This window comes from Cryptomeria japonica, chromosome 9 (genome assembly GCF_030272615.1).
Source record: "Cryptomeria japonica chromosome 9, Sugi_1.0, whole genome shotgun sequence".
Classification (NCBI taxonomy): Eukaryota; Viridiplantae; Streptophyta; class Pinopsida; order Cupressales; family Cupressaceae; genus Cryptomeria; species Cryptomeria japonica.
Genome location: NC_081413.1, coordinates 156274969 through 156335916, shown reverse-complemented (window position 1 = coordinate 156335916; position 60948 = coordinate 156274969). Strand labels below are relative to the sequence as shown.

Sequence of the window (60948 nt, the reverse complement as noted above, 5' to 3'; positions counted from 1 at the left end):
CAGTATCAAAACCGGATGGTAGTATCAGAATATGCACTGACTTCAGAGACGTTAACAAAGCTTGTCCAAAAGATGACTTTCCTCTGCCAAGTATCGACATAATTGTAGATCTCACAGCAGGCCATGCAATGCTCTCACTAATGGATGGTTTCTCAGGTTATAACCAAATTAAGATAGCTCCTGAAGATCAAGATAAAACAGCATTCACCTGTCCTTGGGGGATGTACTGTTGGAATGTCATGCCTTTTGGCTTAAAGAATGCAGGGGCCACTTATCAAAGAGCAATGACAACCATCTTCCATGATATGATGCACACATTTATGGAAGACTATGTGGATGATTTACTAGCAAAATCCTTCACCAGAGCTGAACATCTCGGCATCCTAACAAAGATCTTTGATCGATTGCAAAAATTCCAAGTCCGACTCAACCCTAAGAAGTGTGTCTTCGGGGTTACATCAGGCAAGTTACTAGGCTACATAGTATCAGCTAAAGGTATTGAAGTTGATCCAGGAAAGGTACAAGCCATCATGGAAATGCCACCACCACGAAATATTAGTCAACTCAGATCTCTATAGGGACGACTTCAATCAATCCGGCGATTCATCGCTCAGCTAGCAGATAAAAGTCTACCATTTAACTATTTGCTACACAAAAATGTACCCTTCAAATGGGAGGCTAAGTGTGAAGAATCTTTTTACCAAATTAAACAGTACCTGATGAATCCACCAGTTGCTGGAAAGCCACTTATTCTATATATCTCAACAACAGATATTTCACTGGGGGCACTATTGGCACAAGAAGATCAACAAGGACAGGAACGTGCCATATACTACATCAGTAGAACATTGAATGGCTATGAGCTCAACTATACATTTATTGAAAAGGCTTGTCTAACAGTAGTCTTTGCATCTCAGAAATTCCGACATTACATGCTAGCACACACCAAAAAGCTAGTTGCAAAAATTGATCCTCTCAAATATCTACTCAGCAAAGCCGCTCTTACAGGCCGATTGGCTAAATGGGTCATGATTCTCAGTGAATTCGACATCCAATACACAGAAAGACGAGCCATCAAAGGACAAGCAATTGCAGATCAATTGGCCGAAGCACCGCTACCAGGCAAACAAACCATGGAGGTTGAATTTCCAGACAGGGATGTACTTGTTCTTTCTACTAAACAATGGACCCTATACTTTGACGGATCCTATACTCAACATGGTTCAGGTGCCGGCATTCTGTTCATGACTCCTGAAGGACACACTATGCCAAAATCATACAGACTTATGTTTCCATGCACAAATAATGTGGCTGAATATGAAGCACTGGTCATTGGCATCAAAATGGCTGTAGAATGGAAAATCACAGAGTTAAAAGTCTATGGAGACTCACAACTGGTCATTAATCAAATTAATAACAACTATCAGACAAAGGACGACAAGCTACTACCTTACAAACGAATGGTGGATGACTTCAAACAGTATTTTGTGCACATCACCTTTGAGCAAATACCAAGGTTGAACAACAAAGCAGCCGATGCAATGGCTACAATCGCTTCGTTACTACAAATTCCTGAGCAACAGAGTCGTTATGAGTTCCTGGTAGAGCAACTGTTCTCCCCCGCCTATGACCACTCTAAATCCCATGTTATCTATGCCTTGACTGGTTCCGATTCTCCGCTATATGGACCGATATGCGACTACCTCAAGCATAATATCTTACCCATTGACCAATCCCGTAACCAAAAACGTAACTTTATCCGACAAGCTGCCCGTTACACCCTTACCACTGATACCTTATATCGTCGAGGTCTAGATGGTACTCTTCTTCGTTGTCTTGATTGTAATGATTCTGATTCAGCTTTACACGAGCTTCATGAAGGTATTTGTGGCACACATTCAAGTGGCACTACTCTTGCTAAAAAGCTTCTCCGAATGGGATACTACTGGCCTACAATGGAGAAAGATTCATATCACTTTGCCAAGAAATGTCTTAAATGCCAGATCCATGGCAATCTGATACATGCACCAGCACAGGAACTGCAGCCCTTTACAACATCATGGCCCTTTTGTCAGTGGGGACTGGACCTAGTTGGCAAAATTCATCCGTCCTCTTCAAATGGACACAAGTTCATTATAACTGCAACAGAATACTTTACCAAATGGATCGAAGCGGTTCCCATGACCACAGTGACCGGGAAACAAATTGCCTCTTTTATCCTAAATTATCTGATCTGCAGATATGGTATTCCAAGTTCAATCGTCACAGATAATGGGCGACCTTTCAAAAACCAAGATGTGTAGGAACTATGTGAAAAATTCAAAATCCAACATCGGTTTTCTACACCATACTATCCACAGGGAAATGGTCAAGCAGAAGCATCTAACAAAACAATCCTAAAAATTCTCAAGAAAACAGTGAATGATGCAGGCAAAGATTGGCACGTACAACTCAATCCAGCACTTTGGACCTACAGGACCAGCATTCGCACACCTACAGGGGCAACACCATATTCATTGGTATATGGATCAGAGGCTATTTTACCCTTGGGGGTAGAAATTCCATCTCTTAGAGTCTCTTTGAAAGGTTTGATTCCAGATGAAGAGTATCGAGTTAACCGACTGCAAGAACTGGAACTATTAGATGAAAGACGCCAACATGCTTATACTCATCTCAAAGCATATCAGCAACGCATGTGCAGGAGCTACAATCATAAGGTCATTCCTCGTAACTTCAAAGTTGGTGATCTAGTCCTAAAAGAAAATCCAAGAAATCAGCAAGATAGAGAAAAGAAAGGGAAATTTGAACCTAACTGGTTGGGTCCCTATGTCATCATTTCAGTTTATGGATTAGGTGCCTATCAGCTCACAAATTCTGAGGGAGATGTGCTTGATGATCCAACTAACAGCATTCATCTGAAGAAGTACTATACTTAAGGTAGCCTAGTGCACGGAAAAAGCCAAAAACAAACAAAAAAATAAAAAAAATCCAGAAAAAGCAAAAATACAAAGTACAATAAAAACAAATGGTGAAAACCTGGTAAACAGGCGCCCTTGTGAAAAACCGGCTCCTTTATCTATATCCATGTCATTTTATCCATCAAAACACTATCGGCCATCGCCCGACACTTAGCATATATCCATTTAGGACATACTTAGCGTAGTCACTATCCTGAGTTATCCATCTGTATCTATCACATTTCACCATGGCTTGGAAATCACTGTACATAATCATATCCAAAAGAACACTCATCTAGAGGCATTAAACTGTTCAAACATTTGCAAAACATTCAAGACATGCCAACTATTGCAAAACCTCAGACACAGGACATCCAACAAACACAACTACACTTCATCGCAACAACCAAAACAAAAACAATACACAAAAAACTCAAGGATGGATGATTTTCTGAAGTACTCAATGTTGCATTATCACATTAAAGTCTTGATTATTTTGCATTTTGAACTTTTTAAAAATAAATTGGAATCTTCTCCTTATCTCATCAAAAGCTCCAAAGCCAGAGATCATGAGGAACTTCCAAAATTTTTCTTAGTCTTCTGTCTGGGAGGCGATCACTTGTATTGTGTGAATATTTGCCTCGAGACGTGATCCATATCACTGAAGGCCTGATTCCATTTCACGCATATAAATGATCTAATCTTGTATGTTTACGCAATACGCACTCAGGTCATCCTGGTTCAATTATACCTTGACGCTTGTGCTATCTTGCAAAATCAAATATCATGTAAATTTTACTCAGGTCATTATGGTTCAATTATACCATTATGCTTGTATAAATTTTCAACATATCCAAAAATCGATAAATGCTCCATGATGATATTTACAAAGAAAGCAAATAAATGGTTATATCGGATGACAAATACAGAATGAGAGATGCTCCAAAGACAATTAGTTGCATATCATTTTACAATTAGTTGCATATCATTTTACAATTAGTTACATATCATTCTTATATCATTCATTACATATCATTTTGCATCATTATTACATCATTTTTTTACATCATATCATATTACAATTAGTCACATATTAAATCATACATCTCATTTTCAAGATACATCTCACAGCATATAAAAGCATACATCCTGCATCATACATCTATGTAAACATTACATCATCATATGAAAAGGAACTAGCACACATAAACATGCATCCATCTACACATCACATGATAAAAAATGGTGCCATCCATATATATATATCTCAAACATGATCCAAAATGTACAAAATATATCAAAACTGTGTCCAGTACAAAGAGTACAATGCTCAAAAATACAACAGAGACCATGTCTCTCAAGTATGACTATCCCCTGATGGAGATGGTCTCGCTCCGGATGCACCTGCCCCTGGATCTCCAGGAGGATCCTGCCTAGCTCCAGATACACTCGCCCCCGGATCTGCAGGAGGGTCCTGTCTCGCTGGCCCTATCACTCCTCGGCTCTCAGATCGTGTCCCGGCAGTTCGAGATCGACTCGATCTCGACTGTGCAAAACTCTCTACACGTCGCTCTTTGGGTACTGCAGCCTCATAATGCCGCCTATAATACTCAACCTCCTGTACTCTCCGTGTCAGCTCTCTCAGGGTGTCTCTCAATGGACCACCCGCCGCTGCTCTCTGTACACTCGCCAAGGCCTCCTCCGCTCGACCCCGCCACTCTATCTCCGTATCTCTCTCAACGGTCAACTGCGAAATCTGCCGCTGATAGGTCAAAATCTGTGCCTGCAGCTGCTGCACAGTAATCTATAGGGTCCGGATCTGTGCATCCTCTACATGACCCGGCACTCGAACCCGCAATGGTCCCTGTGCTGGAGGAGCCCCTCCCACTCGCCCTGTCCTCGGTACTAGAGGTGGGAGTATATCTACCCTCCTCCTCTGAGCTGGTCTCACCATCTCCTCCTCACCCCCCACTGCCGCCAAAACCTCTGTCACTCTCCCCTCTCTCCCGGCTCCAATGGCCAAACCTCCTCTCCCCCTCTCAATCCTACCCTGTCGTACCGCCCGTTGCACACCTCTGCCACCCTGCCTCCCCCTGGCTCCTCTACCTCCTCCATCATCTCCATCGTCTCTGTCATCTCCATCATCTCCCCCCTCCTCTCCATCCGAATCAAATGCTGGCCTCATCTCCTCGGGATCTGAGATCCTCGCCATTGCCCGCGCAGTAAACAAACGGGCAAACTCCTCTGTCATCCCGACATCCTGTATCTCTGGGGCATAGTCCCAGACCTGTCCAGCTAACCCTGTAAACTCCTCTATGGCCACGACATTATCAATAGTCGGCCCCCAATCGGCCACATCCTGCTGCCGTCGTGCATACAAGCACGCTCCCTGTGGAATCCCCTACTGCCTCCCGAACTGTCGCAAAACTCGGGTAACCAAAAACCGCTCAATAACGAACGGAGTCCTCCCAATCAGATACCTCGTCATGAAAACGAAAGGCATCTCCATACCATCCTCAGCCCATACCTCGCAGTCTGTATACGGTCTCTAGGTGACCGTATCTATGTCATCGAACACTCTCCTCCAGTGCTCTAGTTTGCCCAGCTTACGCTGGACAACTAGGCCTCTATATCCATAGGCGTATGCTGCGCCTACGGGCCTATCTCTGTCTGCCAATGGCCTCGCTACTGGGATGTGCTCCCAGCACCATACCTGTAATAGGGTCACACCCGCTGATAAGCTCCCATAACCGAGGTATACTACCTCATGAAGGCTCCTATAAAGATGGGCCAACATCGCTGACCCCCACGCAAATCTCCGACCCTGTGTAACCATCTGCTCCAAAACCAGCCCCCATCCTACTGAAAATCCCTTTGACCTGCGATCAGGACAAAGGAATCCCCCAATGAAGCCTGCCAATACAGATGGCAGCGGTGCATAATCCAGATCCAAAAACTCCTGCCAAGGGATCTCATAGCCACAGACACTCTCATCATGAAATATACGGCGCAGTGCCTCTGTGTCGCCCTCCTCTGTCTGCTCGTAGGGTAGCAGTGCCCCTACCATAGGAATGCGCAAAATCCGGTAGCAATCCTCCAGTGTCACTGTCATCTCTCCAGTGGCAAAATGAAAGGTGTTTGTGTCGCTATGCCACCTCTCTGCCAACGCTGTCAAAAGTCCCCGGTTCACAGTAAACCGAGGCATATCTAGCAAAGAGGACAATCCACATCTCTTTATAATGTCCAAGTCTGCCTGTGACAGACGTGGTATCAACGTCCATGGTTTCGGGAATCTCTCCCTCGACTGCACGATACCTAATCGGTCCTGTCGACAAACAAAAACAAATCCAATATCAGTTTCCATATCAACACAAAGATATCAAAATAAAACTTACATCAACAACATGAAATAATTTGCTCATCTGCAATCAAAGTTCAAAATCCTATCATTTCATATCAACTTGTAACACAACTCAAGTTCTTCAAAAACCATATCAAAACTTGTAAAACAACTCAAGTACCAAAATCACATAAACTTGTAAAACAACTCAAGTTTCCCACCCATATCAAAACTTGTAAAACAACTCAAGTTTCCAACCCATATCAGCTTGTAACACAACTCAGGCTTTCATACACATTGAACTTGAAACCGACAAACGCAAATACATCATTTTTTTGATCAAAACAACAGCTTGATAATCTATACATAACTTGGAAAATTGCACATCAAAACAAGTTATACAAATACTCATCTTGGATAAAAGCATCAAAAACATGACAGACACACAAAAACACAACTTTTCAAACTCAGCCAAAACTGCAAATTTTCTTGGATGCGCTAAAACAGACCTTCACTGCGCTAAAACAAACCCATGCGCTAGGCTGTTTGTCCTACGCGCTAACCTATTTGGCCTATGCGCTAGAATATATCTACGCGCCACTCTTTTCTTCCATTGCGCTAACTACTCTGTCCTATGCGCTAGAACCTATCTACGCGCTACTCTATCCCTCCTAGGCGCTACCCTTTTAGCCCTATGCGCTAGGTTAATCCTACGCGCTAAACCCCTTTTCCTATGCGAACTTCGGCAGCTCCTATGCGCTAGGTCATACCTACGCGCTACCCTGTTTCCCCTACGCGCTAACCGAGCCTTTGTATGCGCTATTTTATCTATACGTGCTAACCTACAGATCCTATGCGCCAACTAAGCATTTTCGGACGCAACTTTTAAATTTAAATCTGATGCGCTATTCTACATTTCGTATGCGCTACAGTTGACCCTATACGCGCTAAAACGAAAAACCCGAAGTTTAAAAATAAAAAAAAACCTGAAAACGACAAAATGAAAAATTCAAAAGGGGTCAAAAAGGTTGACTTACTGGTGGTCCACGCGCTACTGGTCTCCGGTACCTCCGAACGCGCTCGAAACGGTGTCTGTGATAAGGAATAGGCATTTTCTCTCCAGACCAAATTCTCTTTTCTTCAAAGTCAATAAAGCACAAATGACTTTAAATCGACCCCTTTTCCCCTTTTATAAGAGGAAAATGAAATTAGGGTTAGCCAACTGGACCTGTAATATGGTCACGGTCTCCCCTATACCAAATCAGATGTAATTTATCGGGAGATGAATCAATTTACACACTTTCTACCAGCACGGAATCCTACACATCATACGAACTTCATCAATTTAAATCAAAAATTTTCAAAAAAATTGATTCATCTCCCGAGGGGGCATCACATCACATTGAATCTAGGGCATCACTGGCAAATTAAAAGAGCGACACAAAAATTGCATTTGATCATAAATCACAAAAACACATCATTTTTCTTTGAAATAACATGTGCACACACGTCACTTCAAAGAGGGGCAAAATGTAGACGTATAAAAATGACCATATTCCTAAATGAATATTTTATGTTCATTTCTCTATTTGATTAAATCCAATTTAATTAAATTATCCACATTCTTCTATTTAATTAAGTAAATTACTCAATTTATTTAAATTAAATTCACTATACCATTTAATGAATAAATCATTTTATTCAAATAAATCCTCCTATCCACTTTTAATTAAATTCAAATTTAATTAAATAGTTATCCCAAATTGAATAAATCAAATTTATTTAATTATAACCAAATTGAATGAATTAAATCATTTAATTAAATCCTATTATCTCCCCATCCACTTGCAAAATCCCAAACCCCTTTCTAATCCCTTCTAGAATCTTCTAATCGCTTCTAATTAACCTAACCCTCCCCTAAACTTTGTCACATCCCTAAGCAAAGGGAGGTCACTTCTCAAATGACCCAAAGTCTTGGATAACCATTGAAGGTTTTCAACCTTCAACCACTAAAACCCTTAAAGTCTTGGAAAACCATTAAAGGCTTCCAATCTTCAACCACTTAATCCCCAAAGTCTCCAATAACCATTAATGGTTAATTCAAACCTTCCCACATGGTTAAAACATTTGTTTTGACTCAACCTCTATCCAACCCAAGGGTCTCATCAGGCCATTAATGCTTTGACCATGATTATCTCTTAATCATTTGCACAAAGGTTTATCCTTGGATTAACTCTTAATCCAGTGGGTAAGCCTAACTTAGACTTGACCCTTAGCCTTTAGATAACCATGAGGTCTTCTCAGGCCTTTAATGTCTCCAACCTCTTTTCTCAACCCTATCCTATGTTGACACTTGTCACCATTTTATTGGTGCCAATTGTGCACATGGATCCCCAACTTTCAAACCTGGCCCTTGATTAAACCTTTCAATCCTGACCATCCATTGCCCTGTTTTTGCTATAAATAGAGCTCTCATTCCTCCATTCTAAACAATCATCTTTCAAATTTGAAGCATCACACTTATGCTCAAATTCTTTCAAGCTTTCATTTCATATATGCTCATCATTTAGCCTCTTTTAGATCAGGAATTAGACTAATATGCATGTTTAGAATAATTTCTTTATCATTTTAGTTCAATCATAGACTAAATATAGTATGCTAGGATAGTTTGTTTACTAACCTTGTCATCTTATAGTTAGTTTATTGCATTTTAGCATCATACATAGCTTACAACACATCTCATACTAAAATCAATCAAAAGCATCTCTCGTTCTCATATTTGCCATCCCTAAACCATTTTGCTCAGTGATCTGAGAGCAAAAACATTGGTTTGAGGGACATTGTGAGATAGAGAACCATGGGACCCTCCTTGGGAAGCTGAGTAACACTACGTTACTCCATAGCTTGCATCAAGAAGTTCTGTGTGTGTGTGGACTAGTTTCTAACAATATTTTCACATATTAATTTTTATTAGCTCACTTTTCCCGCATACAGTGCCCCTACTTTAGCGTGTCTTATTCTCATCACCTATCTAATTTTGTTTTGTGCTTATTCTCTAGTTCTGATGCCATGGACACCCATTGGTGGGTTCCTTGCTGGGGTACCCCTCTCCTTGAGGCTTCATTTTGGTCCCTTCTACAAAAGGATCATGGTGCCCAACACCATGGTCCCTATCAAAGGGGCCCAAATTTGAATTAGGGCAAGGGTCATATCTGTCCGATGGGAATTTATCTTTGTGGCTCTACATGACCATTGGAGGTCAACCTAATTAGTAATTTACCTAGATACCCTTATATAAAGAGATTTGATCAACCTAATTTTATCTATCAATTATAACATTTCAAGCAATCTATCCAACCTAAGCAATCGGTTCCTTGCATCCATGAAGCATTCATTATCAAGCATTTTTAGAGATCTTCAAGACACTGTATTCTTCATTCAACCATTGCGGAGCAAAATTACATTATTCATATGCAAGCATGCGTGTGTGATTAGGGTTTTGTCATGTTCATGTCATTTCATACAACATATGTGATTACATTCAAAGAAGAAAACATCATCATCAACAATTGCAGATTTGAGGTATATCTTTCCATTATTTATTTCAGTATTTGCATTTATTTATTCAAGGTTCCCAACAATTTTCCCCTTTTTACTGTGTGCAAGAATAGGTACAGTGTTGCGTTTTGGAGGAATGACGAGATTCACATAGACGGATAGGTTCCCTTTTGGATGAAAAAAAGTTAGGAGGACCAAGGTGACCACTACCACAGTCCCAATAACTTAGGCCAAATTTTGGGGAGCAGATCCGAATCATATTCCTTTGACACGATCCAAGTTTGTGGCTCCATGCAATAATTGTAGCTCATTGTTTATGCCCAATCTCTTCAATACTTCACTATTTCACCCTAATCCTTTACAATTCCATTCAAGGGAAAGAAGAGACCTATTAAGGAGGCCTAGAATTAGATCAAAATATAGACCTATTAGTCTTAGATCTATCAAATTCCCATCTTTCCCTAATGTGATGGTAATTAAGCAAAATTAACGGTTTTACAACATTCTTATGGTGAAACCTTAATTTTCACCATTACAAAAGGCAAGAAAAGTGAAAGTTTGGCTAGATATTATTGAGGAAGAGCTATCTTTGATTAAAAATAGTGAAACATGGGAGTTGGTTTTGATACCTAAAAATAAAAATGTAACTAGTACCAGATTGGTCTTTAGAAATAAGTTGAATGAAGAAGGAAAAGTTATTCATAATAAGGTCAGATTAGTATGCAATGGATATGATGAAGTTGAAGGAGTGGATTTTGAGGAGATATTTGATCCAACAAGAATATTAGAGTCTATTAGCATGTTTTTGGCATTGTTAGCATTTAAGAACTTCAAGGTTTACCAGATTGGATGTTAAATCTACATTTCTAAATGGAGAGTTAGAGGAAGAGGTCTATGTTGAACATTTATAAGGGTTTCACTGTTAAGATAAACTAGACTTTGTGTGTAGATTTAAAAAGTCTCTTTATGGAATGAAGCGGGCTCCAAGAGCATGATATTCTAGATTGGATTGTAATGGTGAAAAATTAGGGTTTTCACCAAGATGTAGTAAAACCACTAATTTTTATTTAGGGACCAATTACATTCAAAAGAGTGTTAGAATCCAATAGATTCAGTCACAAACCAACAAGGATTAGAACTAAATACTAATTGGATTAAAGGGATGAATTTGTTTAACCTCTTTTGTAAGTTGAATTGCTGAAATTGGGGTAAAGTGTTGGAAATGAGAATGAAAACACAAAAAGGTGAGTTATAGTCGTCGGATTGAGCCACACACTTGGATCTCAGAAATATAAGCAAACTTGGATCTAATTCCTAAAGGAGCTCCTAAAATGTCAGGACCATGGTGGTGGTCGCTCTGATCCTCCACACTTTTCGCACACCAATGGGAGATTGATTTGTCACTATAGATAATGCTTATTTTGAAGATCGCAACTCCGCATGTATTTCCTACACACATAAAGAAGGGGAAATAGGTTGGGAATAAGGATTTGCCTAAGTCAAACCTTGGTTTAGGAATCAACCTTGGTTGAAATATTACAAATACTGAAATAAATAATAGAAGGATATACCTTAGATCGACAATGACTGATAATGATGCTTTGCTTCTCGAATGTAATCACATATGTTGTATGAAATGGTATGAACATGCCAAAACCCTAATCACACACATTCTTGCATATGAATGATGTAATGTTGCTCCACAATTGATGAATGAAGTATATGCAGCCTTGAGACCTCTAGAAATGCTTGATGATGAATACTTCAATGCTTGATTGCTTGATGCCTTGTGATTATAATTTCGCCATTATCACATAACAAAATGGGAGAGAAAGTCCTTCTTATATACTTGCCTATTGGGAAAACATCTTAATTTTTCATCAAGGGCCGATGTGGAGATCACATTCCCTCAAACTCAGTATGACCGTTGTGATGGGCCAAATTGAGGTCATATTTGGGAGGACCAAGGAGCCATGCCCTGGTCCCAATGAGAACCATGGTGCCACGCCCTGGTCCTACCCCATTTTAGGACCAGGACCAAAGGGCCATGCAAGGTGCAAGGTGAAAATAAAGCTTGCTTAGCATGATATAAGCATTATTAGGTCTTAATTAAGAATTAGGGTACAAACACTAAGGTGAGGGCCCCAAATTTAGACCAAATTGTAAGAGAGTACAATTTAGGATGCTACATTTAGCCCCCACTTTAGTGAGAGTATGAGCCTATGCAAATACTCACGGTAAAGTAGATGAAAGAGAGATAAAGAAGAGGAGCAATGAGGAGCAAAATCACAAGGAGTATAAGACACCACTAATTTTGACGAACCAAGCCCCCAATCTTAGCATCTTAACTCTCTCAAAAATATGAAAGGGAATACAAAACAAAAAAGGCAAAAAGATAAATAAAGATAAAAAGACAAAAAGACACACAAGATAGAAAAGCTAAGAACCAAAAACAAGACCTCAAGTCAACTAGTCGAAGAGACCTCGATATTAAAATTTCCTAACCATTAATATCATTCTTGAAAAATGCCATCTCAAGAACACAAGTGATCACATAAAAGAGAAAAGCACACATCATCCATGAACTACAAATAGCTAGGCTATGAGCTCATGAGAATAAGGAAAGAGAGAGCATGGATACACAATTTAGATGTGTTTTTCTAGGCGATCCATGAGAATAAAAATGAGAGAAGACACAAATACTTGCCCCTAGATGTGTTTTCCTAGGTGATCCATGTTGGGGAGGAGAATAGGAATAGTCTAGTTGTGTTTCGTTAGTTCCAATCATCCTCGTGCATGTGTGCAAGTGATGTTCGGTTTCAAGTATATAACACCCCGTATAAAAGTTTGTTTCCTCTAGTTTTGAGCGTGCATCAACCTGTTTAAGACCTGTAATTTGTAAATGCAAATGCCAAGGGGAAAATGTGCAAATACCAAGGGGCGAATGTTTGGTTTCGGGAACATCTAGCTTAAGATTTTGTTTGCTCTAGTTTCAAGAATGTGTAACCCCGTTTAAGACATATACATGTCTAGTTTTGAGGACATCCCATGTCAAAGTTTGTTTTCTCTAGTTTTGGTGATGTGTAACCCCACTTAAGACATATATCAATGTTGCATCTGGTTTTGGGTGTGAAGCATCTCATATAAGAGTGTTTTCTCTGGTTTCGAGGATGAACACCTCATTTAAGACATGCAAAGATATGGTAAAATATGATGCAAAGGGAACGATATGGGTGCCCCCCCCCCTTAAGATTTCAACATAGCCCTATGTTTATGTCTTAAGGAAGCTTAGAGACAATGATACCTAACCTTCAACACCAAGGAGATACCCTTTAGGCAACTATGTTCATAAATCCAAGCCAAAGAGGGATAACTCTTCAAGCCAGGATAAGATAGTTGAAAAAGAGATATCTTGCAACATGTGTAAAGAGGATCCTTGGAGGAGAAGAGATCTTTTCTCAAAAGACATTTACCATCAAGAGGAGTTTCTTGAACAAACATAAGATCTTCTTACCAAAAGAAAGGAAGGAGAGAAGATTTCATACCTTCCTCCTATTGCTAGGTGAAAGAGATTCTTGATGAAGGATGACATACTTTTGACCCAATGTGAGGGGTAAGTTTATGATAAACATGCATTGCCAAGTGAAAAATAGGTTGTATCCAAGGACATACACCTCTTGCATAAGAGATAATCCTTAAGAAAATAACAACATCACACAAGGAATGACATCAATTTGTAAACAAATACCACTCAACAAAGGAAAAGTAGATCCTTAGAAAGGATAAGAGAGAGAAATCATTTCCATGTCCAAGTGTAAGGACAATGAGAAGAATTACACAACTTCCAAAGAGAGATTATTCATAAAAGACATACCATTTCAAACAAAGAATAGGTCCTAACCAAGTAACACGCATGTACTCGCGTGAAGGATAACTCTATGCAAGAAAGGACATCATGTTATGAAGAATGTAATAAAAAAGAAGAGGTAATCTTTTTAAAAGGAGAGAGGGAAGGAAAATGCCATCCTTGCCCCACAAGCAAGAGGACAAGGAAAAAAATTGGGATGAAGGATCACACATTTCCCAAGGAGATTATTCATAAGAGATGTACCATTTCAAACAAAGAATAGGTCCTAACCAAGGAACACACATGTACTCGCATGAAGGATAACTCTATGCAAGAAATAACATCACGTTATGAAAAATTCAATCCATAAAGGAAATAGTGAAACTTTAGAAAGAGGAAAGATAATATTCTTGCTCCCCAAGCATAGAGACAAGAATAAATAGACTATTATGTTGCTCACTAAGTATTATTGCACCTAAAATTGTACCACCATGAATGACAATGAGCCCCCAATAGGTAGGCTAACAATGTCACATAGTGAGGAGCAACATAATAGGAACTTGAATGTTATTTGAAATGATTTTGAGAAATATGCCATTCATTGTCACATGTTACTTTTACGATACCTAAATTAATATAACATATTTTTGTTTTCAAGGCTTGACACTCATTAGTAGAATGGCCATGAGTTTGATGATACTTGCAAAAAGAAGAATTTTCAAGATGTTGTCTATGTTTCCTTCTTCTTTTAGGCCAAAGAAGAGAGATTAAATTGGCATGAAGAAAATTAGACAAAATATTATCTTCTTGTAATGTCATATTGAATCTTGAATCTTTATATGCGTGTCCTCCTCCTTAGACGATAATCTTCTAGCATCCAAGTTGTCATATAAATGTGTCGATATTTGATTCTCAATTTCCAACAAGGCTTTCTTATATATATCCAAGTATAATAAAACTGCTTCCTCAACTTCTCTCTGTTCATCATCATCTAAATTCTCATTAATAAAATTGTATATTTTTTAACATACCATCCTTAGTTATTTCATCAACCAATTCTGCTCAAGTCTTGGGTGGAATAATAGTTACATTACCGGTGACAAGTGCCAGATCAGTGTCATCCATCTTCTTTCTTCTTCCAGTACCAGATGGAGCATAAGGTGTTTCCTTTGGAGCTCTCTTATGTGCCAATACCTTGATTGCAACCTTCCTAACCGGTTGCTTCCTACCTTCCTCCTTAGATTCTTCACCTTTCTTCATTAATACCATCTTGAATGCGAAGGGTGTGTTATCCTCAAATCCAAAGTCTGATGGAATAGGCTCAATAAAAATTTTAGGCTCCTTCCTCTTCCTTCCTTTTTCCGAAACCGCATCAATTAATGGTTACCTGTTCATCACATTTGCTTGCCTTGCCCGACTGTTTCTCCCTCTTCTTTCGATTAAACTTAGTTTCAACCTCTTGCTTCTTCTATTTTGCAGTACCAAAGGATTTCTCAGCTTCATCAATAGGTGCATCAATGAACAACTTTGCATAAGCACCCAAAATTTGTGCATCAACTTCATAACACATCTCTTCAATCCATATCTTCTGGGGCTTGACAACTTCCATCGAAGTTTCATCCTCTTTAACCATGAAGCATATCTTGGTTGAGTATTTCTCAACAATTTCCTTTGGATCCCTCTCTCTATAATTCATAACCTTCTGGAATGCCTTAAAGTAACCCTATACCTTATCATCTCGCTGACTACCCAATGTAGCAATAGATTGTTTCAGTTGTCTTCCTACTGAGATATCAAATGCCCATTGTCTCTTCCCAAAACCGAGAGTTTCATTAATGAAAAATAGCATCAAACAAACAATAAGATTTCGATTTCGGAATGTTCCCTTCTTCTCTCCTTTGATCTTCCCTAGGTTAGTTAACAACTCATCTAACATCCATCCACAGAGATATAACTTCTCATTTTCCCTCATCATCTTATGTGCTGCATATATACAAGAGCTAGAAACAAAATTTAGATGGTTTGATTGAGTTACCTTGTATCCAATAACCATGCTTTTGAATTTGATGTCTCTGTCATGGTAGTGCTAACCCTCATCGATCGTCGGTCCAAAGTTGTGTCGGTGAGCTTGTTAACCTGATCATTAGAAATCTTCTTCTCTGAACGTTGACCAATTCGCGACAAATCGGTGATGGCCCTGATGGCCTCCTTCAAGATCTTATAAGGTTTGTCCAACCAGATGAATTCTCCATGCACTCTGCTCAAAACATATCTGACAATCTCATCCTCAAATTTAGGAATATCTAGAATGTCGGTAAACCCTAGATCCTCAATATGCTTGTACTCGGGCTTAATCTTTCCAGAATCTCCCATTAACTCGCTCATATACATGCTCTCAATATCACTAGTTCCCATATCCTCAATGTGGCAGTGAATGTAAGCTCTGACATCTTCAACATATACAACTCCTTCTAGGACACAAGAAAAAGCTCCAACCGAATCATCCAAGGTGGCAATGTGCGAACACCCTTTGAAAACCGGCCTAGGACGGTCCTTTACCTCAACAACAGTAGGATTTGCAATAAAAGTAGGTGCAGAGGATGATCCTACTTCCATGATGAAAGATAAAATCGATAAGCACCTAAGAAATAGTTGTCGGTGAAACCCTAAAGAACTCTTTAGATCACTGGTGAAATCGCTCAAGAAGATATCGATTGCATTGAATTGCCTTATACTTGCTCTGATACCAATTGTTGGAATCCAAGAACACTGAGAGGGGGGTGAATCAATGTTCTACCAGAATGATCAATTTTAACCTTATTAAAACATGCATTCACCAACCGGTAAACTGGTACATATAAGATTGAAAGAAGTAAAGCAATCAACAAGCCAATCACACAATTCAATATCATAGCACTGAGAAATATATGTGGAAAACCTCAAAGAGGAAAAACCATGGCAGGATTTGTGACCAACAATATCAATCCACTGGCCATATGAAAAGATATTAAAAAATATGGGGGCCTTCACTTGCAGGAAGGCTTACAACCTAGAGCACACTACTCATCACAAAAGAAGTCTCACTGACTACATACAGATCCAGACTACAATCCAAAAGAATGAGTTAACTGCAATTCTAACATTTCCTATGCCTGAATACAATTCCAATTCAAGCTCTGTTTGTTCTGGTCTGAAACTCTAAACCCTTACTGGAATAGCCTCTTACATAAATGTCCTCACATACATGATCTCTCTCACATATATTGCATATCCTTACATAAAAAAATGATCTAATCAACTGACCTATATACCCTTACAATCCTTCATGCCTTATGTCGGCTTACATAGATAATTACAAAGTGAATATACATGTCGTCTCAATTACATATATACGTAAGTATCAAAATCAATTGTCGATTGCCAAATATTCCAAAATGATGTCGGCCTTCTATACTTGTATCCTGAATGTGAATCATGTCGACTTGCAATGCCGGTACAAAAAGAATTCCTCCTACCAGTGAAGATACCTGCCGGTGCCGGTGAAGTGTTTGTCGGTAATCAACCAAACCAAAATATGAAAGCCGGAACATGTTGCAATCAATGACAACATATTGAAACCAATCAAATGAGTGTCAATTGCCAACTGAGGTTGGAAACCTATCTTTTCATTAGAAAATTGTGATTCCTCATGACTTTCAAGACTTTGTTGCACACACCCTAAAACTTGTCCATTGCATCCATCTCCAGGATCAAGAGAGGGTTCACTCTTAGGTGGAACTGGATTGAAGTTTAAAGCGGCCCAATCAATTTCAAGACATGTTTTAGCATAAATTTTTTGAGTATCAAATTCAATCATCTTAGATTTTCTACAAAAAGAAGGTGTGAAATCTAATGACCCCCAATCATCCTCCAAGAGTTCTTCTTTAGGAACTTCTTTAGTAGGAGATGGTGTATTTATTTGAATTGGAGAGAGTATTGTAGGAACTAACAAAGAAAGTTGTGCTTCAATTTTTATGTTCTCATCAGTTTCCAAAGCAAACACCTCATTATTATACGTGTAAGGCACGACATGATAATTAGGAACAATTTTAGGGTTCTCAGCAATATGAATGACATTGATTTGATCTTTGCTAGGCTCTTCATTTTCAGGAGAGAGCATTAGAAACATTATAATGATGGGAAATCGGATCATCCTCTTTCTCTAAGGTATCTTTGTGGTCAAGACCAACATTAGGAGAGGGGCTATCATATGTAATTAATGCTTCCTGTCTAGGGTGAAGATCATGAAAAGAAGGTATGGTATTGCTAGGAAAGGTAGCTACAATATCATCCTCTTGCACTAAATAACCCTTATTAGGGAGGTAAATTCTAGGAGAAGGATGAACCTCATTCTCCACAGCACCCTCTTTAGGAGGGAAATCTTTGAAAGAAGTGTTCATATTCTCTTCTTGCACCAATGTACCCTTATTGGTAGGACCAATTTTAGGAGAGGGTAGATCATAGCTATGAATGAAAGGGAGAACTAAGTTATCATTATATGCATGAAAGAGAACATCATGAGCATGTTTAATGTAACTTGAAATTGAACTAGCAAAATAAGATAAGAACTCCATATGCTCTTATGATCAAACAAGAAATGCATATGTCATGTAATAAAGTAATGTTCACTCAATATATGCATGGAAAATTGAATAAAGGAGGGAAAATTTGAATTTCAATTTTGAAAATTTTAGATTAAACAATGCAAAATTTTGTGAAAGTGATTGATTAACCAATTAACTAAGCAATTTGATTTGTGAATTTTGAAAATAATAGCATCTAGATCATAGCATGTAACATATCATAAAGATCGTATCTGAAAATGGATTTGAAAAATTATGCAACCCAAAAATCAAATTAATAAATTAGGGTTTTTGTGAATTAAACCTCTTCATTTATGTAATTTAATTAAAATAAGATCTATGAATGCAAAATTGAATTTGAAATTGCATGAATAAACATATCTACAATAATTAATCCAAATTAAAACACCCCACAAGCTCAATTTTAAATTTAAAAATTAGGGTTTTTGTGAAATTAACCTCTAAATTTTTAAAATTTAATTGGAAATTAAACTTGCAAGTGAAAATTTGAATTTGAAATGCACAAAGAACTCAAACTTGAGAACATAAATTAGAAATTAAGGTGTAAGACGTTGGCCTCACCAAAATATAATGTGGTGAAAATTTAGGGTTTCTTCCACAAGATGTAGTAAAACCACTAATTTTACTTAGGGACCAATTACATTCAAAAGAGGGTTAAAATCCAATAGATTTAGTCACAAACCAACAAGGATTAGGAATAAAGACTAATTGGATTAAAGGAACGAATTTGTTTAACCTCTTTTGTTAGTTGAATTGTTGAAATTAGGGTAAAGTGTTGGAAATGAGAATGAAAATATAGAAATAGTGAGCTATAGTTGTTGGATTGAGCCACACACTTGGATTTGAGAAATATAACCAGACTCAGATCTGATCCCTGAAGGAGCTTCTAAATTGTCGGGACCATGGTGGTGGTCGCCTTGGTCCTCTGCACTTTGTGCACACCAAAGGGGGATTGATTTGTCACTATAAATAATGCTTATTCTGAAGATCATAGCTTCGTATGTGTTTCCTACACACCGAAAGAAGGAGAACTAAGTTGGGAATAGTGGTTTGCCTAAGTCAAACCCCAGTTTAGGAATTAACCTTGATTGAAATACTGAAATAAATAATGGAAAGATATACCTTAGATCTGCAATGACTGATAATGATGCTTTACTTCTTGAATGTAATCACATATGTTGTATAAAATGGTATGAACGTGACAAAACTCTAATCACACACACATGTTTGCATATGAATGATGTAACGTTGCTCCAAAATTGATGATTGAAGAATATGCAACCTTGAAGACCTCTAGAAACACTTAATGATGAATACTTCAATGCTTGAACTCTCGAATGCTTGAATGCTTGATGCCTTGTGATTATAATTTTGTTGTTATCCCATATCAAAATGAGAGAGGAAGTCCTCCTTATATACTTGCCTATTGGAAAAACAAATCTTTTTTTTTTCGATAAGGGCCAACATGGAGATCACATGCCCTCCAACTCATTATGACAGTTGTGAGGGGCCAAATTGGGGTCCTATTTGGGAGGACCAATGTGCCACGCCCTGGTCCTACCCCATTTTAGGACCAAAGGGCCATTTAAGGTGTAAGGTGAAAATAAGGCTTGCTTTGCATGATATAAGTATAATTAGGTCTTAATTAAGCATTGGGGTACAAACACTAAGGCGAGGGCCCCAAATGTGGACCAAATTGTAAGGGAGTACAATTTAGGATGCTATAGATACGTATCTACAGTGACAAGGTTTCAAGAGAGGCAATGCAGATAACAATTTGTATATAAAATCAAAAGGTGATCAATTGTTGATTGTTGTGAAACATGTTGATGACATTATCCTTAGAGGTAGCAGTGTTGTCATGTGTCAGGAGTTCTAGGATTCAATGCAAAAGGAGTTTGAGATGTCAATGCTTGGTGAGCTATCATTCTTTCTTAGTTTATAGATTTCTTAGTAAGAAAAATGTATATTTATTTTCCAAACCAAATACATAAAGGAAACGTTGAGAAAGTTTAAGATGGAATAGTGCAATCTGGTAAGTACACCTATGGTTACTAAATGTAAGTTGAGCAAGGATGATGATAATGCTCCATCAAATTAGATCCCATATAGGTCAATGATTGGCAGTTTGTTATATGTGACCGCATCCATACCATATATCTTATAGGTAGTCAATATGGTTGCTAGGTTTTACAAAACATCTACGAAACAAATGTTAAGGTAATAAAAAGGATTTTTCAATATCTAAAAGCAACAAAAGATTTTGGTTTATGGTATCCAATGAGTGAGAAGTTCAATTTGATTGGGTACGCTAATGTAGATTAGGGGTCAGATGTAGTACAAGTGGAGGAGCATTCTTTCTTAGTGATAGTCTTGTGCCATGGTTGAGCAAAAAGTAGGACTCAATGTCCCTATCTACAACTGAAGTAGGGTACATTCTAGCAATTTCCTATTGCACTCAAGTATAATGGATGAAGCAAAATTTAAAGAAGATGAAAGTAGAATTTGATGCGCCTATTTCAATTCTTTGTGACAACACAAGTGAAATAAATATTTCAAAGAATTTGGTGATGCATTCAATAACTAAACATATTGCAATTAAGTATCATTTTTTGAGAGAGAAGGTAGCAACCAAATAGGTGAAGATGGAGTATGTTAAGACCAAGGAGTAGATTGTAGACATTTCCACAAAACCTTTGTCTAAGGATAGTTTTGAGTATCTCTATTAAAATTTGGGAGTGGTTTCTCCCTCCTCTTGAATTAAAAGGAAGTACAATTTGAGGGGGGGGGGGGGTTTATACTCTTGCCACAAGTAGACTTGGTTATCTTGTAGAGAGTTTCAAAACATGTTTGAGTAGGAATGGAAAGATCAGATGAGTTGATGAGTGTTTGTGTAAATAAGGTATTGTACGTAGTGATAACCTCACGTAGGTCCTTATTACACATATCACTTAAGTTTACTTAGTGATCACTTTACACTTTAGGAGCATCTCCACTTTAGGTGGTTTCATCATGTTATCACTTATCCACCTCAAGTGTCCACCTTTAGTGGACATATCACACTATCACTTTTCCACCTTATGGGGAGTGCATGACATAGTGCATAGTGTTGGTGTGACTAAGGTGTTGTACCTAGTGATAACCTCACCTACGTCCTTATTACACATATCACTTAAGTTTACTTGGTGATTACTTCTACACTTTAAGAGCATCTCTGCTTTAGATGGTTTTATCGTGTTATCATTTTTCCACCTTAAGTGGATCTTCCACCTTTAGTGGTCTTATCACACTATCACTTTTCCACCTTATGTGGGTGATAGGTTGTGCATTGCATAGTATGACGACACTTGTCAACATCTTGTTTATTCACCTTGCCTATACATGCAAGGTTCATTATGTACATTTGTATGTACATTAGCAATATCATCATCTTGAATTGTGATGCAATCTTCTTGCCATTCTCTTGTGGAAGTTATTTTGTCTTTCTTTGATCCTGGGGATGTTGTAGAGTCACCTAAAACTTTTAACAATGAGATGTGGACTCAGGGAAGTCTATCGAGAAGAAATGAATCTAGATTGTCATGTCGATCTTTTCTATTGATGTTAAAGGAGAGAATGAATCTCAAAATTCTTCAAATGCTCAAAAGCTTCATATGTTTTAGATAGGGAGAGAACCTGATCCTGACACACTAGATTTGTGTCGATGGGACATCAACATTTTGTTGTTTGCCATCAATGATAAATGGGCATATTGTTGAACATATTTTATCAATGATGTCAAAGTAGTGTTGTCTTTAATGTCAAAGGTGCGTCAAAGAGGATTCAAGAGGTTGTGAATATTGATAAGTTCTATCATTGATGTCAATGTATCCAAAATATTGAAGCATGTATAATATTGTCATGTCATATCTGAGCATTTTGAGTTGCGAAAGTACATTGGCTAGATATGGTAGAGGAATCAATTGAGGTATATTTGTAGTATGATCCTGCATCCATTCCAGTCAATAGAGGTGATTCAAAAGTGTGATTCAGGAGTGTGATCTAGAAGTGTACAAGGTAAGTTATCTACATAGTGAGGTTGCTCTAGTAACTTGTTTTGTTATACATTCCTTCACAATTGAGAATTATAATCATCAGTTTGAAGACATAGTATGTCACACACGATCCATCATAATCTATAGTTTTTGGATGGCATATTTTGTGGTTAGTGAGTTTGAAGTGACAGATTGCTCATCATGCTAGTTAATCAGGTGGGTTGTTGTTCTGGTTTGATGCACCATAGGATTGTAGCATGTGCTCACCAAAGGTAGCACATAGATGACCATTGGGACTAGATAAAGCTACATGGGGAAGCACATAGCATTTTCTTTCTTATGGAGTAGCATGCGGGCTATTGGACTTGGCGTGTTACATGCTTGGTTAAGTAATTTGTTCTCTCCAAGTTGCAAATATTGCAATTATGTTCTAGGTTGAAATATGAATGTAATTGTAATTGCAATGCATATATATAGAGAGATATGAGATCAATCTTGGATGTTGGAAAGCTATGTAATATGGGTTTTAATGTAATTATCCGATATGCGTTTAATATGCAAATTTAAGGGAGATGCTATGTGAGTTGCATTCCAATAATTTTGTGGCTTCATAAAAAATCATATGCAATGTGGGAGAGTGTTATGAAGGTTGATCAAATCAAGTGCAAGCCAAGTTTCTAGTTTGAAGGCCTGCAATTCATATATTTGTCTATTGGTGGGATTGGTGTCTCTAGTAGGTTGGTGCCTACAAACACAATTGGAGATTGGTGTCTCAGGTAGGTTGATTCCTACTCTATGTTGTAAGTCATCTATTATTTTTGTGAGGCTAAATTTGGACAGTAGATCAAACAACCATTCTCATTGTGTTTTTTCCTATCTTGGGTTTCCATGTATAGCTAGTGTTCTTTTTGTGGATGTGTATTATATGTGTTGTTTAATTGAGACATCATTAAGGAGATTTGTAAGAGCTTCTTTGATGTTTCAAGGTTCATGCTTGGAGAAGTTATTAACAATAATTAATATTTAACTAAGTTAAAATTGGGATACACCGATTCACCCTCTTTCTTAATATATTGTGTGCCCTTTAGAAAGATTTGCATATGATGATGAGACTAGTTATGTTGCATGCCTTTGAAATCACTGTCAAGGTTAAGAAGCACAAAATGAACAAGCATAATTGGGTTGAGAGCAAGAACAAAAGGCATAGATGCATTGGTCATAACTATTAAGCATCGTCTACACGCAATACTCATTGAAGGACTCGAGAAAGCAGACACATTCAATGAGATGACACCTGCCAAAATATGCATTCAATTAAATAAGATTTGTTAAGACTTTTTTGGATTTCAACAACCATTCAATTAAATACCCAAAATTTCTTATTATTTAAAAAAGGAAAATCTTCTTAAGCATTGAATGAAATGACATTTGTTGAAACACGCATTAAATTAAACAAGATTTGTTAAGTTTTTTTTTTTTTTTTTTGCATTTCAACAACCATTCTATTAAATATGTAGACTTTCTTTTTTTTTTTATAGATTTTATTTCTTTTATGTACTTGCTTGAATGGAAGAAGGTAAGATTTGATCATATTTATGTACTTTCTTAAATTTATTTAAATTTTCTTTTCTTATGTCTTCTCATATAAACGAGTAACTACCAAATGATCTATGTACATTTATTTCTCAACTTTTAAAATAAAAAATTAAAAAAATATTAATTTATTAAAAAATAAATAAAATAAATTATAAAATAATAAAAAAAAATAAATTATTTCAATTATTAAAATTAATAATTATATATAAATATGTCCAAGGGGTTGAGCTTAACTGGTTAAAACATTGGGTTCTCATTGTGGAGACCCAAGTTCAACTCCCAATAGGGACATCTAAAGTGGAATTCTAAGTTGTGACTCTTGGCCTTCCATAAGATGGGGAAGGGATGGGGCCTCCTACTATGTCCCCACTGGTTCATAGCTCCAGTCAAAAGCTATTCAGGCTTCGACCAATTACCTATCCAAAAAATAAAAATAAAAATAAAAAATAAAAATTTATATATAAATATGGAAACTATAGAAATACAAACAAACTTTTTAAATTTCATAAGATGATTGGCCAACTAAAAAGGAGAATTGCATTAAATGGATGAATAAGTAATGCGCGTATCGGCAGGAACTAATAAACTGAGAGGGCTAAGGCAGGAGCAATATGTTCTCAGTACGATAGGAAACAAATTTTGTTTCTGCGTCTGTCCGACCATGAACGAAGTACGTTAATTGCTCAGCAGTACAGGAGCAGCATCAACATCTGGCAGTCGCATATTTCTCTGGACCTTGTGCAATGAGAGCCTGAGGAGTTTTATAAGTTTTGCTTAGGGTTTAGAAATGCCGGGCATTACAGAAGTTTTGTCCCTCCCTGCACCTCCGGCGGATGGCATTTCTGGCCCCTTACCGCTAGCCCAGCTCTCCTCCGATAACAACATCAATGCCGGAGAAAGTAAAGAAACAATTCAAAATCTAAGCAATTTAAGCATATCAGGATCTGAATCTGCATCTGTTGCTACACATACGAAAACCATCGGAATAATTCACCCGCCGCCCGACATTCGCAACATTGTCGATAAAACTGCACAGTTTGTTGCCCGTAATGGTCCCGAGTTTGAGAAGAGAATTCTCGCAAATGAGAAAAACAACGCAAAGTTCAATTTTTTAAACCCTAGCGATCCTTACCATGCATATTACCAGCATCGCGTTTCAGAATTCAGGTTGCAGGTTCAAAACCCGGCGCAATTACAACCCACACCCGCCAGTGGTGTGGCCGAAGGGATTACACCTGCAGCGGCTGCTACCGAGGGTGCTCAGCCAACAAAGCCAGTAGATTTACCAGCCAAACCCGTGGCCAAACCCTTACTGCCTCCCGAGGCAGAGCAGTACACGGTAAGGCTTCCCGAGGGCATCACTGGCGAAGAACTGGACATTATTAAGCTTACTGCACAGTTTGTGGCAAGGAATGGTAAGACCTTTTTACACGGGCTGACGAGCCGCGAAGTAAACAACCCTCAGTTTCACTTCTTGAAGCCTACACACAGCATGTTTACTTTTTTTACTGCTCTTACGGATTCGTATTCTAAGGTTTTGATGCCTGCCAAGGGTTTGGTGGAAAAGCTGAGGAAGGATGGCGCGGATAAGACTACTGTTTTGGAGCGGTGCTTGCATCGCCTTGAGTGGGAGCGGTCGCAGGAACAGGCAAGGCAGAAGGCAGAGGACGAAATTGAGCAGGAGAGGATGCAAATGGCCATGATTGATTGGCACGATTTTGTGGTGGTGGAGGCAATTGAGTTTGCTGACGATGAAGATGAGGAATTGCCACAGCCGATGACTCTAGAAGAAGTTATTAGGAGGAGCAAGGCGTTGGCCGCGATGGACGATGAGGAAGAGATTGCTGAGTCTGGAAAGGAAGTGGAAATGGAAATGGATGACGAGGAGGTGCATTTGGTGGAAGAGAGCTTGAAGGTGTCCAATGGCGCCGAAGAAAATGGCACCAAAGTGCAAGAAGAAGTCCAGACACAAGCACCAGCTGCCCCGCCTCAGAATGAAATGGACCCGCCAATGAGAATAGTTAAGAACTGGAAGAGGCCTGAAGAGAGGATATCAGCTGAAAAGGATCCAACTAAGTTTGTGGTTTCTCCAATTACGGGAGAACTGGTTCCCATTAATGAGATGGCTGAGCACATGCGGATTTCTTTGATAGATCCCAAGTATAAAGAACAGAAGGAAAGAATGATGGCCAAACTCCGGGAGACGACTCTTGCACCTGATGATGAGATTTCAAGAAACATAGTTGGACTTGCTCGGACACGGCCGGATATTTTTGGTACTACAGAGGAGGAAGTTTCTAATGCAGTGAAGGCCGAAATAGAAAAGAAGAAAGAGGAACCAAAGCAAGTCATTTGGGATGGGCATACTGGAAGCATTGGCCGTACTGCAAACCAAGCCATGACTCAGAATGGTGGAGATGAACAGATGGATTTAAGTAATAATGATGGAAGGAACCTTCCTGGTCCTGCCCCCCCTCCTAAAATGGGTGTGCCACCTATTAGGCCCCTACCTCCCCCTCCTGGGCTGGCATTGAATATTCCTCGACCTCCAAGCACAGTCCAGTATTCTGCCCCACCCACATCTGCTTCTGCGATGCCACCTCCCCCAAGGCCTTCTGTTCTACCTCCTCCTCCTCTTCGACCACCTCCACCTCCCGCTGGTATGCCTCCTGCTCCACCTCAGCTTATAAACAGGCCACCTCCCCCACTTCCGCCCCCAGGATTGATGCCAACATCAATGGTTACACCACCTCCACCAGGTTCACAATTTCCGCCAATGCCGCCTCCTAGACCATTTGCACCTCCACCGCTAGTCCCTCCACCATCAATGCCCATGATGCCACCACCACCTCCACCTCAGGGAATGCCTCCTCCACCACCACCTGAAGAGGCTCCACCTCCACTGCCCGAAGAGCCCGAGCCCAAGAGGCAAAAGATTGACGAACTTCTACTCATTCCGGAAGATCAGTTCTTGGCACAACATCCAGTATGCTTTCACTTTTCTTTTATATTTTTCATGCTTTAGGATTAATTTTTCTTTCTTCACTGCATTTGATACGGTTATAAGTTAAACTGATATTATCACATTAGGGGTGAATTCACTTGTTTCTCCCCATGTTTATCAGCGTTCTTTTACTCAACGCTCTTTCAAATGCTTTTGTAGAAACAGCAATAACCTGTGTTATCAACCCCTTTTTCTTTGGACTGGGTCATGGACCAAGGGATGTGGATGAACTAACAGTGTTAACTGATATTGTCACATTAGGGGCGAATTCACTTGTTTCTCCTCATGTTTGTCAACGTTCTTTTACTGAACACTCTTTCAAATGCTTCTGTAGAAACAGTAATAACCTTTGTTATCAACCTCTTTTTAGCTGGACTGGGTCATGGACCAAGGGATGTGGATGAACTAACAGTGTTAACAAGGTCTCTGTTTTGCATGGTCTCAGCGCTATTAGCACCTTTTTGTCATACCTGAATTAATATCTTTTCTGGCGTCAATGTATTCAATGCCTTTTTTTTTGCAGAAGGCAGTCTGCACTGAACAGTACCACTGCCCTCAATCAAATTGGGTGGTGGTCACGATCTTGCAATCTTAGCAACCAATTTATTTTCCTTTGTTGGGGAGGTTTTCTGTTCCTAGGAGCTCCCTCAAGTCCTGCTGTTGCCTGTTAAATGCCATGGTCCTGCAAAAGTGGGGCGGGGAATGATGAAATCAGTAGGTTCCCTGCCCTCGTTTTGAAAAACACACTTCTCCTTTCGCTCCACAAAAAACCAGAAGTATATTTGTAGAGACAACTAACCATAGAGTATGTTGCTGTTTAACATCAGTAAGGGAGCTAGTTTAAATATCAATCCATATGATTTTTATTTTAACTAATACTTCTTATCCTTTAAGCATAGATTTCCAGACAAGTAGAGTATTGTGACAATCAAAGAAGAAATTTGTCATATTTTTTGCAATGCTAAATGCTAGATAGTTTGGCACTTGCATTCCAGAATTTTTGAAGTTCTTTGTTACACCTTCCTTGTTCTTCATCATCATCCATCTAAAGCACTTTCTTAGGTTCTGAACAGGAGGTCCTTTTGAGAATAAAAACTGAGGGCCTTGACTTGGCATTGCCAACATACTATTGAGTTCTTCGCTATCACTTACCTCTTGATTTTTTCTAAGAGTTTAGGCCACTTCCCACCATCAGACATGAGCTTGATTTCTTTGAAAATGAGGGTTTTGATATAAAATAAATTTCCATTTTTGAAATTTGACTGCCAATCTAGATTCCCAAATTTTATTCAATTTAGATTGCTAATCTACCCTTTTAAACAGTGCACTTTAGAGGGCTTTTGTGCCAATTCCAGGAAATGAGATCCCTTTGCATCTGTCAAGTCCAACCTATAAATAGTCTTTTTTCAAACCAATGATGGTCTGGCCTTGGCAGTTCCTATATCTCAAAAGACAACTATTTTTTCAGTATCTTGAAGGTTGTATCTTACTTTGAGTAGATTCCTAAAGTTGTTGATTCTTGCTAACAAATAGAGTGATTGTATTGTTGGAATAACATGATTTTTTTGTAGATTTTGATGAACATTAATCAAGCCAAATATGTGAATGGAAATGGAAAGCACATGAAATCAGCAAACCATAGAAATATCCAACATTGGATTTACAAGGATAAATTATTTTAGGAAAACTCCACCAGCACAGGGAGCACCAAGTATGTCTTAATCTTCACAAACAATAATACAATATTCAACACATTTCTCTTCTTATTTCAACACTTACGAACCTGCATCTTCTCATACAAATCACTACCCGAAGGTGATACAAAAAATTATAAAAGGTTTTTAAAACAATGGAATCAAACCATGAGCCAAGTTGTCTACTTGCAAAAAATACCTCATGACACATGCCCAGGAGTTACAAATATTTTTCAGATTTCTATAAGCTTTGGACAACTTCACTAGTGGACAAGAACAATTCATTAGAAGACAATAGCAACTCCAAAAGTCCAACTTCTTACAATACCATAAATACCATAAATAGTTAGATTCCCTTTCACTTTGTGCCAAGTGTCCAATGATGCTGTCATAGGCCAAATTAAGCTCCCCCACTAAATGCCACCTTGCAAAGAACATTTCAAGTGCCTAGAAAATAGTATTTAATTACAAATAAACATCTCTCTTTATGTGGGATGTCCAAGTTCTCATTCCTTGATTCTCGAAGGCACATGAAATTATAACCAACTACTAAAATAGTAAAATATTAAATTAAGGTACATAATTCTAAGATTACAAAGTTAATATCACCAATCCTAACATTCCTCCACTTGAATTCACATTGCAATGGCATAATAGGGAATAAAATAAAATAAATCAAGTGCTAGGAGATGCAAGGCTCATAGCCTCCCTACATAGTGAGAACTTACTCGTGCTTAGTAGTTTAGTAAACGAATCTGCAACATTTGTGTATAACAGGGCCTTACCATTCTCTACTATCCCGAACAAAATGATACCGCAGATCAACATGTTCAGTACAAGCATGGTACATGGGATTCTAGGTCAAATAGATACCACTTTGATTGTCACATTTGATTTAAACCTTCTTACAAACAAAACCAATACCTAAACACAATCTTTGTAACCATATTGCCTCCGTAGAGGCATGTGAAGCAGCCATATACTCTACTTTGGTGGTGGACAAGACAACCATGGGTTGCCTCTTACCCATCCAACTCGCTGTACTACCAAACAAAGTAACAATAGCTTCTAGTGGATCTTCAATCATCTAAGTCATTTGCTTAATTTGCACCCACAAAGTCTTGTATGTCCAATGTCTAAACCACATAATTAGTACCATGATAATACAAATAATAATTAGAAGCTTCTCATAAAATATCTGAACCAAAGATGAAAAAATCTTAATCGGCAATAAATCTTTTGGCCCAAATTTTTAAAAAAATCGGGACTTGGCAAAAAATCGGCAAAAAATCGACGAATTTATCGAACATTTGAAAATATATAATTTTTTAAAATATTCTTAAAAAAATATAATTTCTTAAAATATTCCTAAAAAAACACACATACACTAAATTTATAAAACATAATAACATATTACTGGTTTTCATCATATATAAATAATAGTTTGAGTCAAATACATATCATATACCAAAAACAAATGCAACTTCTAAATAAGCTTGAGTCAAATACATATTGTAGAGTCTAGACCACAAAACAAATACAATCTCTGAAGTCTGAATACTTGGAAGGAGTGTAAATTTTCATCACATCATAATTTTGTGTTTGGTAGTCATCTATAATCCAAACTTGGAGTCTTCTTAAGTTCAAATTTACTTATGAACCCCATTTCTAATTTTTTATGAACTCATTCTTAAGTTCATAATAGACTTTTGGATTTTATAGATTATGTGTTAATCAAAGAACATGAAGTCTAAGATGCCATTCAAAGCATTAAACCATCTCTTTCTCATTCGACCCAAAACATATATATGAGACTGTTGCTATACCCATCTAGTAGGTTATTGGGTATGGTTAATGTTTCTAACGAAAATTATTGTAATATTCGTCCAAGTCCTATGCATTATTATTTGTCTTGTAAGAAGGTCGTATAGCAGCACTTGAAAAGGCAAGATGAAGAGCGAGAGAAATAGAGCCATGAGCACAGTGGTGAAGGAAAGGCGAGCGATGTCTTGCAAGCTTCCACAACCTCCGTTAGCCGTCGCGTCTTCAGTCGCGCGCTCAAAAGAAATAAAATCGCCCCATAAAAAAAAAGTCGCTTTTTAGGTTCATGGGAAGTTAAAAAATAAAAACAATAATATGTTTTAAAAACACGATTTTTTAGGGTTTGGCTCGCGATTTTATTGCGATTTTATTGCTGCTTAGATCGCGATTTAAAAAAATAAATCTTGTGCGATTTATTAGACGATTAAATCATTTGCAAGTTCAACTCGCGATAAATCACGATTTTGGCGATTTTTTAAAGATTTTTTCATCTATGATCGGAACAATCTTTAAAAATGTTCAAAGCTCTTTACTAGGGTTAGACATAAACCTACTTAGAACTTCCATTGTTTGGGCAATATCAGGGCTAATGCAAACCATAGCATACATTAGACTACTAACAACACTAGCATAAGGCAAGTTCTAAGTAGGACATATCCTTTACATCATCATCTGACCAAGGATACACAGCAGATGAAAGCATAGTGCAAAGAGAAAGAAAAATACTCACAAGTCTGTCATCATGCATAACAAATTGCTGTAAAATGGTATCAACACACTTACTTTGACGTAACCAAGTAAGCATGGTCTTTTTTGATCTCCATTTTAAGAATGAATTTTTAAGCCCCTAAAGCTTTCATAGTAAATATCCCAAAAATTTGAATTTTGAGCTCTCTAATCATCACCTTGTTACCAATAAATGACTAACCATCCACAATAATTAGAATATGGTTATCAACAATTTTAACATATACATGGTGATCTTCTTTGCTTCTAACAAAACCCATTCTCAATGCGAATGCATCAAACTTATAACATCACTAAAACCTTGACTGTGAAAAATCAGACTTTGCTTAAAAAATGATCATCAAATTACAATGAATTTCACTTAGAATATTAATCGCCAAATTAAGGTTTTTCTAAAACAAACGATGAAAGAATATCTTAATTAAAAGTAATTTAAAACCCCCTTTTATAACCGTGATTTATGACTGTAATCATACAAAATTAGACCTGGTTCTGATTGTTAACTTTTAGCACTTTCAGATTAATATAAACTCAGAAAACAAATTTTAGTATCTAACTAAATTGATTAGATGCAAGATTTAAAGTTTTCTAGGTTTAGGCATTGCATAGAATTGAACAAAATAAGAACAAGACACGGTTACCCTGGGAAAACATCCAAGGAGGAAAAACCCAGCCATAAAAGATCCTCAGATTTGATTATGGATTATGTTCATATGAAGATTACAACACTTATCTTAAGTACTTGAAGGTGATTCCACTTAGGGCAAATAATATCCTCCACAAGACTGCACTGTCAAGTCTGCCCCCTTTATCACTTCCAACAGAAATTAGGTCCAAACCCTAGGTATGAAGTCTGCACTTTGGACTGCAACCTTAGTCCTCAATTCGCTCTTTTCATGGATGAATTTCGCACCTTTAATGACAGATGTAGTTCGCTGGTATAGCAGATGGAATTCGCTGTGATATTGGATATGATTCACTGTGATATTACTTCTTCAAGTTCGCATTAGGCAGATGTAGATATTTTGCATAACAATGTATTGAATGTGTATTATTGAGGTGAAAGGTATCTTTATTTATATGATGCAATATCCATATATGTCGGCTTGACCTTTAATTTATTGTTTTTCCTTTAACCGAAATGCATTAGATAGGGTTGGCCCTATTATGTTTAGCACGCTACCTTTTATGAGGCGTGGGGTTTCATTATGTAGCGTGGAGTGAGGTATAGGGCCCAGCCCTACACGTTGGAGAAAGGGGCTGGCCCCCTTGGGCGGATTCCAATGTTGCCCAAGGCAATTGGAATCCGCCATTCCCTAATTATAATCAACACTCCCTCTTAATTAGGGAGAAAAATAATCTTACAACCAGGTTACAAGATTAGGGCCAAGCCCTAAGTAATACATACAATGTTTAAATTGTAATCCGAACTTAGCTGTCAACTTCAAATATTCCTGAGAGAGGATAACAACAAGTATCCCATAGTATCCATCTTGTACTGTCTGTGGAGGATGACTTCAAACTTTAACATGCACACTTGCAAGTCATGAATACATACACAAGTATTCATGCAATTCATGGAGTCTTTCCATGCCATCGATCACGCATATCCATCATTCATTGTCTTTACCTCAGTCTTCTCCCAAAGAAGAATGTAACATCGTAATCTTCCATCTTGCACCCAAGCATAGAGTGGAGATACATAATCATTGCTCTCCATAAGCATAAAATGGAAACTTAGTCCTCCATCTTGCACACAAGCATATAATGGAATCTAATAAACATAATCCTCCATCTTGCACACAAGCAAGAAATGGAATAGACATAATCAAAATATTGTAGTTTTCCATCTTGCACACAAGCATAGAATGGAACTACATCTTCCAACTCACATACAAGCATAGAATGGAACTACATCTTCCAACTCACATACAAGCATAGACTGGATCCACCTTACATTGCCCGTAGAGGGTGGTTTGATACAACACAATGTATCACTGAGGTTGAGACTCCCTCTCAACCAAGGCGGTGTTCTCCATAGCTTCAAGTCTATCTCAAGCTTCAAGAGACTTGGTGAGAACATTTGCAACACAGGATTGTTCTGCCATAAAACACTGAATTGTCAGATATCTCTATACAACCCTGATAATAAATCAAAACAACATAACAAGAATTTTGAGAAACCACACTGTTTCTCTTGATGCAACACTTGCAACAATGTATTTTAGCTACAGTAATACTTAATGCAACTGAGGACTGTCCTTGTAGGTCCAAGAGATCGCAGCGGGTGGATGTTTGAAGTGTTTTCCTTGTCCGTAACACTTCTTGACCAATCTGAAACTGAGCAGCTTCAACCCATAATCAATTGTGTCTTGCAAGAAAATGCTTGCCTGCAACAATATGCTTAGCTTTGATTAGCTGAAGCACTCGTCAATCAACCTGCCTCTATTCAAATGAATCTGCAAGATCATAGTTGGCTACAGACATACTCAACTTCTTCAAGTTAGTTTCCATATAATTTTACAATCCATAACAATAGAAAACTTGACTTAGAATAATTTCATTAGATCCTTGCTACACTTCTAAACTAGAAGTAACGCATTTTAGGTTTAGATCTTCCATCTCAATTCTGAGCTAATTCTTTCTTATTAAATCATGAGGCTATCTTTATCAGTCAGTTAGATCATCCACATAAGGAATCAGAATTAGCATTTCAAATAATTCAAGGAACAGGTTAGAATCTTTACAAAACCCTAGGCTTATCAAGTACTCTTTCATACCAAGAGTTTTATTGAAGATCATAGGGCTCCCTGTTAATCCTCAATATCAGACGGACAGCCAAGCATCAAGTCAGTAAAAATGCTTGACCCAAAATTCCATGCTAATACTCATAATCAAAAAATAATCAACCAACATAAGTTAGAGTATACCAAACTCAGAAGGAGGCGCTCCCTCTTAACTTCTGCACAATCAATCTTTTATGTTAATCTCAAGGGTCCTGTCCATCTATCTTTCAATCAATAAGGTGAACCCATAGCACAATTATTGAGATAAGATGAGGATAACTTCGATCAAGAGATTTTACAACAAGATTACCAATCAAATGTCATCAATAGAAAACAAAGATCCTAAGAGATCAATTGCGAAATCTTTCAAAGAGGAACCACAATTAGAATCACAGATTTGTAGAAAATAGTTTCAGCCAATGAATAGTGAAATTATGCAATGTTAGTAAGACAAGATATAAATTCAATCTCTTGGAACAGACGACGGAGTGAGCACAATAAAAAATACTCAAACTTCACAAATCATCCAACCGTGCCCCATCAACCTCTTACAGGAGAAGTGATGAATCTACAATTATCAGAACTCAAGATTCCATTAAGGTCCATAGTTGATCATTATCTTTGGTATTACAAAACCAAACAAAAAAAGGTTTGCACTAAGACATTAAGAGCAAAAGGGATCTTTAATGCATTTCTAAAACAATGAGGAGCCACACATAACTTCTTCATAAAATATTTAGCAGATATCATTCTTTACATCAATGGTCAGATTTGAAGGTTGAGAACAACTCAAAGCTGTGTTCTAAAACACATGATTACTATAACAACTTATAACATTGGTGTAACAATAAACGAAAGTAGTAGTTCACTCAAATCAGAAGAAAGAAGATAGAAATGACCAAGGACTGAATGTAGCCATAATATCCATTAGTTCATCTATTTGCAATTCAGTCTAGAGGAAAGTAATCAGAAGTGAATCAAAACAAATGAGCATTGATAAAATTGATCTAACAACAATATCATTCTGCAAAATGATAAAATACTCATTAGTTATACTCTTTGTTAACCACCAAGCACAATTTTTATTTGATCAAAACAAAGACACATCTCAAGGTAGTTTATGATAGTAGAAGAATCCCATACGTCAAAAGGCACATGAAGAAGATCTATATTATACGAACTACAAGGCTAGCATTAACCCTTGCATATACTACGAACAAGATTGTAGATCATCTTTCAACTAAACTTTTCTATCAGGAATACCAAAATATTAAGTCAAAGTGATCTTGATCTGTTCATTAAGAGTTCATCTCCATAATTAATAGAACATAAAATTCCTACACCTCAGTCGGTATACTTATATCAATGATGCCAAGGCAAACAATCATTAGCTCCTCATGACTGTACACATCTCCATAAGTCGTTCATGTCAAGTAGAATTCAAGTCAACAAAAAATGTTATGAATGAAAATCATTAAAAAAACATAACTCAACCAAGCATATCTTCTCACTTAGAATAAGTATTCATCACAAGAATACTTAGAACTTTTAGATCAAAAGTCAATAATAGAACCAGTCCATATTATTTAACATAATAACAATATCTAAATTACATATGCAGAGAACATAACAAGTATTTAGATCATAGTCGTATAGATGACAACTGTGGATGATGAGTCCAAGACATTCCTGATTCCAATCAAAACATTAATGAAGGATCGATCTATAATACCTTGAAACACTCAAGCAGAAATTTAGAATACCTTCTAAGTTCTAAAAGAGTATGCAAATCAAAGATCATGATGATATTTAAATAATGTTCTATATTAGATAAGTCTACCAACTAAGGCAATTAGAATCATAAAATCAATACGACCTAGAACTAGGTCAGCCAAACGATAATACTTCAATCTCTTGGATAAGCTGAGTATAATATATCTTGCAATCAAGAATGCAATGACTCAAAAATACTTAGCTTGAATGACGTTGAACGCTGAAGAGTCAGATCTTCAAGCATTTAGGACCAAGATATGACCATGCTAAACCTTTGATCACAAACCTTTTCAATCTCTCCTCGATCCTGAAACCTGTCATCATTTTTATGACAGCAAGAAAGTGCAAGATCTAGGCTACAGGATGCTAGATCTGATTACGGTTAGTACAACTTGGCTCTGATACCATGTTAACTTTTAGCACTTTCAGATTAATATAAACTCAAAAAACAGATTTTAGTTTCTAACTAAATTGATTAGATGCAAGATTTAAAGTTTTCTAGGTTTAGACATTGCATAGAATTGAACAAAATAAGAACAAGACACGGTTACCCTAGGAAAACCTCCAAGGAGGAAAAACCCAGCCAGAAAAGATCCTCAGATCTGATTATGGATTATGTTCATATGAAGATTACAACACTTATCTTACGTACTTGAAGGTGATTCCACTTAGGGCAAATAATATCCTCCACAAGACTGCACTGTCAAGTCTGCCCCCTTTATCACTTGCAACAGAAATCAAGTCCAAACCCTAGGTATGAAGTCTGCACTTTGGACTGCAACCTTAGTCCTCAGTTCGCTCTCTTCATGGATGAATTTCGCACCTTTAATGACAGATGTAGTTCGCTGGTATAGCAGATGGAATTCGCTGTGATATTGGATATGATTCACTGTGATATTACTCCTTCAAGTTCGCATTAGGCAGATGTAGATATTTCACATAACAATGTATTGAATGTGTATTATTGAGGTGAAAGGTATCTTTATTTTATATGATGCAATATCCATATATGTCAGCTGATACTCAAATCCATTTATGTCGGCTTGACCTTTAATTTATTGTTTTTCCTTTAACCGAACTGCATTAGATAGGGTTGGCCCTATTATGTTTAGCACGCTACCTTTTATGAGGCGTGGGGTTTCATTATGTAGCGTGGAGTGAGGTATAGGGCCCAGCCCTACACGTTGGAGAAAGGGGCTGGCCCCCTTGGGCGGATTCCAATGTTGCCCAAGGCAATTGGAATCCGCCATTCCCTAATTATAATCAACACTGATGTGAAAAAACGATCAAAATATAAAAAAATCAGACCTGTCGGTGACTGCTGATGATAGTTTATGAAATTGATGTTCAAAATTTGCTTTCAACTTGACAAAATTCTGTTCCAAAATCGTTATATCACTTAAAACCTTGACTGTGAAAAATCAGACTCTGCTTAAAAAATGATCATCAAATTACAATGAATTTCACTTAGAATATTAATCGTCAAATTAAGGTTTTTCTAAAACAAATGATGAAAGAATTTCTTAATTAAAAGTAATTTAAAACCCCCTTTTATAACCATGATTTATGACTGTAATCATACAAAATCAGACCTGGTTCTGATGTGAAAAAACGATCAAAATATAAAAAAATCAGACTTGTTGGTGACTGCTGATGATAGTTTATGAAATTGATGTTCAAAATTTGCTTTCAACTTGACAAACTTCTGTTCCAAAATCGTTATATCTGTGGCAAATTGCTGAATTTTCTTGATGCAATGATGAAGTTCTTTGAATTTTACACAGGAGATAGATCAAAATTGCTGCATATGTCTTATTTTAATGATTAAATTTCACCCTCACTTATGATGGAATTGACTGCCGGTAAAGAAAATTTGAATTGGATGGTTGATCAAATGAAATGATCAACCATTCCCTTTATAGGCATTAATCATTTTCATAACCTTTCGCATTCCTCCCAAAGCCGATTTGTTTTTTAAATGCTTAATTATTTTCAAAGTTTGAATTTCAACATTCAAACTTTCATGCCAAAGAAAGCCAACTTAACTCTTTTTTATTATTTTATTTTTTGAATTTGAATTTCCAACGTTTTTGTTTTGAATGAAATGTCTTTTGTTCTCGTCGGTTTTCCTTTCTCCTTGTTGGCGTTGATGATCTCCTCCATGCTTATTGGGTGTTTGAAAGCTAGGCACATGCCGTGGTAGTGGACGGGGTTAAGGATATGGTGAAATAAAGTGCTGCGTGGAAGAGGGGTGCGAGGGATGTGAAGGGAGGATGTGCCGTGGTGGCAAGGGTGTGTGGGATATGAAGGAAATAAGTGCCACAGTGAGAAGGTAGTTAAGGATGGGTGAGAAGGATGTGCCGTGGTGGGAAGGAAGTGAGGAAGGTTGGGGAAAGAAATGCCGCGGTGGAAGTGTAGTGAAGGATTGGTGCTGCGGGATAGGAGGGTAGGCTAGGATGGGATGGGGGTTATGTTAAGGGAAGAAAGGGGTAAGGGAAGTGAGATGTAGGTTAGAGGATGAAAGAAAGGGAAGTTGGGAGGTATAAGGAATAGAAGAAAGGTAGGACATGGGGTGAGATGTTAGGAAGGTGAGGTGGAGAGGGAGGCACAAGGGATATGAAGGATGTGATGAAGTGGTTAAAGAAATGGGGGATGGAAGGGTAAAGGGGAAGGTAGGTGAAGGTAAGAAGGAAGATGGAAAGAAGATGGAGGAATAAGGGATGAAGGGAAGGAAGGATGGAAAGATGGAAGGAAGGGAGAAAGGAGGAGAGAGAGGCATGAAGGATGCCATGGCTAGGGAAGGTGTAAAGGATATGGATGTGAGATGGAGGATATGGGATGGAGGGAAGGATGGAAGAAGGATATGCTTCACCTTTTGTAATTCAAAACTTACTTATACTTAGGTGATTTCCAAATGACAAAATCACTTCAAACTCAAGCAATCAAATTCAAATCTCTCAAACAATTGCCTCTCAACCTTGATCTAAATCACCAATCCAATCTTTCTGAGAGATGATATGACTCATTTCATCCTAAGGAGAGACATAGACTACTACTAAACTGCCCAAAACACGAGACTGCCCATAGAGTATAACATCAATCCTTCTTTGTTCCTCTAGTGTATGAAAGACTTTCTCTGCCAAATAAATACTGCAAATATCTTGTTTCAAAAGACACATGATTTACTAGTAATACTTGTAACCCTTATCATTGATGAACTACTGGGTTGATAATCTTAGTGATGCATTAGCAATAGATATCAAAAAATATTTAAGCTCCTTAGCGCTTTCCTATCAATAATTTACGTAAAACAGCATTGAACTCCGTCAGTTGATGGTGATATTGGGATAGACATGGCCGCCTTTGAACTCCCTCAGTTGAAAGATGAATGGTTGCCTTCTAGGGCAATGATCATCTATGTCACCACTTCTACTCACCCCGACGAGGTCCACATGACCTGATACCAGAGAATAATTGAAATGACTGCCTGACATATCATAAAGACCGCCACACATATCATATCATGATCAAATGGGGCGGGAGAGAAATTGCTGCCAAGAGGAATAACCCAGCTGCCACAGCCAAAGGATAACTAGATGGTCCACCAGACTTACACAAGGTGGCATCTGCCCTAGCTGGCATCATCCAATAACTAAGAGGATACACAGACCCAACTTCAAGCTGCCTATGTAAGTCATACTGTCTCCATTCATTCTCCTACCCAAAATGAGCTCCCATGTGTCACAATTCACCTGTAGTATGATAGTTTTTCAAACCACCATCAAGTTGCCTGTAGTGTCGATATCCAAACATACTCTCTCTTTCCTACTGTTCAAACTCTTGTAGCATTGCTAAAAGCAATATGAATTGCTCTGATTAATGATTCTAGCAGAAGAAAATGGTCCCTATTGATCAAAACACAAGATCATAATTGCTCCTTGTTATTAGATCAGACTGATAGCAATCAACAAAATTAACACAAGAACACAAAAAACACAAGAATACCCTGGGAAAACCTTCCTCTTGAAGGTGAAAAACCCAGCAACTAATCTCAGATGATATTAAATAATAGTCAGTTTATATCTTTACAGATTTGCTTCAACACTTGAAGCAGTATGAACAGCAATTCATGAATCCAACCTAGGGCATCAAACTGATGTACACAGCAGTGTAACCAACTTATCTGAAAAATGCTCGAATGGAGATGATTCGCTAATCAGGGAAGACAATTTGCTGAACATGAAGACCATTCACTGATCATGGAGACAAGTCGCTGATCATGAAGGTGATTCGCTGATCAGATAATAGGTTCGCTGCCTTGGGAATGTATTCGCTGATCAGGAGAAGTAATTCGCTGCTCTGCTGAAGGTGATTGAATGCTGGATGCTTGAGTGAATGAATATGTAATGAATCCTAATTACATCTCCTTTATATATGTGAGAGGCACCCATTCAAGTCGGGTTGGCCTCTTAGAATAAAAACAATAATTTACAATAATATAATCCTATATAAGGTCGGCCCTATAAGGCAATTACAATTAATGTTTTAATTTGCACATTATAGTGACTAAGGCCGATAGGCGGTCGGCCCTAGAAGGAATCTGACCTAGCTACAAACATCAACACTCCCTCTTAGCTAGGGAGGAGTCCTTCTCAATATCTGAGTCACATAGTGACATCCACCATGGCTAATCCCAGAGGGTGGGTTCATCATGGCTACTCCCATGGATGGAAAACAAATAAACACAAGTGCCCATCATGGAATTGTGATGTTGTCATCTCATCATGACCTTCACCGTGGCTACTCCCAAAGGGTGAATAAACACAAGTGCTAAGTCATGGAGTCTCTCACATGACATCCACCAAAGCTACTCCCAGAGGGTGGATCTACCATGGCTACTCCCAGAGGGTGGAAACAAGGGCTTTCACCACAGACTTCTCTCGCAGAGAAGGATGCATTAACAAGGGCTTGCACCTCAAACTTCTCTCACAGAGAAGAATGCATTAACAAGGGCTTGCACCTCAAACTTATCTCACAGAGAAGAATGCATTATAGTACATATCAAGAAATCACTGATGCTGAGACTCCCTTTGTGATGCCCCCTTCTAGTTGACATATGTCAGCCGAGTAGATTAGCCTATCATTGACCCTCGTAGGTTGATGAGGTTGGTTAGAGGGTCTCTTGGAGATTGATTCTTCATCTTCAGAGTGAGCATTACAGAACTGGCTTTCATTTGAGGTCTCCAGGACTCCGTTTGAGACACTTTCTATTTTTAGCAGTCCTGCTATTTTTAGCCAGTGGGTTGGGCAGTGGTAGAGTATGGCTTGGTAGTCTCCAGTTCTGACGGTAGGCAATTCTAATGGATACTTAGAGAGATATTAATATTTAATTACTTTAATTAAATATTAAATGGGAAACTTTAATGTTTTAATATTTTAAAGTCACTTTAAGTTATAACTTAAGTGAGGGTCTATTTCTCATTGGATGGGGCCACTTTTATATTACACTGAAAAGAGATTTATTTTTGAAGCTTCAATAGTCAAAAATAAATATTAAAAGTTAAAAACATCATTTAATGCCAAATCGTACTTTTCTTGGGAATATTGCCAAACCCTAAAGGGAAGAGATAAAAGATGTTTTTAGGTCTTCTTTTCATTATGTGAAGATTTGATATTGAGTTTGCTCTGAGGAGACTTTGGCTTGAGGGTTTCAGCAGGGGTTTCTTCCTGCAGATGATCTGAAGGTATCGGTACAGGAAAACGGTGGATTTTTGCGCAGCAACATTAGAGGCTGTGAAATATCAGTTGATTTTGCTTTCAGTTGGTTTTATCCAGAAACCAAGATTGGGCAGATTAGAAAGGGTTTTATTAATTTTAATGCAAAGGATTGATTGCAGCCACAGAGTCAGAATAGAGGCAGAAATAAGTGTGTTTACAGCTGGGGTTTTTGTGCATGTACAGCCTGCAGATCTGCCGTACCTTTCTTCCTTGAAAGGGTACGATTTTGTTGAAGGAGTCCAAAAATTCTGAAATAAATCCTAAAGGAGACACCTAGTTGGTAGCTTCAGTTTGAGCTGCTAAACTCACCATTCTGGGTAGTTTGGACTGATAAATAATTTTGCTGTTATTATTTGCTGCTGTACGGCAGCGAGGATAAATAAGGGGTTTCTTAAATCTGAGGTATTTGACAATAAATCTTCCTGGTTTTGTTTGATTTCTTTATTGAAGGTGTTTATGCAAATTGGATGTAATAAGGGTTCGATAATCCTAATTTTATGAAGTTCAATTAATTTCCAGCTCTTTCCAATGTTGCTTTTTGCATACTATTTGTTCAAAACTAGCCTTGTTGTTAGAAATTGCAAAATACAAAACATAAAACGCAACAGGTTCAACTAAACCCCCGTTGTCTAAGTTGAGAACCCTTGGTAGGTTCTTACACCCTCTCAGCTAGGGCTTCATTCTCCACAACTCCAAGCTTGTCTCGAAAGTACACAAACTTCACTCTGGCAAGAGGCTTGGTGAGAATGTTGACCGTCTGATCATCAGTGCTAATGTACCTTAACTGAATAGCATTCCTTTGCACCATATCTCTAATATAGTGATATTGGATTTCTACATGCTTTGTTTTGTCATGAAACGTAAGATTGACAGAAAGTTTCACACAACTTTGGTTATCACAATGAATAACTGTAGGCTTCGATGATTGTCCAAACAATCTTGCAAGGAGCTTTCGAAGTCACACTGCTTCGCGAGCTGCCACACATGCTGCAATGTATTCTGCCTCTGCGGTGTTCAGTGCCACTGAAGATTGCTTTCTGCTACACCAAGAAATCATAGCAGATCCCAAACTGAAGCAATAACTAGAGGTGCTCTTCCAATCAGTAACACTCCCTGCCCAATCAAAATCAGAATAGCCTTGTAGATTCAGGTCCACACTGGAAGAATATTTCAAGCCATATCCAACTGTGCCACGCAAGTATCTCAAGATATGCTTGGCTGCAACTAGATGTATCCGCCTTGATTCACACATGAACTGACTTAGTGCACTCATTGCATAGCAAATATCCGGTCTAGTGTTAACTAGATACATCAAAGATCCAATCAACTGTTTGTACATAGTAGGATCCAATCAACTGTCTATACATAGTAGGATCCACAAGGTTTGAACTAGCTATAGTTTCACTTAACTTCTTCAAGTTAGTTTCCATCGGTGTAGACATAGACTTGCAATCTAACTTTCCAAATCTCTTCAAGATGTCAATGGTGTATTTTCCTTGACCCAGGATAATCTCATTAGGCCTCTGCCATACTTCCAAACCTAGAAAGAAATGCATGAGTCCTAGGTCTTTCATCTCAAATTCTGAAGTCAACTCCTCCTTGCATCTATGGTGAGACGATCTTCCCCAGTAAGAAATAAGTCATCAACATATAGAACCAAGATTAACACATCACCATTGAATACCTTGCAATAAAGATTCAGATCAACATCATTCTTGCAGAAACCCAAACTTACCACGTATTTGTCAATCCTTTCATGCCATGCACGAGGAGCTTGCTTAAGGCCATATAATGCTTTCTTCAATTTGCACACATAAGACTCTTTCCCATGAATCACGAAGCCTTCAAGTTGCTCAATGTAGACCTCTTCTTCAATTACACCATTGAGAAAGGTCGTCTTTACATCCATTTGATGTAACTTCCATCCTTTAGCTGCTGCAATGACAATGATGGTCTTGATGGAAGTATAGCGAGCAACAGGGGCAAATGTTTCTAAATAGTCTATTCCTTCTTGCTGAGAGAAACCACGACCCACAAATCTAGCCTTGTCCTTCTCAATGCTTCCATCAGTTGCATGCTTAATCTTGTATAGCCATTTGGAAGATACCATTGACTTTCCCTTAGGTCTAGGCACAATATCCCAAACATCATTCTTAAGGATGGATTGATATTCTTCATCCATAGCATCTTTCCATACTTGCTGATTTGAGGCTTTCTCGACACTGGAAGGTTCAGACTCAATAAAATTGCACATCAATGCAACATAGTTAGAGAACTTTTGAGGTCTTCTACTTTCTTTGAATGTGCCTCTAGGTGTTGCGAACTTCTCTGCCTCCTGCACAGTGTTCCTTGCCCAAAGAGGTTTCTTTCGGCTCACAATAATATCTCTAGGCCCATCAGTAGGATCCAAAGGCTCAAGTGGATCATCATTCTCTTCAGGTTCTGTAGACTCCCTCTCAATCTTAGGAGTATGATCAGTGTCCATGTCTTGAGGAGTCTCATGTATTTCATCATCTATCTCCATGCATGAACCTTTAAACTACTATAGAATGGACTCTTAGTGTTTTTACCCATAGCACAACCCTTACATGTATCATCATGAACATGACTAAGTTTAGGCATACCTTTAACCATCTTCTCCAATGTTGGAAGAGCCCGAAAGTGTAGATGTCCAAGTCTTCTATGCCATAGCTCGCTTGAACTGGAAGAGTCATGTAGAAGAGCTTGAACCGGACGAATGGAAAGCTTGTACTAACTCTCATGCCGATTCCCAATCACACGAGCTAACTTGATGCTGGAGTTCTTCGGCCATGCAAGAACTTTCCCTTCTGAGAATTGTACTTGATAACCTTTATCCTCCAAGGCTGAAATGGAGATAAGGTTCCTCCTGATTCCCGTTAAGAACAAGACATGACCGAGATTAAGTGAGATTCCATAATCTAAGTTGAGGGAAGTAGCACCAAAACCTCTCACTGAATATCATGCATCATCTCCAATGATCACTTGAAGATTAGACTCCCTCTCCACCAAATCTGAAAGATGTTCCCGATAGTTGGTGATGTGTCTAGAAGTTCCACTATCAATCAGCCAGGTATCACTATCCGTAGGGACATTGCTTGATAATGCTGATATGAAGAGGAATCTATTAGAGTTATCTTCTGCTTCCTTCTGAGTTGAGACTTCATTAATGTTCGCCCCTTGTTGCTTCGGCCTTGACAAACAATATCTTGCGAAATGACCAAACTTGTCACATCTGAAGCACTGGATGTGGGAGAGTTCTTTCTTCTTTTTCTTTGAATCAAGTGCAAAGTCTGACCTTTGATCTCTATTCCTCTTGAAGTTGCCTTTCTTCCAATTTCCTCCTTTCTTCTTAGTAGACTAGGTGGCAAGAACATGAGTGTCTTCACCTTGAGAACTCTTGACAATTCCCCTTGCAGGCAACCTTGATTCTTCTTGAATGCAATCAGCACAAAGACGATCAAACTCAGGGAATTTGGATCTCCCACTCATGCCTTGAATAAATGGCTCCCAAGAGTGAGGAAGGCCATTCAATGCTAACATGACAAGATCCTTGTTCATAACTTCATCTCCAATGGCGCTTAGCTGATCTTTCAATTCTGAAATCTTCATGAAGAAGGATATGACAGATTCTCCCTTCGCCATCTTGATTTGATGAAGTTGTTGCCTCAATGCAAGTGCCCTACTTGTGTTGTTGATCTCATACATCCCTTCCAAAGTTCTGAACATCTCTTGCATTTGACATCTTGGAAATGATGGACATTAGGTGATCCTTCACAGAGTCAATCAGGATCTTCTTTGCTAAATGGTTAGCCAATTGATTGATTATCTTCAAAAATCTTTATCAGTTTCTAGGAAGACATTTGATAAATCATATTTACTTATTTGTTCATAATATTCTGGTATTAAATATCAAAATTGTGGAAAGGAGGACTTATTATGTAGAGCAGGGGATTTATGACTTAATATCTTAAAATACGTATCTTCATGAAATCCCATTTTTGTCTTTAGCAGGCCTGTATGCCCCTTTTGCTTTGGTAATTCTTCATGTATTTTTCTTATATGTATATGTTAACTGGTGCAGGGATCTGTGCGTATTTCTATCTCTGTCCCTAATATTGAAGAAGGAAATCTGAATGGTCAAATGCTGGAAGTCACAATACAGTCTCTCTCAGAATCTATTGCCAATCTCAAGGATAAGATTGCAGCAGATATTTCCTTGCCTGCAAACAAACAAAAACTCAGTGGTAGAGCTGGTTTTCTCAAAGACAATTTATCACTTGCATATTATAATATTGGGCCTGGAGAAATATTGACATTGGCCCTGAGGGATCGTGGTGGTAGAAAAAAATAGGTATGCAATCCAGCTTCAAGATATTGGAATTTGGAGTAATGTTGATGATCATGCTTTTCTCTCTTCATGGATAAGATTGTATTGGTAGTTATATTCTCTGTGATCCAAAAGTCCAAACTAATTTGAAATATTAGTATCAATAATTTCTTTAAAGTCTTTGACAAATTGGCTGTAATTATATCTATTGTCATCATGTTATTTGTATCTTTATTAGAATTTATAGTTTTTTGTAATTTTAACTACAGAGTCTGCAAAAACAAAAATATGTTATGGTTAAAGTTCTTTCGTTTAGTTCTGCCAATATTTTTGCCTTGTATTAAAGTAATCACGTTAAGTGTACCAGATATTTTGATCTTCTGCTTCAGTTACTATGGGTTCTTTCATGCTAAACCCTAGGACTTACCTATGCCAACTTAGCATTGAACTAGACTTATTCATGGTAAGTGAGCTAGATATTTTGATCTTCTGCTTTGGTCACTATGGTTCATTCATGCTAAACCTCCAGAATTGCCTATATGACAAAAACCAAATGGAACAAAGAACAGCCTATCAGAGCCAGCTGTATTGATGGGATGCGACTTTGGATTAGAATCCATAGAGACATGACAGAGTGCTTGGCAGGAGGACAAATAGATTGATGATTATCTTTTAACCTTTTTTCCATAAATACCAGTGATTACCTCTACAAGATTTTGTGGCTGCCAATGCTCATTTGGTATTTTTTGTTTATGGATATTTTTAATGTCCATTGCAGCTATACTTCGGCAATACTTCTTTCCAATATGTGCATCTCATGTAGTTACAATTTAGGCATTAACACCTCATAGATTTGGCTCTTGCTGAATTTTTTCTGTGTCATCTATGCTCCTTATCACTCCATATGTCTCCATACTCGTGCAGCCCTCATCTTATCCCTCCACTGCATAGAGCTTTTATCTCCTTATCTCTCCATCTACGACCCCTTATCCCTCCGAAATGGCAGGCGAAAGCCCCGACTAAGACTCAAACTCCAGCAGCTTAATGTGTTCTTCGTGAAGAGGAGGCCTTAACACCTCACATTTTGACTGACGCTATCAACCATCGCAGCAACTTTTGATGGGCAAGGAACCATCATCCACGTCATCTCCACCGTTGTCTCCAGCTTCCTTCAGCGATACGCGATACATCTGCCCGTGGCTACGTCCATCTCCACAATGGTCGGGGTATTAAGTTATTAACACCCCACTCTCGTTTGTTGGTTCGTTCTGGGTGCGTCATTTTGTGATGTCCCCTATTTGGGATGCCCTGATTTAGTCTTGAGATAACAATTCTAACTTAGTGAGAGTTATAACATATTAATAATATAATTTTATCAAAACTGAATAGTATTCATTATAATATTTTACTTAAGATTCTAAGACTAGTTTGGAAGATAGAGCTTATTTTGATAACTTTGATTTGTATACTTGGCGTATGTGCCTCAATGTTATAAATTGTCGCTACACATGATCTTCTTATAGATTAGTCTTCAGTTTGGTGTATAGATTTTACATATATATCTGATTTATTTCACCGTCTTCTTATAATTCTCTTCTTATATCATATTCAGTTCTATTATATAAATTATTAAAAACTATCCATTATATTCATAATAATATGTATATCTATAATTCAATGTTTTTATAAATATATAAATATAATCTTATTGACATTATGTCAACTATATATATATGTCTGTCAAGCTGATATAAATCTTGCTGATATCAATATCATATAAAAATCTATTATCCTTTTCTGATTTAAATATAAATAAACAGATGATTAAATTATATTATTAAATATTTATGTATCTTCTAATTACCTATTATATAAATTATTATTACCCATTGCCTAAAAGCATTAGTCATTAGTTATATTTAGAGGCTGTGTGGCCAGACAGATCTGACATGGTCTGCCACTGCATATGAAATTAAGAATGACTGTCATACGTATTGCAGTCTATATTAATATTAGTATTAAATTCTGCATAAAAACATTATCAGACTTCATATGTTAAGCATAAGTATTAAGCCATCCTCATGCATACCACCGAGAACAAGGATGTTTGCTGCCTATCATTTCCTCATAGTTTCGATTCTCCTCTCCTATGTGCTGATATCCCTTTCAATTTCTAATAGCTTTCTTGGGCCCCACCTTCACAAATGAGTCGATCTCTTTTTATATCCTCCATTGGGGGATGAAAAGGCACAACCTTTATCATGATCGCAACCTTTACAAAGGTAACACCCCCTTGACTAACTCACTGCTTTTGGTAACAGCTTACATAGCTTTTTAATTAAGGAATCGCTGCCTAACAAATCCCATCGATCCCCTAGGAAAATTGCCTCTTTTATATTTTGAATTAATCAAGGTTCTAAGGCAGCAATACGATTTAATAATGCTGCGATCTTGCTTATTATCGCGGGGCATGACAATCTTGCTTTATATTTGTTTATAAATTATGTATAATAATATTAATTTAAATATTTCAAGAATATTATTATTGATAAATAAATATTAATTAAAAAATAAGTATTTAATAATTTCAAATAATCATTCATTGTTAAATATTATATTAATTAATAAATAATAATTGTTTCATTTAGGTTATATATAACAAACAAGGGGGGACATGACAGTCTATCCTTCCCGAAATTGCTTGTCCTCAAGCAATTGAAATTTTTTTCAAACTAAGTCACCTCCCAATAAAACACAAGGTATACATATGTATATATAAAGACATGAGACACACATGAAGTATACACACATTATATATATCAATCATACATGGAAATACACTTAAGGCATGAATCATTCATAAGGCATGCAAACATAAAAGTGCACGCAAGGCCAAAAGTGTACATGTTAGGTATGAAGCAATAAATACATGGAAGACAAGTAAGCATGAAGCAATACACTTAAATACATATCAGACATGTAGTGCAAGAAAAACATGAAGTATGCATGAAGTAGGAAATAGCACACATGTAAACATGAAGTAGTATGCATAAGGCATTGGAGCATAGAGGGAGCATTCATGTAAAACACAAAGTAATATACCAATAGATCGAAGCATGATGTATGCACATTAGACATGTAAGGCCTGAAGCAATACACATATATATGTAGGGTGCAAAGCATATATAAGAAAGGTACTCATGGTGTGAACATGATGAAGACACATCGGTTATGAGGCACACATAAAGACACAAGGCATACATGCTGAAAGCATATCAGACATGAATACTCGTAGTAAAATAGTGCATGAAGCATACATTAGGGAGGGTACATGATGTAATCATGTTGAAAGCATGATAACATTAAGTAACCTCATAAGTATTCATACAAGACATATATAATGGAGTAATCATGTTGAAGACACATAAGGCATATGGTAAACACATAAATGCCTGCAAATATACAGATTAGTGGGTCAGTCAATCAATTGAAAAAACAAGAAACTAACATACCAATGAAACATTAGATATACAGACTAACTTGGTAAACTAATTAAACAAGCCAATCCTTCAAAAGAGTCCCATTGTCCTCTATCTTCAAGGATTCTTTAAATCATGATTGCTCTTAGATCATTGAGGAATTGATTCTTAAAATGACAACTGAAAGAACAATATATATATATATATATATATATATATATATATATATATATATATATGCCTATGCAACCAAGATCAACAAGATTATGCTATTGATAAAGAGATGTTATGCTAATGATACGCTATTGTTAAAAATGCTTCAAATGCTTAAGCTTGCAAAAAGAGGCAAATGTGGATTCTTGATAGACAATAATCTGGATGCATAAAAACTTGGATGATTTATAATGAGAGAAATGAGGCCTATTTATAGAAGAAATGGGCAATTGGATGGTTAAGATTGAGTTATCTTAACAAGGGCTAGGATTGTATGATCCTCAATCCATGTGATTCTTTCAACGCAATCACGTGTTGACAAGTGCCAACATGAGAAGGCTTGAGAGGAGAGAGAAGGGGCATTAAATGCTTGAGGGGACATGATGGCTACCCTAGGGGGTTTGGTTAGGGTTGAGTTAGTGGATAATCCTTTTATCCAAGGGATAAATGGATGTGCAAGGGTTAAATGATAACCATGGTTAAAGCAATGAATGCTTGAAGAGACATGTGGGTTGAAGGGATGGTTAAATTGGAGAGAAAGTCTCTAACCAAGGGTCACAAGTGGGTTAGTTAATTTTAAGCCTTTAATGGTTTATGAAAACTTTGAGGGTTAACTTGTTGAAAAAATAAAGCCTTTAATGCTTTTGAGAAGTGACTCCTTCCTAATTCTTTTGTTTAGGACTGGGCAAATGTTTAGAAGAGGATTAGGCTTAATTAGAAGGGTTTAGAAAAATCTAGGAGGATTAGTATGCAAGTGGATTTTGTAGGAGAATGCAAGTGGGAGGGATTTTAGGATTTTAACTGGAATAAAATTTATTTATTTCAATTTATTGGTGCAACTTGCATTTGTATAGATATTTAAATAAATATTGATTTATATAAATGTGAATGTGAATTTTGGTTTTTATTTAAATAAATCTTAATTTATTTAAATGAGAAAAAGGGAGATAAAACATTAAATGTTTGAAGACTTGAAGGAAGTCATTAGAGGCTTGAGAAGTCTCTAGAATGAAACCATTAAAGGTATGAAGACCTGGGGGGAAAACATTAAAGGCTTGAGAAATCTCTAGACTGAAACCATTAAAGGTTTGAGGACTTTAAAGGAAGCCAATAAAGGTTTGAATTGATGGGTTTTGGGTTAACCTTTGTTTTAAGAATGTGCAAACCATTAAAGGGTGATTAGGTTAATAATAGAGGTTTAGACATGATTAGGAGAAAGGCTAACTTGCAACTTGCATTTTCTAGAAAGTGCAAGTGGGAGAGGGATTTTATGAATTTAAATAAATAATTTATTTAAATCTAAAAAAGGGGATTTTAGGGAATAATGTGATAGATGGGATTTGGGGATTTTAAATAAATATTAATTTATTTAAATGTAAGAGATGGGAATTGGGGATTTTAAATAAATATCAATTTATTTAAATGTGAAGGAAGATTTAATTAAACAATATGATTTATTTATTCAATTAATCGTCTGAATTTGGTTAAGTGAATTAAATTAAATAATAATTTATTTAATTAATAGAAGAAGAGGGTTGAGATGAATTAATTAAAAATTTAATTAATAGTTGGATAAATGATAATTAAACAAATATAAAATTCATTCAATCAAGTGGACAAAAATAGTTGTCTACACATGAAACAATTTAAAAGAAACACAAGACACCTGAATACACTTAAGGCAATGAGTACATACATAAAACATAAAATATACACGTAAGACAGAGAATACGCATGAATACACTTAAGGCAAGTAGTATTCACATGGAAACACATGAAGTATAAATTATACATGTAAGGCACATATATACTAGCAAGACATTAGGCATATACGTAGACGTTTATATATATGTAGAACATGAAACATATACAAGGCATGAATATACATACAGCCCGGGTCATATACATGAAAACACTTATGACATAATCATACACATGAATACACAGAGGGTGTGAAACACCTACATGAATACATATAAAGCATTTAGAACATGAAGCATACATACAAATATATGAGCATTCATTCAGGGCATACAAATATTTTTAAACCATATGAAACGAATGCTCATTGAATAGCCACAAGTCATGAATCATAAATGCCATTAAGGCATGAAGTATACACACTCTGACTATTCTATCCTATGTCACACTTCCTTAACTATCAAGAACTATCAAGAAGGTTTAAAAAGAGGAGATCTTCTTATCTCCCTGAAATAAATAACCTGCAATACAATTAGAAGATAGATTTCTAATTACAAAACATAAATGATTACTTAGTCATGAGAGATAAGTAAAAGAGAAAAGAAAAGAGACTAATTATGATTGATGAATCGGAGAATTGCAATTAAAGAATTACTATAATGGAATAGACTTCTAATTACAAAACATAAATGATTACTAGTCATGAGAGATAAGTAAAAGAGAAAAGAAAAGAGACTAATTATGATTGATGAATCAGAGAATTGCAATTAAAGATTTACTATAATAGAATTAGTCAATTCCGGAAAATAGAAAGTTCTGGACTATAATTAGAGGAAACCCAATTGCCTTGATAGGGTGTCTTAACATACGGTTCTCCCAGATCAAGACTTGCAGTGAGGGTGTCTTAATGACGGTTCTCGCTCAAGATATAGAGTGAGGGTGTCTTAATGATGGTTCTCCCTCAATCTTGAAGAGGGTGCCTTAATTAGTGGTTCTCCCTCTGACTGAGAGGGTGCCTTATCCAGTGGTTCTCCCTCTGACTGTAGTCAACAAGTATCCTAGGTATATTCATAGACAGATCAATTTAATGACAGAAACATAAGATCACACATACAAAATATTCATATTGTAAACGTGCAGAAATTACTATGCTTATAATACCATAATGATTCTATAATCTACTGATCTGTATAACTTACAAAATTCTTACAATTCGAATCTCTGGCTGATCGTATAGGTGATAGGGTGTAGGTTTTTTTTGTTATTTTCTTACCCCCATACGTAGCTGTCACTGCTTGCTTCTCCTTTATTCCAAGCTTTCAGTCCTTTTCCTCCAAGTGAGCAGCAACATGCTCTGATACCACTTGTAATGCACCCTATTTGGGATGCCCTTATTTAGTTTTGAGATAACAATTCTAACTTAAAGTGAGAGTTATAACATATTAATAAATATAATTTTATCAAAACTGAATATTATTCATTATAATATTTAATTTAAGATTCTAAGACTAGTTTGGAAGATAGAGCTTATCTTGATAACTTCCTCTGATTTCTATTCTTGACGCATATGCCTCAATGTTATAAATTGTAGTTATATATTATCAAATATTTATGTATTTTCTAATTACTAATTATATAAATTATTAATACCACATTGTCTAAAAGCATTAGTTATATTTAAAGATTGTGTGGCCAGACAGATCTGACATGCATCAGATCTGGTCTGCCACTGCATATGAAATTAAGAATGACTGTCATACGTATTGCAGTCTATATTAATATTAGTATTAAATTCTGCATAAAAACATTATCAGACTTCATATGTTAAGCATACGCATTAAGCCATCCTCATGCATACCACGGAGAACAAGGATGTTTGCTGTCTATTACTTCCTATTAGTTTCGATTCTCCTCTCCTATGTGCTGATATCCCTTTCAATTTTTAATAGCTTTCTTGGGCCCCACCTTCACAAATGAGTCGATCTCTTTTTATATCCTCCATTGTGGGACGAAAAGGCACAACCTTTATTATGATCGCAACCTTACAAAGGTTACACCCCCTTAACTAACTCACTGCTTTTGGTAACAACTTATATAGCTTTTTAATTAAGGAATCGCTGCCTAACAAATCCCCATCGATCCCCTAGGAAAATTGCCCCTCTTATATTCTGAATTTAACAAGGTTCTAAGGTAACGATACGATTTAATAATGCTGCGATCTTGCTTATTATCGCGGGGGGCATGACAATCTTGCTTAATATTTGTTTATAATTTATGTAATATAATATTAATTTAAATGTTTCAAGAATATTATTATTAAATAAATAATCATTCGTTGTTAAATTTATATTAATTAATAAATAATAATTGTTCCATTTAGGTTATACATAACAAATAGGGGGGATATGACAAATTTGGTTAACAATCTACTAACGCATGGGTTCCACCTTGGTCAACACACCACTAGCCTGCGGGGCGAACGATCTGTTGTGACCTTTTTCATACATCACCCCATTGAGAATGGGGACCCTCTCCTTTCTTGCTTTCTAGGGTTTTTGTTAGTGTCCCGTGGCCTTCTGCTTCAGTTTTGCTCAGTTCTGTCGAGTTTTGAACGATTTGTCTTAAGGATTGAAAGTTAGTTTTTGCAAGTCAAGTGATTACAGAGTCTAGACACCGTCAAAGTGCTTAGAAAGGCCAAAGGACGAAGAACACAATTGATTTGAACGAGTTCAAACAACTTTTTATTTTTGGAAAGTTTGCTTTTTTGCTTTTTCCTTTTTTTTTAGGAAATTTTGTTTTTGTCATTTTTAGCTCGATCCCTGAGATGACTATTTTTAGAAAGTTTTCCCTATTTTTTAGGGATGTCTGTTTTTTGCTTTTTCGAAGTGGGGACCTAGAGTTTGCACTGGTACCATTGCCTTGCATCGATTGCAATAATTTTTTTTCAAGTTTTGACCCAAAAAGCTAAGTTCCTACATTTTAGGGGTTATGGTGCTTCAGATGGGTTACCTGAGTATGGATTTCAAATATCATGTTAATTTGGCTAAAATTGAAGAAGTTATCAAATTTTGAAGTTTCCAGGAACTCCAAAAAGTCCGCCCTCCAAGGTTTTGAAGTTAAGAAAGTCCGCCCTCCTTGGTGCAAGTAAAGTTCACCTAGGGTTAAGACCTCAAGCATATGATGGATCACAACCTAAGCAAAGTCCGCCCTAGGGAGAAGGAAGTAGCATGAGTTGGTGTATAACCTTCACAAAGTCCGTCAAAGGACATGAATATGGCTCCTAAGTCAAGGCAAGTTTGCCTTGGAAGTCATGAAAGTGAGATGGTTCACAAAGTTAGTGAAGTCCGCCTTAGGGAAGTGATTACAAGTAAAATCCGCCTTGGAGGTGTTGAGAAAAGAATCAAAGTGAAGTTTACCTTGAGGATGCAGAAATATGGCTAAGTCAAGGGGCATGAAATCAACAAATTTCGCCCAAAGACATGAATTTTGGTGCCTAAGTCTCTCTAAGTCCACCCAATCTGCAAGGTGATGGTGCATGAATCTCTTGAACTCCACCCATGAAGAAGGTGCATGAAGTTAAGGAAGTCCGCCAAGAAAAGAGTAATGGTGTAGCACATCATCAAAGTTCGCCCTACCTTGCAACTTAAGTTACTAATTGCTACCGAGTCCACCCTGCTGCAGATGACAAACTCCGCCCTCAAGCAATGAGCCATAAAGATGATGAAGTCCGCCCTTGACTAATGTGAAAGGTGCACAACTTTGACAAAGTCCGCTTTGGCTGAGGAATAGTTTGGTTGGCAACAAGCAAAGAGGTGCAAAGGATTGTCTAAGTCCGCCCTCCCACAAATCCAAGTGCATGAGTTGAAGGAAGTCCGCCTAGGACTAGTCAACACAATGGGAGGCATGCTAATGAAGTCCGACTTGAAGAAAGAGGTTCTTAAGTTTCTTCAAGTTTGCCTACAAGCTGAAGTGCAACAATTTAAGATAAGTCCGCCCAAGAGAGAGAGATACATGCTAAGTTTGAAGAAAAAAGAATATTCTTGAGTGATGTTAGCAAGATTTGATGATAAAGTTTGAACTAAGACCAAATTAAAAGTTTTTTTCAAAGAAGAATATTGCAAAACTGAAAATCAATTTAGAAAGTTGCATTGGAAAGACAAGATGAAGATTTCGAACTTGATAGTAGTGACAAGTCAACTAAAGATTGAATTAGAAACATTCTTCGCAGATTTGAAAGACTGAGGATGAATTAGAAACAAATTTTAGAGAGATTTCTGAGTTTCTAATTGAGAATTCGAACTTCAACACAAATACACTTCATTCTTTCATTTTCTCACATGAAGTTCAAGTTTTGGATAGCAAGACGAGAGAGTTTCTAAGAGATTTTGTGCAGGTCTGAAGGAGATTCTTGACTGTTATGAAGAACAAATTCGCATATTTTCTGAAATTCTAAAGATTTTGGGACTAAGTTGTTCGCTTTTGGAGTAATCAAAGACAAATTTCACTCCCAAACCTTCAAATCAGAATGAGTTTTCAAGTGTTTCTAAAATTCCTAAGTGTTCGCAGCTTGTTGAAAGCTAAAAGTGTTGAGGAAGTGTAAAATCAGAGCATCAAACCTTCAAAATTTACACTCAAATATAGAATCTTAACTTAATTTTCTTTTGGTTTTGCAGGTTTTGGATGATGGCTGAACACGATGAATGTTTGAAAAGCTGAACTTTAGATCGCATCAATTCATATTTGTGAGGAGTTATCCAGAGCTTTTTACCCTCCTCCCGCGCAACATAAATTGGCAGCTGAAGACGGGATCATCACAGAAAACACGAATGGAGTTTCGAGCCAAATTCAGAATTGAAGACAAGTCCACAAGCAAGGTTCGTCCGAGCATAAAGATGGCCAAAATTTGTCTAAGTATGGGAAAATGGTTCTAAACTCCTCCATTATGGCGAAGGCATAGAGGAATTCTTCTCCAATTTAAGGCACTTGAAAGAATCTCAAGGCATTAAGAAAAAAAAGTTCTCAGACTTGGTGAAGATATGGAAAAGTTAAATAAATTTCCAACTTCTTGAAGGATTTCATCTCTTGAAGAAATTAAAAAGGACAAGCTCCCAATCAGATTTAGATGGTGACAAGAAGAATCGAATTTCCATACTTAGACAATTTCTTCACACAAATTGGAGAATTCAACACGCTGAGGTGGCACCTCGTCATCTTTCAACCAATCAGATTGTTCCAAGTTAGCATGTCCAGGTTCAATGAACCTGACTTATCCACAAAAGCTTCTAGAGGGCACACTTCACAATGCAACAACCTTCTATTTTCATTGTTGGTTCATATTTAGCAAGAATGACATGTGTCCCCAAATGTAATTTTTTCATTAGTCGAGGGGCAGTTAGTTTTGGGAAACCCTAATTAGCGTTTTGATCTTTCAATCTGGGTCCTTGATCATTGTTCGATCTTGGTCGTTCAAAACTTTTATATGCCTATATAAGGCTACCTCCTCTCATTTGGAGAGTGTGAGGTTTTTGATATATTGTTGCGTGAAGGTCATTTTTTCAAATAATACATTGCATGTGCGCTTTCTCTTAAGGCTTTGTAATCTCTGTTATTTGAGTGATTAGCATGGTTTCAATTTCCTCAACACATTAGTTAGAAGTTAATTTAGATTTGCTTTCGAGTTGTTAGAGTTGAATGAAGGATTTGATAAGTATTAATTAACGGTGTATTTCGCTCATACTTTTGGTGAATGGATGATTTCCATTTCACTGTGCAAAGTTAGTCTGAGCCTATCCCCTGTGTATGCCAAAACTTCGATCATAAGAACAACCCATTGAAGATTGCACCCACTTTGTGTAGTTGTCCTGAATGTGGCAAAGCAAACTGTGGTTTCCCGAGAACACCTAGTTAATACCGTCTCCAGAATTCGTAGGTTTAGATCAATTTTCTTAACCCTGTCCCCTTTTCCCCTTTTTGAAAGCCTAAATCTCGAGAAATCCAAAAAAAGAGAGAGCCTAAAATAGACAAATTTATCTAAGTCCAGAAGCTTGAAAGACATTTGTAAACGTAAGGCCTCCTTGAGATTTTCAGCATACACTACCCAAGTAGCTATCCCACTAAAGTCGCTTGTTCGCACATATAGACCTTGGAATCGCCATATGATAAGTGGTGATTTTTTAGGAGAGGATATAATACCTTTGGGTATCTTATTCTAATGTTCAATATATGATAAAACGTACTCCAACATGATCTACATGGGAATCGAACCGGGACAACCCAGACAATAGGGCCTTGCAACTACTGTTGCACCGTGGAGACATCCCCATTTTTACTTGTTCTCTCATTTGTATACATTGGATGTCCATTGAGATCTAGGCCCAAATGACTTGTGCTAGAAATCATCATGGTGAAGGCCTAGAGATTCAGTGAGACCAAGAACATAAAATCGATTAGACATAAGGCCTTATAATTATGGTATGAAATGCATATAGTTTAGACACTTATTGACATTGGTTTATTGCATGTTTGTTGTGGGTACATAACGAGCCTAGAGTATGATATACTGAATCCTTTTAAATTTCATCAATATTGGTCATTTATATTTATTTTAATAACCATATTATATCCTATGGCTATGATATAAGCTAGAATGGGATTTTAGATCTGCAATATTGTATTAAGTAGGTCATATATGCAAATATCTTTAAAATATTACAATATATTCTAGTATATCTTTTCTTGGTAGGGTTCTCAACATTTTCTTGAAAATATCACGACTTATTAAAAATATATTTCACCAATATAAATTATTGGTGCTATTTCATTGGTAATATCATACAATTATTTTATTGTCTATATAAGCTTCAAACCTGCAAATTTTTGGTCATTCTACTTAGAACTTTTATAAATAGGTTATACACAATGAGTGGTGTAAGTAGCTATTAAGATTTGCAACTGCCATTATTGAGTAACAGTTAGATTTGTTGCCAAGGGACAATGACAATCATTGCTATCTTTATTTTAAAATTGAATGTGGTTATCTACAATTGTGAGGAAGACACTTGATATAATTGGGTTTGAAAACCTTGCAAATAGGGAACATAACTGTTGTTTTTTTGATATGTGACTATGATTGCTTTAATTATTCATGATTGAGTTTTGTTCTTGAAATGTTTAGGAAAATTTCCCCAGTGGAGTCGCTAGATGTTGTGACATTTTCACACATCACCCCATTACAAACGGGGACCCCCTTTTTTTGCTTTCCGGTAGTGTTAGTTTCTTAGGGTTAAGGTGGTCAACGATCAATTTTAAGCTCCACGTATGAAGTTTGACCTAGGAAGTGATCAAGTCACCAGGAGCTTAGTTATAAGCATGGATAGGTCCTAGGGTTTTAGGATAGCAAAGGTCAGGATTGAGGCATGGTTGTCAAGAATTACCTTCCAATGATGAAATACACCCAAATAGTGAAGAATGAAGGTAGTGAACTCATGGAAGTTTGGAGGAGAAAATATGACTAAGTTAAAATTTTGCTTAAGTTATGGTCCTAATACTAGCTTGCTCATCAAGAGCAAATTTATGCGAATGGACCCTAGAAATGCGCTCATGCCAGAGAAGCAAGAATTCCAAGATAACCTAAGGCATTACTAGTAAGGGGTCAAAATTAAAAAATTAGGGTGCAAAAACAAAATTTGGGTAAGTTGAGATTTTGCTCAAGCCATGGTCCTTACCTTGAGCTATGCATTTGTGCAAATGAATGTCAAAAAGGTGCCTAAGCAAGTAAAGTTGTCTAAAGAAGAGGGCAAATTGAGCCCTAATTTGTGCAAATAACCCTAGAAAATGTGCCCTAGAAAGAAATTGTGCAAATGAATGTAAAAAATGCGCAAGCAAACATAAACAATGCTCCCTCCCCTCCTTTGAGAATTTGTACAAACGCATGGTGAATTTGTGCCCTCCTTTAAAGTTTTTGTGCAAATGATCATACAATTTGTGCCCTAATTTGTACAATTGACCATAAAAAATGCGCCCTCCAAATTTGTGGGAATGAACCTCAATTTTGCGCCTTAAAGTTGTGCAATTGAACGTGTAAAATGCGGCCAAGCAAAGGGCGTTCAGATTTGACGTGATTTCTTTGACTTGCTAAGTCGGCTATAGGAGAAGAAACGCCAAAGGTTAGACATGAAACGTTTTGTTTCAATATCCAAGTCAGCCCTGAATTCAAAGAGACACCTCCCTTGATGATCAAAGCGCCTATATGATGAATGGGTTGAGCATTTTATTTGCTCAACCATTCAAAACATTATCAAATTCGATCATACCTGTAGATTTGAGCAAGGAAGACGATCCAATCAAGCATTTGAAGGCAACATTGAAGCGATTCAAGGAAAGCATTGACTAGCATTGAAGCAAACTCGAACTTACTAGACCTGTAGCAGTCCTAAAGACAAGCCTGATTTTAATTAGACCATCAAAACCTGTCAAAATCTCATTTGTAGACCTGATTTTGAGGCAAGATCATCACTTGCAGCCATTTCAAGAAATACTAGGTTTAAAAATTTATTATAAGTTCAAGTGTCTTGAGTTGTTTATATTATTTCCAGGTCCAACCTATTGAACGAAGCTTTGCAATTTAATCATTGCAGGCTGATTTCTAGGCTGCAATTCGTTTTTTAAAGGGCAAAATTGAGTTTCTTTTACCTTGATCAAGGTACGTGGAATGCTGCGAATGCTGTCATGATCTAAGATCAAGCTAGGGTTTTCTTATGACAATTTTCAGGTTTCATATCATGAGGGTTATTAGGGCATATTCATTTCACATTTCTTGCATTAATCTTGTTGCAATTCAATTAAGACTTAAGACGTAGGAGGTGTACAGCCTGACTTTTGGTCATCATGTAATCATTAAAAACCCCAAGCAATATCAATTTCGTAATTCAAAGTAACTTGTTTTGTAGATAGATGTCGGGAAGTAACTTGTTTTGTAGATAGATGTCGGGAACAAGGACTGGAGGTAACAAAAGGCAGGTGCAAATGAAGGATGAGTGCAGAGGAGTACTCTTGGAATCCAAGCTCTCCTCGAAATGGCAAAAAGTTGGTGACACCATCCTTGGTCACATTGACATCAATGACTTTTGAGATTCAAGTGTTTGGGAAAGGGAAGTACAATACTTCCAAGATGGCAAGAAAGATGATACAGAATGTCATCTCTCATATTGCTGGCTTCCCCCCCGCAGTTCATGTTGCGAGTTGATTATAGAGTGTGCCAAGCACTACAACTCAGAACAAAGCCAAATTGTGGCACCCGATGGTAAAGTGTTAGCTTACTTTACAGAGGTAGCAATAGTAGAAGTATTTGATCTTCCTATATATGACTCCATGGTTTACTAGAGCAAGAAGGATGCCTTAGCATTATATGATAGTAAGCCTGAAAAATGTGCTGAGATCATCAACAATGAGTGGATCAAAGAGCCTGGACATCACCATAAGAGGTTACCAAAGAAGCTTCTCAAATCTGACTTCAAGGAAGGATTTGGAGAATTGGTCATGATGTTGAACCAAGTCATGGGATCACCCCAAGCTTCTTCGTATGAACTTTGGATGTGGTATTACATCGGAGAGGTTGCAAAGGGAGCCAA

The 60948-nt window shown here is 37.3% G+C and overlaps 1 protein-coding gene across 1 annotated transcript; it reads left to right on the top strand.

The window, feature by feature from the left end:
* Positions 1-24527: 24527 nt before the first annotated feature.
* LOC131059173 (probable splicing factor 3A subunit 1) lies at positions 24528-46115 on the top strand. The gene is made up of 2 exons (XM_057992514.2): positions 24528-26961; positions 45681-46115. Exons 1-2 carry the CDS (start codon positions 24763-24765, stop codon positions 45948-45950), a joined length of 2469 nt encoding a protein of 822 aa, XP_057848497.2. The 5' UTR covers positions 24528-24762; the 3' UTR covers positions 45951-46115.
* Positions 46116-60948: the final 14833 nt, after the last annotated feature.

Bases quoted from the DNA above. Each gene is read 5' to 3' on its own strand.
- LOC131059173 (XM_057992514.2), top strand. From the start codon at position 24,763: ATGCCGGGCATTACAGAAGTTTTGTCCCTCCCTGCACCTCCGGCGGAT. The intron at 26,962-45,680 runs GTATGCTTTCAC...TAACTGGTGCAG, and splicing joins AGTTCTTGGCACAACATCCA to GGATCTGTGCGTATTTCTAT.